Source organism: Oreochromis aureus, linkage group 1 (genome assembly GCF_013358895.1).
Source record: "Oreochromis aureus strain Israel breed Guangdong linkage group 1, ZZ_aureus, whole genome shotgun sequence".
NCBI lineage: Eukaryota > Metazoa > Chordata > Actinopteri > Cichliformes > Cichlidae > Oreochromis > Oreochromis aureus.
This window is the reverse complement of record NC_052942.1, coordinates 30818702-30890790: the sequence shown is the minus strand read 5'-3', so window position 1 is coordinate 30890790 and position 72089 is coordinate 30818702. Positions and strand designations below refer to the sequence as shown.

The window sequence follows — 72089 nt, the reverse complement described above, 5'->3', positions numbered from 1 at the left end:
TTTTCTGTAATGGAAAGGTGAAGAACTAATTAGCTCATTGGGCTGTTAAATTTCTGCAAGAAAAGGTGTTAAAGACAGATCCTGCTGATGGAAGCCATGTAAGAGTTCAAACCACATGCTGCACAAGGACAAAAAGACCATGGAGTCAGTAATTAAGAAATAGCTTGAAGTAATTTCTCAAAAAAATTTAACTGTTAGAATATTCCTCTTTCACTTAATCTCCTCTTTTTGTCCTGAATATTAAGTATGTAATTCATTTTACAGCTGATTTGGAACTACATTAGTGTCTTTGTCCTCTTCTGCTTTTGCTGTAAAATGATCACAACATTAAAATTGCTCTCAGGTGAAGTGAATATCACTGATTATCTCATTACAATGTCATCTGTCAAGGTGTGTAGAATATATTAGAAAGCAATCTAATATATTTAAAGCATGGAAATGAGAAAGTATCAGGATCTAAGTGACAATGTTGGACTTGTGATGGTTAGACAAGTCATAGCTACTCTAAAACAGCCACATTTTTACAGTGGTAGAGCCCGAAAAGGTACTCTATGTGCCCAAGGCTCACTCATTTGCAGGAGGAGCCAAGACTCGGTCTGATGAATAACCCACAATGTGCCCTAGGTGTGTTTTTCATTTATCAGGAGAAGAGGACAAAATGCACTATGACTTCTATCTGGTATATGACCTTTCTAAATATTATTCCAGACCATCTATACCCGTTCGTGAAAAGACTAATCTCTGATCACACTGGCCTTTTCAAGACCAGTTTAAGAAACATGTCAGCTAATTTAAGGTGTTGACTTGACCTCTAAATTCAGTTCTCAGGTGTTCGAAAAGAAGGTCAGAACTACAGACACCCCACCTCATGATTTAAAGTACTTAAAGGAGCTGCTGCTATCATCTGGTACCTGATAAAATACAAAAGCACTATAAGTATTCTGGAACGTAAACAGGTTTGGTTGCATGAATGAGGCGACCTACAGAATATTAGGCAGATGCTTTTAGCATTGTAGCTGATCCATGTATACAACCACTGATGTAGAAAGTGATGAAGAACCTTGTTTCCTAACCATCACACTAACCACACCCCTGGGCAGGTGAATACATATCTGACATATTACATAGAGTCTGTGCAACAGTCTCTACTGCATCATGAGCCAATGTAATATATTATGCCTCTTAAACACAGGGGAGACAGCAAGTAGAGACGTGATGTGCATGCAGCTGAAGTTTGCAACAGAGAATGTCCTGAATTATTTAATACCAAACAAGGTTTGGGTGAGCACAGAGGATAACAGTTCATTTAGGTAATGCATGGTGAAAGCACTGTCAAATTTTCCCCAGATACATTCTTAACACTTCCAAAGGAAGAGAAATATACTGTAAAACCACATTGTGTACTCTTACGAAATATTGCCTGAAGCATTAATTGTAATGAGTTAGAAGTCCTAAAACAGCCTAGTTTTAGAATAACAAGGTGTTATTTTTCTTCTATATTTAAATGTAACAATACAGAATCTTGAACTCTTCCATGACAAAAAGTTGAGCTTATTAGTGAAGTTTTAATATAAATATTTGCAATAATTCTACTTTTCTTTTGGAAATGGACTACAGAGCAATAGTAGTAGTGAATCTTTCATATGTGCTTCAGCCTTAAAAATCAATTTACTACCATCCCTACACCATATATGTCCAGCTGGACATCACTTACTAAAATAAATGATATTTCATGTCTCAGGCTTAGCTGGCTCAGCTAGCCATGCTTTGCACCGTAAATAAACCACAAGGTGCAATACATCTCAGACCAAGATGTATTTCCTGCACATACAGCACAATCCTAATCTATCTTCATACACAATATGAGCACTGTGGAGTTCTTTTATAGTACTGTATAAAAGAGAGTGAAATAAGTGAGAGTGCTTAGTGTATGTGTCTGTATTAGTGGTGTGCCTGTTGGTTTTTGAGTGACAGCGGGCGCCATTGCCCGCTGGAGATGTTACTTTATGTGTTTTTTGCATCTCTGCCTTTCATATGGAAGTGCAGTTCTACCCAGTGTGTGTGCAGTGTTGTCTCAGCTTAATGTGTGCTCCCAGTGTTACCACATCTTCAACTCATTCTGTAAAACACCGGGGGCTACACAAAGTCATTTTCTGATGCTTATGGTACAAATTTGCAAGCGTGAGCATATTGTATTGCTTCATGAGATAGAAGTCAACCCGCATTTTCCAAGTGTCAGTAAAATAATTCAACTCATTAGGCTACCAACTCTTATCAGTTGTTTATGGGATCACAAGAACTAGAACTTTATTGGCGGGTGATTCCCTCAGGCACTCCCTGCCTTTTTATCAGGGTCTGTATCTCTGTATCTTGTGTTAAGATTACTGTCATCAAGGAGCCCTTTCTCATCTCCATCCACAGTAGTTATCACTGTCCCTATTAACACAGAGCACCAGTGAAAGAAGCCAGCAGCCTCCAAGTGATCTTATCAAGGTCATCCCCTGGATAGCGCTGAGGAAAATAAAACAGATAAGAGATCTTCCATAACTTAATTAGCTTTTTATCACACAATGCAATTACAAAATTGTCAAGCAGCTGGTATAAGAGGCTGGGAACACTTTGAAGGAACTAACAATAACAAAGTGGTCAATGCCACTGGGAGAGCGATGGCCCTTTTCGTCTCCTCAGCTAAAGGCTGTAACTCAGTACCGAGGGTAAATCAGATGGAGCAATGTGGTTTATTTAGCATCCATTGAGTAATGGTAGCCCAATGCAGAACATACCATTCTGAGGCCAGAGCACCCACTGAGATGCTGATAAGAGAGATTAATGGTGTTGTCTGAGTGGCTGGCATACGATCAGTGCTTGAGCAACCCAAATCTGACTGCTATCTAAAGCATCTGTATCCCTGCGAAGCATTGAGCTGGATGAGGCAAAAGGACAAGATGTCACATGAATAAATAAAGCGACAAGACTAGGGGGTAAAACAGCCCATTGCCTGTACATTCTGGTCAATGCACAAAACCTGCATTAAGGCAACACATGAGGAAGTGACAGCGAGATGGAGAGAAGGGAAAAAGAATAGGTATAAATGTATAAATAAATCAAAAGGTTAAGCAGAGAAAACAGAGAGTTTGAATTGCAGTCACACTGAATATGGAAATCTTTTTGTAAGTGTGCTCAAAATTTGCATGGAAATTGCATTTTGGTCCCTTGCTCTTTTGTGTGTGTTTCTGTGTGTATATGGCAGGCAGGGTGGAGGTCTATTATCGCTTTTGTAATCTCACCACTGCAAAGAATCACACACTATGTTCTGGATGTGATCTGCTTTTTCTCACACAGACATTCAAGTTATACCAAGTGCATTCATTTCATTCACAAAAGTATGATCAAATTCTTTTGTTTGCAGAGAAATCAGTGGCTTGGTGGTCTTATATGCCATGTCCGGTTACACTGCAAGAGCTGAAATTGACTTTTGAAGAAATATGGAATAAAATATACATCGCTCCTTTGGTAGTTACGTTTGCACAAATGGTATAAAGTATCTTTTTAAGTTTCAGTGGCTGAGTTGGGGTGGGACTCTCAGCACTGCTGGTCATTGTTTCATCCCACTGACTTTCTTTGGTGGCGACAAATGTCAATGAAATACTGTTATTTTTCACACTATATAAAACTTGCAATTTCCTTGTGGCTAAAAGCAAACGCTGACCACTGGGAAGAGTTGACATGAAAGCCATTTTCTTTCCCAACAACAATCAGTTTGAAAATGTTAACTCAACTTAAGATTTCATTACTCGACTGCAATTACGATACTGTGCATAAATTGCATTCGATAATAATCCTACACAGAAGGTTTTAGCAGTGTGTTACGAATGGTAATATTAGTTTTTTATTTGTTTATTTATTTACTGTTTCTTCATCCATCCATCTATTCACTTCCACTTATCCTTATCATGGTCACAGGTTGCTGGAGCTTATCCCTGCTGTCATAGGGCAAGAGGCGGGATACACGCTGGACATGTCGCCAGTCTGTCACATGGATAACACATAAAGACAGACAACCATTTGCACTCTCATTCACACCTGTGGGCAATTTAGAATTATCACTTAACCTAACCCCAATAACTGTTTCTCCTACTCTTTAATTGTGCATATATTATTATTTATATTTAACTGTATAAAACCATTAATATTATCTGAAAATCCATTCCTAATCAATGCTTAGGCCAACTGTGTATACCTTTTATACTCTGGCAAGTGAACAGACTAACAGGTTGACTGGTACCCAGTGGACTATGCATGTTAAAACAGTATATCATAGTGAAATAGTTTCAGTGAACACATACTCACCATAAATAGTTTTTAGCATGTTATGACCATGTTAAAAGAAATAATAAAAGTAAAGGAACATATTGCTAACACTTGAAATTGTATTGTAATTGTAAATTAAATTTAGACAGTAACCTAGACTGTGTAGCTGACTTAGCTCACCCTAGCTCACTATTACAAAACTGTGTTATAACATCAGACAGGACTAATACCTGGCATTTTACTGAAAAAAAAATCTTCCCTCTTGGTGAAAAGCAGGAGCTAAGCATTAAATCACAATGGAAGTCCATAATATTAGTCAAAAGGGCTAAGGTGAATACATAAGTCTAATATAACACACAGTCAAGTAGAAATGGCTTTTTCAACACATTTAAACAAGTGAGCGCTTGACCTTTGAAACAATGGCTATCCAGATAAAAAATTTATCTTCAAACAAATGATAAGTAAAATTGACATGTTGGGATAATCAAAATTTATCACATCTTAAAAATATAAAAATATAATTTTGAGGTTACAAATTAGGTGTCAATAACTAATACTTCCTTAATGAGTGACAGACATCTAGGGTTTTTGTTCTTTACTTCTAAATGTGTATAGTGTCAAAAATCCAAAGCTCTACAAGACCTTTGGAATAAAAAGATTGAGACTCTTTCATGGGATTTTAATAGATGTTGTATAGCAACACTTTTAATTTGAAAGAATAATAATCTACAAATGTCTCACACAAAAATGCACATACCAAAGACTGTAAAGCCTTTTTTCCGCCTACTCTGCTTGACTACACTCAACTCAACTATTTGGTTTTAGTTGTTTTCTATTACAGTTGAGTACCATCTCAGTGTGCTTTAGGTCGTTATAGTAACATGGCTGAAGGTCCAAGGACATCATTTGTATGCGACACCAAAAACACAACAATGGAGGAATTCAAAGGAGACAGTACTGTATACCTCCTGCTTCTTCGCTGGACCATAGTGTTGGTTCTTGTGCAGCCATTTCCATTGTTAAGGAGTTGCTCTCATGACTCATTAAGGTATGCCACTGACTGGCCAGTCGGCACCATGCAGTCTGTTGGTGTTACATTTTCAAATCGATTCATATCACTTGGAACCTTGAAAAAACTAAAAACTGAGTAAAGTCAAGGCAAGCCGAGCCCAGTAGGTATTAGTGGAAAATGACTATTAAAAAGTTTTGGCTTTCAGAGAACACATAAAAAACAAGAGAAGCCCAACTTCAGAGCTTCGAGAATGGAAGGGCTTCATGATAGAAAGAGAGAGAGGGGGAAAATAAAGAATTTTAGCTCCTATTTATGCACATCCTACACAATGATTTTGGACATGATGTAAGTTGTTTCTGATGTATTATTACATTTCTATGCAGCTTTGGTGATTTATTACAAATTTATTACAGATTTCTTGTTGCATATTTTCTAACTTGGACATCCGGCTTTTCTTTCTTTTCTTGTGTCCTATCATGTAGCTGTCTATTCTCCTTGAAGTTGGATGTTTAAACTTTTAAACGTTTTAAAAAATGTGTTACCATATCAGTTCCCTGTTACTCAGCATGGGGTGCATGGCAGAAACAATCTTTTTTCCTGTCCTAAAACAACATTAGAGCCATGCTAAATTTGCCATTTAACAGTAGCATACACAAAAGTATGACATTTTTAATTTTCAGATACATGTGATGCTAACTGTCTGAGTCAAAATGAAAACGGAACACACAGAAACCAAATGGAAGGTTGTGAAATGACCTGTAGTTTTTGTTTTGTTTTTAAAAAGAGACAGGATAAGAAAAAGATAGCTTTGAAGTCTCTAAAACATAATCTTATCAAGTCATCAAAAATTGTGTTACACACAATGTTGCATGTCATACTTTAAAAAGCAAACTGGTCAATGTGCAGCTGGACACAATTACATAGAACACCTACTTAAAGTTATTTCAGCTTATGTGGCCAACACCAACGAAGTTTGCAGGTAAATCTGTATGGACATTATATCTACATTAAAACTCTACACAAAGCTCCACTACCAATGATGAAGCTCAAATTTTGGTTAGAGATCCTTTTTACCATTCATCTTTTTTTTCTATTTATCTCAAACTATGTTCTTTGTTGCTTACAGAATGTTTCCTTCTAAACATATCTAAACACAACTATTAAGTCAGAATTGTATTTTTTCATCAGCTGAAACAATTAAAAATAGTTTCCACCCTGTTATGACTCATAGCAATGAGGGTTCCTTTGGATTCTTAAAAATTCATAATTTATTAATCTAAACTTAATGCGTTAGTTCATATTAAAATGCATTAAAGCATTCCTTTGCAGCTCTTAAAAATGCTAAGACAAACCACAAAAACAAAGCCAAAGGCATCTCTAATCCTATGTATATGCTGCAATTTATTTTCTTAATTTGAGGTTTTCATATAGTTGATGTTAAACCAACTAAATATTAAATCTAACCTGCCCTGAGCTATACAATCCATAATACTGCATTTTGTAGAATTTAAAGCTTAAGCTACTTACATGTTGTTTTATGTTAAGATGTAAAGTTGTGGCTTCAGAGCTTGTTCGCTTAAAGGGAAACAAGTAAAAGTGGCTTTATTTACTAAGTGAAACTGGGCAAATTACTGTGGCTCTTCGTAGTAAAGGCCTTTCTTGTTTCTGGCATTATCTTTAATCTGAATCCTGCTACTGCTATAACTGAAGTTCTAGGTGTACTGATAACAGAATGTCCAACTGCCACTAGTAAGAGGATGGGCTTTGTCTCTGATTGATCTTCAATAAGGAGACCTCCAATGTGCCTTTGGCACTCCGTGAATGCTCTTGATTGATCACATCCCAATGATAACAATGCATTTTCTTTAGTACTATAGCTTCCAGTAGATGTGATGGGGTGTAGATTTAATGTACATTAAAAGCTTAGCCATTTTGTGGAAAGTATGCATCTGACAGAGAAGCAGATCATTCAAAGCCAGAAAGCTGAATACTATTGATCTAAGGAAAGTCTATATTTCCTTTTTTCCAATGGATAAGATCTGTTCTGGATCGAGGATGGCCCTGTTTTGTTTAAATAAAAATTGCTTGCTTAATACACTTGACCCAGTGAATGACTTCATAGTTTCCAACGGTGTTTAAATTATTTCTGCCATGTTTTAAGCATACAATGAATGGTAGCCAAATCTGTACCATATTTATCCATCTCTTCCATGCTCTGTGCATCCATTGAGAGGCACTGATTACCCTGATGCATTATTCATAGTCAGTGTGTCTTGGTTGACTGTGTAAAGAAATGGGGTATAATTTAAAGGGCGGGGAACAGAGGCTTGGCCTGTCTTGGAGTGCAGCCTAAGGAGCACGTTGAGATGAAACCACCCTTTTTGTAATCTGCCTGGCATTTATCAGCAGGATTGCTCTAATGGGGATGTCATTGGAGGAGGAGAGGAACCGTCTCACTGGGCTTCAGAAGAGGACCCATGATGGAGATGGAGAGCCGTGTAAAGATTAGCCATATCTCCAAATGAGACCTCCAGTCATATTAGAAAAAGGAAATTGTGTTTCTTAATCTGTGTCCTATTTATCATATTACAATAATGGCTATATCCAGGCCACAGAGTATAGTGGGGTGTTGGCCCCACTTACTAACTGATATAGGATCAGTCATCATGAGTTTCCAATGGCTCACTGTTGGCACACCACTGGTAAGTGCAGGGTAATGTCAACAAAATGATTTGTGCTTGTAGTGTGAGCACAATAAAAACTAATTGGTTACAAAAAGTTTTGTGAGCATTTCTACGTGCTGATAATGGGGTACTGCAGTGACCTCTAAACCAGGATGTTTTTACTGGTTTTCATGCAAACCGAATTTAAAGGCTCAATTCTGCAGGCTTTTTGGATTTTGGTGACAACTATTAATATATTGTCCCTATTTCTACTCCTCACCATGTATATTTAAGTGTTAGAATTTGTCACTTGTCCATTTACTGTTGTCTTTGTACCACCTAGACCTTTACTCATGAAAAGTACTGTATGTATTAGGCTACAGTTCTACATACCAACACAAATTCCCATCCTAATGAGGACACTTACACAGTCTCTCTTTTCATTTGTACATATGAACACAAAGCGAAGATGAAAACCAGCCGAAGCAAATACTAAAGTGGTTGTACTAAATCTATTGAATCTATTGAATAATAGAATTCAATTTTTTCTGCCTATGCTGTTTTAAAAAAACTTTAAAAAACAAAAGACCACAAAAGACATAATAATAACACAAATTATTATTAGTAGTAGTAATAACACAATTAGTATTCAGTTTAATGATGTGTTTTCAGTTTTGTAGCACATTCAGGCCTTCACTGCTTATATGCACAATCTTAGCCAGTTTTACATTTGTTTGTAGAAAATATTCAGATAAGAAAATATTAGTGAAACACAGATTTGTTCATTTAATGTTCATTTGCACATGTGGACTTCCAAAAGTCTTCTGTGCAAGAAGTTATCATTTACATTATATAGTTATAACATAATATTATTAGATTTGCATCAAAACCTCCAAACAAGTTTCCTTCCCCATCATATCATGTAGTACAGTACAGTATAAGGGAACTGCTGCCAGACAGCAGCTTGTCAGTGATTAGTCTGGGAACCGGTCTAGCCAGTGATGTCTAGGCCAAGAAATCGGTGTTGTTTATGAATAAAACCATCATTGGACAATAGCCGATGATTTCCAGTGCATTTCAGCAAATGCAGTCCCTGTTTTTTTTCTCCACATAGGCTATTTACCTCTATGCAACCAAATCCTATAAAACATTATATGTCAGTAGCACTAGGCCATAAAGCTCCTCATATGCACACATGACATAGGCATATCTTGCCTCTCAGTCAAGGCTTAGTTACAACTCTGGACTAATAGAAAATGTAACATCGTGAACTGACAGTGGCTGACAATTCACTATTGATTTTAAAGTGTTTATTACTTTGATGCTGGGCAATATTAATATGCATCTCTGATTTACTAACAATCAAGGGTTAAGCCATAATGTTTGAATAAAGAAGCCAGTGTTTATTTAACATTATTATATACTTTTTGTATCTAACAATTTTATGTAGAAAACATTTGATCATTTATATGTTGTATGTGTTTTGCATTTATATTATTTTACTATTTAACAAATCCAAAAAAGTAAAATCAGGTTAAATGTACCGGTAGCCCAACTTTGCAACTTTGATTTTTGCAGAATAAAGCTTTTTATGTTTTATTCCATGCATCCTACAGAGCTTGCTTCCTCCATGTGGTGTTCTGTGAATTGCTATATAATATTTGTGACACTCGGTGAAGCACCCTGCTGTTGTCCTGCGTCTGACCCCCGGTACCCATCTGTCACAGCATCTCACCTATCCATTCACTCCTCTGTTCCCCCTGGCTTCTTTGGATCACAGCCAACAGACTCTGATTGCTGTCTTTTACTCCAGTCATAAGGAAATCGAGACTTCAACAAAGGATGTTGCTCCAGTTCTTGTACCCTGGGGTCTAATTTAGGATAAAAGAGTGGTAAATGCCATTTACATATGTTTAATAAAGTATGAAAATAACTGGGGATTACATTACGTGTTTAGAATCACAGTGTGTTCTCCAAAGAACATCTGTAATTCAAGTTTACATGGTTCATTAATCAATTAGTATGTCAACATTGCTGGGGGGTTTTTTTGTGTGTGTACATTATGATGTAAAACATGCTAGTAAATCCATATATTTATATATATCTTTTTTTGCATTCTCTCTAGTATATTAGTACATGGTAGAGTTTTTTTTATTTCTTTTCTTACTAAAAACTTGGCAAACGGTAAAACAGATTTGCAGTGCTCAGCAGTATGAGACAGAGAAAGATTATGAAGTTATGTTGCGGTACAAAGCCTGACAATTGTTTCTCAGGTCAGCCAACCTGACCTAAGAATCAATTCCTTAACTACGCATTTCTGCCACCTGAAGCATAGAAAATGGTATCGTAAGAAAGAAACACAGGAGTGTGATATAAACGCTAGCTCATTTCACAAAAAACACAGCTGTTTGCTAAATCATCTGTTGAAGAAACTATAGTGCCAAAACTCATTTTAAATACCTTGTGTTAATGCCTCTCATATTTAATCGCTCACTGAACAGATGTTGGGTTCTTTAATTAAGTAACCTCTGAGTTTTGTTACTTCTCAGTAAGTGCTAATGCAATCTGCTTCACAAACCTGTAACTAGAAATGCTGAACATCCTATTTTCCACGTTGCTGAGCTGGTTCTAATGATCACTTGATAATGGCCTATAACAGTATAAGTTCTGAGGTGGCAAAGCCAGCAGTCAACAGGTTTAATCCAACTTGAAATGCTGAACTTTATTGTCTAACTTAAAACATATTAATCATATAGTCAGGAAACTTTACACTGTTCAGCTGATGCTGTGAGATAAAGGTTTGATTTCTATTCCACTGAATTTTCTCAAGTTTAGGATACTAAATGAATTCAAAGTACCTAATTAGTGGACCAATAGTGACTATTGTCTCCTGAAGGGCCATAGCCAGAGGCAAATGTTCCAAAAGTAATTTTTTTTTACAAAACAACTTGAAGTAATAGCATTTCTCTAGCATTTTAAGTTCGGGCAAAGTAGTAGTGACAGCCCCTGTGGTCCGTGACATTGTTTGCAGGGTTTAATTAAGTCACAGCCACTCTTGATGGAGTTAGTTAAACTCATGAGCTCCTGTTGACTTTGGAATGGTTGAGTAAAGCACATTCATGATTGTTTTTAATCATTAAAGGATCAGGTACAGTGGATCCAGTGTTATACCAAAAAGACAATAGTTATCTGTAGAAGGTCTGAATAATCCATCCCAAGCTGTGGAAGTTCAACCTGCATAGTGTTAAACCCAAACTGTGCATCAAAAGAGAAAATCACGCTTAAGATAAGATTTGTGTAAAGAAAGCCGTTAAAATGTTGTAACATTTGAAAAGGGTTTTTTTTCAATCCATCTCCTCAGTGAGCACACATTTCCTCAGGGTTTCTGTATTTCTGGCATTGGGAATGAACAAACGAGACATTACATTTAGCAATTTTGATGCATGGAAACTAATAAGATGATTACTGTGTATTAGATACAACTTTAATTTTTATTCCTTTTTTTTTTTAAATTGGGGGGTATGATACATAGAAAGTTCATGGGTGGTCATTACGACCTTACTTCTTCCATCCATCCATCCATCTTCATCCGCTTTATCCGAGGCCGGGTCGCGGGGGCAGCAGCCTAAGCAGAGAAGCCCAGACCTCCCTTTCCCCAGCCACCTCCTCCAGCTTATCCGGGGGAACACCAAGGCGTTCCCAGGCCAGCCGAGAGATATAATCTCTCCAGCGTGTCCTGGGTCTGCCCCGGGGCCTCCTCCCGGTGGGACATGCCCGGAACACCTCACCCAGGAGGCGCCCAGGAGGCATCCTTGTCAGATGCCCGAACCACCCTTATGAAGAGAATATCAAGGGAACAGTTTACCCTGCCCGGGATAGGGTTACCGGGGCCCCGCCCTGGAGCCAGGCCCGGGGAGGGTGCCCGAGGGCGAGCGTCTGGTGGCCGGGCCTTAGTCCATGGGGCCCGGCCGGGCACAGCCCGAAGAGGAGACATGGGCCCATCCTCCCGCAGGCCCACCACCCGCAGGAGGCGCCATAGGGGTCGGGTGCATTGTGTGCTGGGCGGCGGCCAGGAGCGGAGGCCCTGGCGGACTGATCCCCGGCTGCCAAGACTGGCAATAGGGACCTTACTTCTTCTACTGCTAAAAACTAATCTGTTTAGATACACACACACAAAGACGAAAGTAAATTCTGCACAGCAAATGGGAAATTGTCATAAAGCTCCTTAATTGTATGCAATTTTCAATTTTTACTGATTTACATCTATTTAACATTTTAAAAAATGTGGTGAACTACATTGCCACTCCCTACCAAGCTAAAATGATCTAACATAGCAAGCAATGAACATGAAGCACACTGGTCCAACATATTTACACATTTAAAAAAAAAAAACATATTAAATTTAACAACCCCCAAAAATGTCATTTTATTATTATAAATTAATTTAATCGGATTTTAAAAAAAGTAACTAAATAAGTCTTTAACATCCGTGTAATTATTGTATTTCATCCAATTCATTTTTGCTGGGAGCCAAAAGGAAATCAGAAAGCTCTGTGGGAGGAAGTCTTTGACACACATTCTCTCAGTAGGCTCCATTAAAGAATGTTCATGATTCATAGGCCCTAAATCAGTTTTAAAGTTTTAGGAAGCCCAGTGGCAGTCTCTTGATATTTCATATAATCAGATGACAGCAGTCTCTTCAGGACCACAGAATTGGGCAAACAGGAAGACTAAACCTGTGAGCCCTGTCTTAGAAGGCTGGTAAGCCACACGGAATCCTCTTACACAGCACCACAAACGTACAAGAAGACTGCCACTTACTCATGCAGATCTGTCCCGATAATTTTAACGATGGCTACATCTACAGACACAACAGTTTGGGCACTAACTTATTAATACTAAAAACACTTCTCTTAGGATTGACAACAAAAAAGATCTTTACCAAAACATGATATGGACAGGTTGGAATAACTGTGAAATACCTAAAAAGAAAAACTCTGACTCAAGCTAAAAACAACTGAAACAACTTTATATCCTGAAACGTGACAGTGTATAAATATAGGGGTAAAATAAAATGGCAGAGTACAGTGGTGAGAATGAATACCATTCTGCTTTTCTCATCCTCTCCCAGTATCTCTCCATGCCCCGGTAAAGCTGAGGTCAGTTTGGCTTCATTTGCAGCACAAGCTCTTAATCCCTGGAGTCTCCAGTGTAGAAAGGGACATGAGGAGCATATGGAGGGCCTCTGATCCTTATTAGTACACGGCACAGACTGCCAGAAAAATTCAGGTAATTTTAGAAATGAGGACTTCTTATAAGCCTTGGTAGTTTTATCATTATTTATCCTCCCATTATGACCAATCTGCAGAGGTGCGAATCCTCTACCTTCTTGTGTAAAAACCTCTTTTTGTGAACATTTTGTCAGATTTAAGGTTTAAATGGTAGATAAGAAATAAATGTATGTAACATTTTTTCCTAATAATATAAACTCAGCAATAAGCTGTGCAAATTTAGCCAATTTTTTTTCGATAATTCTTGTGTGTATGTCTTCTGCAGAAATGCCCTATTTTACACTCACTGCTCATTCATGTCTTAGAGCTGCCCACTAAGACCACAGTCTTTGACTGCAGGTCTCTAAATAGCTCCACTTAAGCCGTTGGGGTAAGAAAGAGAGGATTATTCATTCACTTTCAAAGCCAAGATTTTAATGCTGGTGCAGATTTTTGACCCAGCAACCTCCCAAAAACACATTTACTTCCATCCATTTCAGTTTGGTCCATGATTTGACTTTTTCAGGCATATAATGACATAGATGTAAAAATCTGAAACAAGAGACTATCCAGCTTAGTGAGGCATTCTCCCAAATCACAAATTACTCCATCATCTGGAATAAATCCTTCCACTCTGTCTGAGTGAATAGGACGCAGTAGTCCAAACACCACTACTCTCTGTGCATACTGGCAGCACAGGATATTTAGCTATTAACATTTGTCTCAAGCTGTCAGTGTTTGAAACTTAACTTCATTGCACTACTGCAAACAATGAAAATATGATTTACCATGCTGGATAAATACGCCGTGCGCCGTAACACAAAATGGCATCTTCATACAATAAGATCAAATCACATCAGATAAATTATGAACCTAATTAAAAAGTGGTCCCAACTAAAACTACTCCTAATTGATTAAACTTCTAAATAATCAGCATCTCAGAATTGTATTTTAAAAACAAAACACTAAATATTAATTATCCAATATAGCATGTTTTAAGGCCTCAGATTTGTTTCTATACATAATTAAGTGGATTCATTCGGTGAGTCACACATCTCCTGGGTAGACATAAATCAAATGTAAGACCGACCATTTATCAAACCACCTATCAAAAAACACTAAATGATGGCAACTACTCTGAAGGCACGCTGAAAATTTAACAGATTTTTAGTAAATATATTCAATACACCTTCTGTTAAAAATGGATGGAGGTTAACCATTCAGACAGAGTTTTATATCTTAGTATCTTAGTGTCATTTATGCATGACTTTCCATCTAGAGTCAGTATCAAGTTGAGATTAATTTGTTAAAGAATTTAACTGTTGCTACGGTAGTGGCATTCCCATTAAACTAAGATGTATTCAATTCAATTTTATTTATACAGCGCCAAATCACAACAACAGTCGCCTCAAGGTGCTTTATATTGTAAGGTAGACCCTACAGTAATACATATAGAGAAATACCCAACAATCATATGACTCCCTATGAGCAAGCACATAGGGGGTCAGCAACAGTGGGAAGGAAAAACTCCCTTCCTTAGAAGACAATAAAGTTACACTTGCCAAATAGCATGGCATCGCTGACAGTGTCAATGCTGAAATTAAGATTTAGTTCACAGCACCACTGTTCTGTATGGCCTCATAGGGCTATTTATCCTGTATTTTTTTGCCTACTTTGGCTAAAACTGGAGCAAAATTAGTAATAATTTGAATATTTTTGTGTTCTGTTACCTACTGGGAGAAATATATGCCTCTTAAATGTTCCAATAATTAAAAATGTAGTTTTTTTTGCAATGGTGAAATGATGCAGTGAGACCAGTGACAGTTATCTAAAAAGCAAAGCTTCTAACCTAACAAATAAACACTGAGTAGAAGCTTGGTATCAACCTCTCTAAGGCAAAGGGCATCTGTTGATAAAGCTCTAGAGAAATAACCTCTTTATAATATATACAAAAACAAAAAAAACTCCATATAGATGTGCATTACTTAATACATGTCAACACCATTATCACCTAAGGGTATTCCCATTTTTTCATATTGTTAAAATATGCTTAGATTATTCCTGCTGTTTTCTTTTCTGTCTCATACACAGCAGTCAGCCACAAGAATAATATCACCTGCATGTTGTGTATCCCCCTTGTGCTGCCAAAACAGCTCCAACTCATTAGTGCATGGACACGGGCTTCTTGGGGTGTCATATGGTGAGTGGTCATGGAGTTTTGGCAGTGAATCATTTGGGTGCTGTGGGTTGCAGGTTGAGGTCTCCATGGATCTGACTTGCTTATATGGGCATCTGTATTGCCTATCATTAAATGGAGGGATGTTGCTGTCAAAAGGCGCTGATAGAATTGAGGGGGTCTTGGTCTACAGGTCTACAGTAAGGTTAGGGTGTTATGCTGTGTAACATAATTAAGATAAATGCCAGGACCTGAGGTAACCCGGTGATCAGTGTCATATACATTATCTGTCGGTAGTTTTAGTATTGTGGCTGATCACAGAGTTGTTTGGGTGGTCGGTCATATAATTAATTAAATGTCAGTCAAATGTTTATAAATATAGTAATTAGTGTGCAGCAATCTTCACTCATAGTTAGACTGATGTCAGCAATACTAAATAGATCCTATCTGTCATAAGTGCCAATCTAAACTATAAACCTGCCCAATACAGGGCTGAAAATGCCTGAGATTGTCTTAATAAAGTCGATTTATGCTTAGAACAGGAAGAGTGCACACAGGCTCTCATCATGCATCATCACTTAAATTGCTGCGACCCTAAAACCTTTTTGCCACAATCTCAGCTTTATTTTTGTTTATCAGTATTTTTTAACTTTACCATGAACAAGATGTTGCCTCATGCATTCATAATTTCTGCACCCTCAGAACTTCCTAATGGGGGCAATGTATTTTCCTGCTTTTTTTCTGTACTGTGATCATTTGCATAACTAATCTGGTATTTACATTCATCAATTGCTTCATTAATTAGGTCAGTGATCAAAGCAGAATTTCTCTATCACTCGGCAAGGGAGGGAAAAATGCATTTTGGTGGCTCTCTGCTCAGAGCTCTGCCCAGGAACAAAAAGAAATAAAAGCAGGGAGTTTGGGTTGAGATCTAACGCATAATTTCTTATGGAGAGCCTGCTGAGAGATACTGCACTCTTATGTAACTCAGCAACATCATTATGAAGACAGAGAAGGCAGAGAGCCTCCATCTTTAGCCACTACCTCTGGCAAAACAGTCAGATCGCCCACGCCATCTACTGGTGGATAGGTGGAGGGATTTTTAACCACCACTAATGACCACCCAGGGGAAAGGGCCAGGGGCAAAAGGAAAACTAACAGTCCTTTCAGGGACTGAATAGAAGGCATTTGAACACTGATGACATGTATGATCCCTTATCGACCAGTATCATTAGTCACAGCAGACAAATCCAGGTTCAGGGAACCACATTGCTGTTCTCCTTCTCTCCTGTCCCTTTGTCAGCAGTGATGTGTAATTTGTCTACCTTCTGCATTCATTGGCCCTTGCTCTTGACAAAGTATCATCTAAAAGACAGGTTTGTGTGTGCTGGGCATTTGTGGTGTCTTGCTGACACACAGTGTAACCACTGAGCAGCGCTGAGGTCCCTGCTCCACTTCTCCAATCGCTCATCTGCTGGCAACACTACATCATAATCTAAAAACACCAAGCACAAGACAGGAAAGGTACACAAATAGAAACTGCTGAACCATCTGTTTTATATGTGTGGAAAAAGGCAAGAATTATGAAATATGTGCAAAATTGAAAAAGGCGTGATCAATTTGATAGGCATGACTGCATTGAAAAATGAGTGTTGCCTTGCTTTAATTGCACATATTGAAGCTTTTGCGCTTCACTGAGTTAAGTATCCTATTATTTCACGAGTTCACTCAGTCTTTAAAACCTGCTTAAAATAAACCTTCTGCAAGCAGAGAGACTGTAAATTGTTGTTAAAGGATTCAGTAAGTGGCCCAAATGGCAACTGTAACTGTATAGTAACCATATGGTCTTCATAGGTTAAAGGCCATTTATTATTTTAATTTCCCATCAGGTCATTTTGAGTTTAGTAAAATGTTCAGGTTTTCAGCATACGGGTCATACAGGTGCTGGGTACATTTTGGAGTGTGAACACTCTCACTGTCTCTGCATGGGTTTCCTTCAGGTGCTCCAATTTCCTCTTGCAGTCTAAAAAAAGTGCTTGTTGGGTAACTGGTGATTCTAACTGTAGGTATGGATGCAAGTGTGATGTGTTCCTCCTATGATTTGCTGATGGACTGGCAACCTGTTCTTGACCAATGTCAGCTGGGATAGATAACAGCCCCCTACCTCTGTCTTTCTTCATTTAAGAGTGAATCACCAAATTACCAACTTTCTCCTGTTTAGGTATCCTTCCTCTCTTTCTTCATTGTAACATCAATAATGGTTTTGCAGATGTCCCTGTTACAGACAAATAAGGCATTTAAAGCTTTTACAGCCCCTCTTTTTTTTTTTACAACCCAATGAAAATGAGAATGACCTTCTCTATGGATATAAGCTTTATTTGCAAAAAACTGGTTTCTTTGCAAACATCTTACTATATGAAAACTTTGAACCGGCAAGAGGGAATATATATATATATCTATATATCTATATATCTATATCTATCTATATATATATATACATATATCCAAGGTCAAAATGGGAGATGCCCCCAAGGGTGGTGGAGAATGACCGAGCTAAGATCCTGTGGGACTTCCAGATACAGACGGACAAAATGGTGGTGGCTAACCAACCGGACATAGTGGTGGTAGACAAACAGGAGAAGACGGCCGTAGTGATCGATGTAGCGGTTCCGAATGACAGCAATATCAGGAAGAAGGAACACGAGAAGCTGGAGAAATACCAAGGGCTCAGAGAAGAGCTCGAGAGGATGTGGAGGGTGAAGGTAACGGTGGTCCCGTGGTAATCGGAGCACTAGGTGCGGTGACTCCCAAGCTAGGCGAGTGGCTCCAGCAGATCCCGGGAACAACATCGGAGATCTCTGTCCAGAAGAGCGCAGTCCTGGGAACAGCTAAGATACTGCGCAGGGACCCTCAAGCTCCCAGGCCTCTGGTAGAGGACCCGAGCTTGAAGGATAAAAACCGCCCGTAGGGGCGTGCTGGGTGTGTTATATGTATATATATATATATATATATATATATATATATATATATATATATATATATATATATATATATATATATATATATATATATATGTATATATATATATATATATATATATATATATATATATATGTAGGTGTGTGTGTGTGTATATGTATATATATACACATATATATATGTATATGTATCACATTCACCTATTATTGCAATATCTTTTAGCAACAGCAGCCATAACTAATCTAAGATGAAATGAGATGGAGCATGTGCAAGAAGCCTATTAAAATGGAGAGGGACAATGATGTATATTCAACCAGATTTTAGAAAAAGTACAAAAACTAAAAATACTGATAGAACTAATGGTTTCTTACCAAAGCTCAAGGAGGTTCCTAGTGTTTTGAGGTACTGCAGAAAAATTCCGTCTTAAAAGTGAGTAATAGCAAATCACAGATCAGGCAGCATTGCCCGTCACCATGGATTTAGTGATGGCTCTGTCCTAACAGTAGGTTACAGCCTCCAATTCTCTGTTGAGCTGCTGAACTGTAATTGCTTACAGTTGCTCTTATCAAACTCCTGCCACTTTCATGACGTGCTTCTTTTCGTTGCCCTACTGCAACCCCTGGAAACCTCCTTGGAGTAAACAGAAGTTGCGCAAACAGTGCAATCTTTTGTCTTTTCTCACCATGGAAAAGAATTTGCAATGAAGTGAATTGTCACGTCTTGCATTCATCAAAGGAATATTGACCAATGAGCACCTGCAGTGATTCAACAGAAGGCTAGATGCCTTGTTTAAAGACAGCTCAGCAGGACAAAGCATTAGCTGTTATGTTACGTGATGCTTTGTGGGACAACCGTTGCACTAAGGCTAATGAGAGACTGAGAAAACTCTGCCATTTATGGTGTTATGTAACTTCGAAGATTATTCTGTGAAACAAAGTGGAGTTTTAAAAGATTTTGCTTTCATGGAAATGTAACTTTGTGCTTATTACTACCCATTTTGTTTTGTGTTCCAGTGACAGGAGCTTTTATTGTTGGATGAAGCGAGTCTGCTTAATTCTCTCTCTCTCTACTGTGAATTGGTTATGACGTCTGGTGCAAGTATGTTAAAACACTTAAACAGAGACAGCACTATCGTTCTTAGTGACAGTCAATTCTCATTGGAACATTGTAGGTAAAGAATTAGCAATTTTGGCGTCTTGTATTTGAAAGCATTTTAATCTTATAATATAGTTTTTAGACAGAATTGCAGGATGTGTGTGTAATGTAAATAAATATTGTGGATCATATGTATGAAGGGATTAATACACAGGGAATACAGGAAGACAGAAAAGGTGACGCATAAGAGGGAGAGAGCGATAAGCAGAAATGGAAGTGTGTTTTGGGGGGCGTGCAAGAGTGTGGATGACAACGATGCACCTCACTGTAATAAGTAAACACATCACAACCCCATGTGATTTATTGCAGGGCCAGGGTGACATTTTCAGCTGCAGGACAAGAAGCCAGGGTCCTGTTTATTTATTTATTTATTTTTTTCACATTTTTTTGTGTAATACAGAGGACAAATCCTGCATTTTTATGCCCCCATTCCCCTAGTGAAGAAAGGGCAGTCTGCTTATCTCTCAAGAAGAGGAGAATCCAGCTGCTTGGGCTGGAAAAAGGTAAATGGTAAAGTATTGGAAAACAAGGGTGGGAGGTTGCACCTTGATAAAGACCGAAGAAGTGCACCATGACAAGAATAATAAGCCATTCCTGTCATTTGTTTCTTGGTAAATATATTTATTATTTGATTAAGTATTCTTGCTGCCTACAAGGTATCTTGATTTTGCCCAACTATAGCATATAAGTGCACTCATTCTAAATTTGCTATGGGCAAATATAGAATTGAAGTCCTGTCCCTGCTCATAGCCCATAAAAACATTTATCATTGTGACCATCTTTGGCTTTAAAATTCACATTTTAAAACATCAAAGATCTAAAATCACAGGCGCCGGTTCATGTTAACAAAGAATACATTTAAAGACTGAAACTGCTTTGTATTTGAGATCTGGACTCAAAATGGTTAACACAAGAGGAAAGGTCTGGCAAAGCAAATCCCAAGTCAGCATTCCAGGGCTATTATGCCTGCCAAGGGAAGCTCATACACAATAAAACTTTAGCCATAAAGGTGTTGAGAGGTGCTAAAGTAGCACACCATCTCCATGCTGAGGTGTTTACATACAGTAGTAAACTGTAAACTACATTTAGTAGCTAACACATAAAATCAGAAGGTTCAGCGCCACTAAAAACCCTCGCTGTGTACTGTCACTCTCACCTCCAGAGGAGCCACATTAAAGCAGCATACTATAACCCTATTTCAGCTATGTGCTTATCTTTCATCAGCAAAAGAAACATGTGAGCTTATTGTCCATAAATATGCACTGCAATTTATAATATCTAGCGATGGCAAGGTTTTAAAGTGAGAATAATGGTAGTTGTTCTATCAGTTATTTCTGATTATTTTCATGATAACAAAGCGGATTTTCCTATCCTTGACTACAGATGACATAAATAGGATAAACAAATTCTCAACAGGATTATAAGAAGATTAAGGTAACGGTAATAAAAAAAAGCATTTAAAGCATTTAAAAATGCTTGAATTCAATGTTATAAAGAATATTACTCTGTCTGTGGAAATTGTAAAAGGGTGAATGGGGTCTTGGTATGAATTTGCCCATAAGGAGACCCACAAGGGGGCAGTCATTTGTTGATGTCCTTTTCAGTTTAGATGAGGCTGCAAGGAAAAGTTAATGCTGAGGTATGTTTGACCCTATCACTAATGGGTAGAAAGAGGAAACGATCATTGGACATTGATCATGAGAGCAGCCAGGTTATTGACATCCCGTTTCTCCATCAATACGCTTTTATCTAAAGCTCCATGTTTCATACTGGAGGTTTTGACAAGACCTATTTTACTGTCATGCAGAACCTGAGAGCATTAAGAAAGTCAATTATATACTTCTTTATAATTCACAATGTACTGTGTCTGACACTACTTAGACTGTACCATCTAAGTCTGCAAGTATTTTAAACAGCCATGGCCAGTGTCAGTTACAGAAAATGAATTCATGGGCGTCTTTCTTGGGATCCAATACAATGTGAGACAGAGGAGAGAGCATGACCTCACGTCTTCGCCTCTATCAGGTCGTGTGATTGGGTCTGTCTGGCAGCCAACATTTATCTGCCTACAATGTAATCATCGGGAAATGCCTGGGAAGTGTTTTAACCTGCCCATCTTAATCCAAAATGCCAGAACACTAAATCAGGCATCCCAGAGCAAATATTCCAGTCATTTTATTGGCTTGGCCTCTGCAGTGGGTTTGCACAGCACTCTCGCTCTCTTTCTTCGTCTGAAGCACTTTGGCGCTGACCCCACACAGCAGCATGCATTACAGAAATACTCTGCCATTCCACTGGACCAAGGCAGTGTGAAATGCTTTGTGAAATACTTATTACATGAGAAACACACCCCTGCTGCAACTTCTGTGTTCTCAAGCAAGAAACCTAACCCCCGAAGCCGAAGAGGACTGTGGAGAACTGAGCAGTGTTTAGATATGACTACATGTGACTGTGAGGCAGGATGCTATTGCATAACCCTCCCAGGATAAATAAAAGTTTAAAAAAATACTTAAACATTGAACTCATATGTAACAGATATTGTGTTATTCTGCTGGGACTATTCTGCATCTGTTAGTTTAAGATTGATTCCACATGTTATTATTTTCTGTTTTAAATCAATCTGAAATTAGTTTTATATTGTGTGGTAATTTTACTGTATACAGTAGATTCAGTAGATTCTCAGTTGTGGCTTTTTTCTTTCTCGTGGAAAAATCGAACTCCCTGCTGTTATGAATTCAGAATAATAGACACAAGATGTCTTGAGCCATTCTGGGGAGTGGCGGGAGAAGAATTTGTGTGCTTCCCAAAGGATGAGAGGTGCATTGAAGCTCAAATTCCCACACCCAGTGTCCTAGGCAGTTATTTAAGCAAGACAAGGTCTTAAAGGTGGAATGTGAGGAAGAAGCTCCACATTCAGCACCTGACCGCAATGATTAGGATGCTTCACATTTTTTGAGCAATCGCATAAACTGAGTTGTAGTGATGTTTTGGATTATATTCTTCAGGGTGAGCAAAGAGAGCAATGGCCTTAGTGCTGACCACTCGTGTGAAATTTGTGTGCCTATAAAATGTAATCAATGTACTGAAAGCCTTGGATCAAAATGAATAATGATATCTGGCCAGGGAGGCTAGTTCTCCTTTTAGAAACACAGCCTCTTGGAGGAGATAAGGGGAAAGAAAATAGTTGTTTCGCTATTCTCTTATCAGTGAGAACTGCATAATGTAATCTGACTCAATGGCGTATCAGATCAATCACTCTGTCTGGGTGAGGTAGGAGTGGAAGAGAGAAAGGGGGAAAGAGAGAAGGTAGCGGAGACACTGTACTGATGCAAAAATAAAACTTTATTCAGATAAAAATACACTTCGGGCAGGAAGAAGTAATAAGCTGAATTTTTTATCTTGAATTGCATTTTTCTGTTCTACAAAGTCGTTTGATAGAACACAATACGGTAATTTTCCATACCCATTTATATTTCATGTTAAACATTCACACAACACATTGTTGTGAACGGGATAGTATCAGTTGACCAGAAAAGCTAACATTTTTACCATTTTTACTCTTAATCTACAATATTACAGGTAAAAGTCTATCTCTTCTGTTTTATGTGTTCTATCATAAGAAATGTAAAATAAAGTAGGTCGATGTAGGAAACATGGCAAGATTTAAATATTATTTAACTCTAATCTATTAAACAGTGATGTGAAAAAGTATTTCTCCATGCATTTACTAAATCAATATATATATATATTACTAACCAAGAGGTGACCACATAGTGGTAAGATCCATCTTCTATATATAGTCTCTGAGTTGACCCTAGATATTTCCAGACCTGATTACTAATGAAATAAGTGTTTCAATATAGCATGTTCAAAGGAGTTCAGTAAAAGGTCCACTAGCACACTGTCCAAAAATCAAATGAATGGCATCAGTCTTAGTGGGATCCGGCCTGGGCTTTGAAATAACATGGGCCTGACATTACATCTGTGAAGGAGGAATACAGGGAATAATAGTGAACCTTCTTAGAAGTGGACACACTTCCAAAATTCCTCCAAGAGCATGTCAGCAGTTCATCCAGGAAGTCACAAAAGATCCATAGAAAATAGAAGCCCCAAGTCTTCCACACGGATAGAGGGCACAGGGGGAAATGGCATCTATGTGAGAGTGCTGAAGTCAAAATCACTCTCGGCCACTTACATTTTGGTAGAATATTCTGTGGACTGTGTGCAAAGTAGAATTTCTTGGAAAGTAGGAGCTACTGTAACATCTGCTGAAAACCAAAGACAGAATTCCACAAAATATCCACACAGTAAAATAGTATACTTTCAGTCAAGCATGGATGCAGCGGTGTAAAGTGGGAATGCTTTGCTGCTTCTGGGCTAGGGTGATAGTTGAGGGAAGGATAAATTCTGCTTTCTGACAGAAAATCCTGAAGGAGAAGGTTAGGTCATCACTCTGTCAGTTTTAGCTCAAGTGCAACTGGGTTGTGCAGGAAGAAAACAATCCAAGGCATCAAAACAAGTACATCACTGAATGGCTCAAAAGTAATAAAATAAAAGTTCTCAAATGGTCTTGTCAAAGTCTGAACCTGAACTTCACTGAGATGCTGTGTTTGATGCAAAATGAGCAGTCCGTGCTCACAGACTCTCCAGAGTGCTAGCACTGAAGCCCTGAATTTGTTCTGCAAGAAAAGATGCCCAAAATTTCCCCACCACAGTGTCCGAGACTTAGCTCCACTTACCAGAAACTTTTTGTTAAAGTCAACAGAAGACAGCACGACAGGCTGATGATTACTTTTACTGTTGGATCACTTTAAAGTTGTCATTTAAAACTTGAATTCTCTGATTGCCTAAATGTCCTTTGATCCTATGCTAAATTTTGTTGAAATGTCTAACACAGGCCACAGAAGGAACAAATCATCAATGGGATTGAATATTTTTTGATGTGACTATAACACTTTTAACTATAATAGTTCTGTCAGATACAGTAATAATACTGTATCTGACAGAACCTGGTGTAAGCCAAAGTAAAATGGTTGCAGACTTCAAATGAGAAGTTTGCCTTTCTTTTTTTACTTATGGTCGAAGCTTATTGTCTCAAAGGTTAGTCTGCTCTTATTACACTAATGAAATAGTAACATTATGCTGCCCTACAAGCACTCCACATCTTCATGAATCCAGTAAACGCTGGGTTTTCCATTATTTTTGTACATTACTCTGAATATGGGTGTGTTTGAGTATGCCTGCTTTTGTGTCTAGAGAGAGGAGGGCCTGGGATGACTCTTTCTCCTTGAACAATATCAACCGGAGGTGTGAGATGATTTCAGATTCAGCCTGTTGTCTGTGCTCTGTGCTCTGTATATACCAACTCAGCCAGCATCTGATTACCAGTACCTTGTTGTTGTCAGGAGTATGTAACAAAGAGGGGAGGAAAGAGTTGAGAGAAGGAGAGGGAGAAAAGGAGAGAGCTGAAGAAGGGTGCTTCTCTGGGGTGTGGAGACAACAGCACACAACACATCTGTGGAGATGATTCACTGGGGACCAGCTGTGGATGTCTGGAGCTAATTGAATAGGCTGCTCGAACAAATTTACAGGCTCCTCTTTCTTTGGAAAACGCATGACAATGGAATTCGCCCTCTTGCATCACTTTCCCCCAACCACACCACCTTACAATTCTCGACTTTGTTTTCCCTCTTTTCCTTTTTGCTCAATATCTCCTGGCAGTCGTTGTGGTGCAGAGCGTGTGCTAGTGGTGCCCACAGACAAGCGCTAGGCGCTTACTATGCCAGTCACTTCCTTCCATCTCCACGTCCCTGAGAGACCTAATTGATATTCTAAACCAGAGTTGGAGCTGCATCTCAGGCTCACCTTAGTCATTAGTGAGCCCCACAGGGCTGTTTGCATTATAATCTCTGATTTAGATTGTGTGTTGCCTCTGTGTCCTTCCCTCGAGGTTGAGCGGTGTGTGCAAAAGGCCACTGTCACTGAGGATCCAAGCTCAAATTAGACTCTGCATCTGAAACGAGGGTTACAGGTCATGAACTCGCACCTAAACAGACAGAGCAGATGAGCAGATTAATACCCCAGTGAGCTCACATACAATGTGTGAAGAGTGAAAACATCTATCTCCTTCCAGACATTTGTACGGTAGCAAAGGAAGTCAGAGTGCTCATGACTCAGGCTTATTTATGGAAGGAGTGTGAGAGGATCACTAAAGAGTTTGAATCTTCAGGTGGAAACTCTTCATCTATTTATTGTATTATCTCGATAAGGCTGTATGAGCCAGCGACTGTATATATGTGCTTTGCTTAATTGCTTATTTTTGAGGATTTCTTTTTTTAGTAATTTGTTGACACTAAACAAGTACAAATGACCGCATACAGCTCCTTGTTCCCTTAACCTCATGAGTTTAAGGGAACAAGGAGCAAGGAACAAGGAGTGGCTGCAGCCACAGTTTGATTCTTACCCTATGCAAAAGTACCATTGAATTTATGGAACAACTGGCCCATTTTGTTCTTACCATCATGCATGTTTTAAGAATACAAAATCATTCTGAATCAACAGGCTCATATCTAAATAGTGTCTACATACTATCAGCATTCTACCATGGCCCCATTTCTTTATATAAGAAAACACATTTACCTCCAGGTGGAGTGGAAAAAGTAGCGACAATCTTGCAAGTACAAACAAATTCAGGTGTAAAAATATTGATAAATCACTCATTTGTACATGTTCGTACACACAATTTACACACTGATTTGTGCATATGCCCTGTTGTTATATGAATTCCAATGTGTATTCCCTAACCAGTTAGTGAGTGGCTACTGGACGATGACAATTGGTGAAAACAGCTGCAAAGCGGGTGCTGCACCAATGATTGTTTTGATCACTAGCAGATTGCTGCTGTCGACTGTAGCTTCCATGGAAAAAGTGGATCTGTCTGAGAAAACTCACCATCCACTTTCCGAGCTGTGATGACGCTCGAAAAAGTGTCAAACAAACCAAAAACTGAAGACACTACTTTTCAAAGTAAACGTGTGTGTTAGCACTGCAAATAATATGTTCGCCTTCAAAGTAATAGGTGCTCCTTTTATATACTAAAAGTATATATGATATATGTAGTATATGATACACTGACCGGTGTCTAGGTCTACATGAACTGATCTTTAGAATTGCACTAACAGATCTTTAGGTCTATGTCAAGTAATTAGAAAAGAGGTTTTTCAACATGTGCTCATAATAAAAATATTTGGCTTTAAAAATAATCCAACTAGCATTTTAAATCTTCATAGGGGCGGCGAGTCACAGTTTTATATAAAATTAAGATTGCTATATGAAGTCCTGACTGGTTCCAGATTGACAGAGAAAAAAAAAGATCTGTTTTGCTCTAATATTTTTTAAAGATACAGGGATTGTTTAAAAAGACTCTGAGCTTCTAGCTACTCGCTTATTAGCTTTAACTGTACCTTGTGGTGTTGCACTTTAGAGTACAAAAACTCACAACATGCATTTAGGACCTCATAACTGAGCGCTGCTGTTGTGTGAACACATTTAGAAAACTACCCCAGTTCTAATGGCACTATAAAACAGAAGTGTTTTCACGAAAAATAGCACCTTGTTACAGCACATTTAAGATTGAAATAGTCAATCAATACGAGTCTTTTTAACAGCAGGATCACAAGTTCATTTTAATGTTGAGCAAGGAAGGAAAAACAAATTTAAGTGATCCTGTGATTGAAGGCATTTTCATTGTTTCTGTCTCCTGGTATCTGATATTGAGCCAAGAACAGAGTGCAGGTGCCTGATGACTCTCCTTGAATGAAAATGATATTAATGGAAAGCAGGTGGGTACTTCAAAGGCTGACTGCTCCAAAGGTATTACCAAATGTGCGTGCAATCGCCTACCTCAGCTGTTGTATCCCTGCCGTAGTGAAGAGGAAGTTGTGAATGGAAATAATTACTTAATATTGGAGATGCTGTGAATAAAGATGAAAGCGAAGATCTGATGTGTTCCTCAGGAGTCAACAGTTATTACAGTGTCAAACAGTTGCAATTTGTGGTTGTGGATTGCTGCAAGTCTCAAGTACAAAGTAGATTTTTTAATGTAAAGCTATAAATGAACTTATTGTTTGGTGTATTGTACTTGCAGGCCTGTTTTAACTGAAATAATAAACCCTTTTTTATTGCAGGAATGTTGAAACAATTTCACTGACCTATTTTAACACCTACGTTACAGATCAAATCAATGCTCCTCAGCAACAAAGGCTCTGTATTCTTTAATGTTTGGATTAAATTAAAAAAAAAACAAAAAAACTCCCCAACATGACCCAAAAATCATTTGCAAAAGAGCTGGAAATGTTCCACAAAAAATGCAGCCACAGCAATCTTTTATGTTTCTCAAGCAGATTATAGATGGGGAAGGAAAGCTGTAGGACAACAAAATGCTGAATGTGTCAAATTCTTAGCCGACTTCAGGAAGTGGGGTTTTCATGTTTGACATTGAATACACAAATTTAGCCGTAACACAAGTCTCACTTCATAAAACCATGTTTGCTGAACTATTGCTGCGTTGTTCCATTTTACATCACACAAATACAGGGCATTGTGGGTATGTGCAAGAAGGTAGATGTTCTACACTGACAGCCATGCAGAAAAAATGTTTGTGTTTTTTCTGCATCATTTTCATCTATCTTTTAGTTGTGTAACAGACAGCGTCTTTCATTTTGGAAAAAAGGGAAGGATCAAAAAAAATATATATATAAATATATATATTGCGAAACCCAGGTCTTATGCCAACTGTCAGCAGCAAATCTGAACTTTTTTCTTCTAAGAAAGAGAGTTTTTTTTTTCATTATATTGTGATTTGCTAATGTGATCTTGTCTCAGTTGTCAAAATTAACTTGAAATCTGCACTGCACGAAAAGCATCCCTATGGAAAAGAAACAGCTCTTTTGAAAAAAAAAAAAAGATATCTGGCCTGATTAAAAAAAAAATGCTGGTAAAATGTGTTTGTAAAGAGTTAAACTAAACATTCCATTCAATATAATTCTAGACTAAAAACACTTGGTAACGTCGGTATGTACTGTCTACATACTCTGTTTCATAGGATAAAGTTCTAAGTATATAAGAGGATGCCTAGCTCTGATTCAGTGCAACTAAAGGTTGCTCTCAGCAGGATACCTACTCCCTGGGTTTTCCTCCTGTGCTGTATAGTCACTGAGATCAATGTGTTCTTTCACCGTACTTCACAGGGTACATGGTGTTTCCAGCAGACAGCAGATGCACACAGTAGTCACAAAAACAGCCAACCTTGCCTCACAACTTAGCTTAATCTCTAAGGAATGTCTCAGTGACAAGATTTCAAGGCACTGGGGCTCTCTACTGGTCTTCCTCTTTTAAGCAGCAATTTCTGACTCCCAGGAAAATCCTCTGGGATCAATCTGTAATTAGGAGAAGAAAAACCCTCAAGCTTAACTAACCAAAAATGAAGTCTAGGAGCATGTAACATCAATACAAGTCATAAAAACAAGGTGGCTCTAAAAAAAAAAAAAATCTCAGCTTTAATAAGTACTCAGCAAAGTGGGGCAGTGTGGGTATGAAGTATTGGACATTGTCCTTCCTAAAGGAATTTTTTATGCCACTTTAAATCACCTCATAAAGTGTCACAGCAAAAATTCACACACAAACTCACACATTTAATGATGCTTTTCCTTGTACTACATTTGCATGACACACTGAAATCAGCTTCAGGTTGTTTTCCCTATTCTTTTTAAGAGAGCCATGGTGAATGTTTACCACTACAGCTCTGGAAGAATGTTGTCCTTTCTTTGGTCTGTGGCACGTCGTGGCCATTTGCCCCGGTGAGACATGCCAAGGAAAATACAAACTGCTGACTTTGATAACGGGGAAATCTGATTCTTTCTGCGTGCACTCTATCAAGGCAAGCAGCAACCAAACAGTTTCAAATCTCAAGTGAATGTGTTTACTAATGACTTTTCTCACTGAACATTGTATAAATGAGGGCCTCAGAGTGCAAGACTGATTTAGAAGTATTCACAGACAAAAGCACACGCAGTTCTGTCTTGCTCGGGAACATGGAATATACTCTCAGCATGTCTTTTGTGCATTCAGGGGACTACAAGTAGAAAAGGGAATGAGGGGTGGAGAAGGGAGGACTGTTTGTTTTTGATGGGAGGAGGGTTTTGAACACTGTTGTAATTGACCGTAGTTTGATATTTCTTTGGGTGGGGTATACAAAACACATTTTCTAAAGTTCACCATATAAAGAGAGAACTGTGTTGAAGGATGATATTATTTCATTCATATTTGAGAATAGCTTATATTATATTGAGCATATCCCATTTATATTCACTCTGTGTTCACTCTGCAAAGTCCACTCAAAATGCCTTTCAAAATTAAGAAGTGCTTTATGCTACCAGATGATATTTATTGTGTGGCTTGCATCAGTGGTTTTGTGACAACTCCTGTAACCAATTAGGTAATTAACCATCTGCACAAGGGTGCTGTAATTTCAAAAGTTTTAAAAACAGAGTGTCAATTTAACAAGCCTCTGGAGTCGTCAAGGTCACTCTGTCTATATTGGCTTACAAGAATTCATGCAAGAATAAAAGAAAGATGTGTTACTATGTCTGAATTCTTTTGAAGATAATAATGTTGACTCTGGGGAAGCTCATGCAAGGAATATCACTAGCACTAGGGCCATGCAGGACCTCCCCTTAAAAAAAAAAAGGAAAAAAAAGAGAAAAAGTTTGAGATTTTTTTTCACAACCCGTTGTAAGCAATCAGGCAAATAGAAGCTTGCAGTCGTGCAGTGCACAGGCTTTTCTTTTTTGAAGGCAGAGAGCAATGCTCAGTCTACTGACAGGCGAGCTAGAAGACACACGAGAAGTCAGGGCATATTCTCATAGCACTAGCAGAGGGTAACACCAATAGTGGGTTTTCTGAACCCCATTTTCACTCTCCTGGGTGTCATTGCTCCTGAATGCACATTCAACCTCCTCTACTGCTGGCAGTGAAGAACCGCAGATGCACTTAACCACAGGCTTTTCAACTCTGCATCTTTCTCAACACTTGCACCAAAGCTCTACCCACGGGAGGAGGAAACACATGTTTTATTGACAGAACTGCAGGTGGTTTAAGTTTGATTTTCTGGTGGACTTGGAAGGTATTTTTTTGTTAGTTTGTTTTTGTTTTTGTTGCTTTTTGGTTGTTGTTTTTTTGTCTAGCTTTCTGGGAGTTGTGCTGTCGTTGGAGCCAGTATGTTTTCTCTTTTTGTGGCATGTTTGGCATTCATCCCGTTGAGTTCAGGGCAGGCTCAGGTTGCCACACAGACTCAGGGACAGAGCCAGGGTGAAGGGCAAGACAGCTCTTCCACCCCATGGAGGCAGGTGATTCAGTGGGAGAACAATGGCCAGGTTTTTAGCCTACTGAACAGTGGAGCTGAATACATTCCTGCTGGGGAAGGGACCCAGGACAGAGGTCCGAGGGTGGTTGTGGCAGATTCTCGTCCACGCTCTTCACGCAGACCTCAAGGAGGCAATGTCCGCAGACAGGCTCCTTCAAGAGGATCCTCTGAAACTGTCCGTGGACAGGCAAGGCATCCTTTTGGCTTTGGACAAGTGCCTGATAACTGGAGACAAACCACAGGTAGCACTGGAAGTAGCCAATTCCAGGGATCCTCTAGCAGTCGCTTCCGGCCATCTACAGGCTCTTCTTCAGTATCATCATCCTCTTCCTTTTCTTCATCTTCATATAATATACCAACCTACCCACAGTACCCGTTGCCTCAACAGCCTCCTTTCCAACCAGTGCCTTATGACCCTAGTTTTGGGGATGTACCAGTCAGGAGCTACGAGCCCCCCTTTCAGCCTGTTATTGGTGGAGCGTATGCTGGAACAGGATATGGCACTGGACGAGGGTATACTGGAGGTAGATATGGAGGTGGTTTGGCCCCTGTGCTCCCAGGCTCTCCGTCTGACTTTACTGATGATGGCTATCATTACTACCAGTCATATAGCTACGCATCCAATCCTGTGGTGCCTGCACGTGCTCCCCAGCCGCCATTTGCTGATGGTCTGGACCGCAGATACACTCACAGTCTCTACAATGAGGAATCTGCTCCTGCCATTCCTGCCCCTGATGCCAACCAGGCCTCTCCTGTGATAGTAGACAGATCAGGACCTGCCAATCAACCGCCAGTCAGGAGCCCCCAATATGAGCAGTTTCCTCCATTTGGAAGGCCCCAGCCTCCCTTCGTACAGTCTGTTCCCTCAGGCAGAAATTCTCTAAATTCTGCTGTTGAGAACCCTAATTCGAATGGCGTTAGTGTGTACCGACCAAATCAGAGAGGTAAAGTATGGTTTATTGTGGCGTTAATGAACTAACACAGTGTATCTTTCATATACCACTTTGGTCAGGGCATTTAGCTACATCTTAATAATATTAAACTAGGCTGTGACACACAAGTGAAGTGGCTTTAGATCCAAGAATGTGTTTGGTTTTCAAGGAAATCTTGAAGCACTTATTATATTTGACATTTTCAGTTCAAACAGGGCACATGTTCAGTTCTAGGCATTCACCCAAGGTATTTCAGTCTGTGAGGCAAAAAATGAAAAGCTGGCCATCTGATCTCTCTTGTTGCTGTAGATATGAATGCAAAATATGCAAGACCGAGTGTAATAGAAAGGCCACCACCCTTTCAACCACACCGTAATGTTTTTCCAGTCATCTTCTTCCATGTTTATCAGAAATCTGAAGTAATCGGAATGAAACAGCTGTTTAAAATTCAACCTCTTTCAGTTTACAAACAAAGAAAAGTCGACACAAGGTTCATCTTTTCCCACTTGTATGGTTATTGAAACCAGGTGTCGAGCAAAGCCTGCCAATGTACAGAGAGCAGACACAAGAAACCCTGTGTTTTTGTGTGGGGGTGTGCTGTGCTTCTACAAAGTAGACTGGTTCATGAGGCGTGTGGAGTTTAGTAATGATGGTGGTGACCTCATAGGAGGGGGCTGGTGACGGGGTGTTGGTGGCTACCTCCTGGGTTTGATGGCAGTTGAGGGGAAACAAGGGAGGGTGATACAGTACTTCACCACTCCCTTAGGGGAAGGGAGAGTGTGGAAAGTCCCTGTAACACATGGGGTCCATTGCTTCAGCTACAGGAAATCAAATAAATATTTAGTAAGAGTCCTCAAGGGAAGTATGAGGAGGGTCAAAGCATGCAGCGAACTGTCTTTGAAATGTTTATTCGCCATAGGGTATGATTTCTTTTAAACTATTAGCAATTAATAACACTTATTTTCATAAATTATTACAGTATTGTTCTCGGTAGGTAGTTTATTTTCAGCTCTGTGTAGATTTTAAAATGCCTTAGTTCAATGCAAACAACATGTGTGTCTATATTCTGCGTGCCAGAAGCTGTGTCTGGTTTGAATAGGGAGGAGATGAGGGCCTCCAATGAGATTCTCAGACTGTTAATGCAGGTTTATCGTTTTGTTTTACTCAATAATCTGCCATACTGCACAGCAGTCTCTCTAGTGTGCTATACGCCTTACAAGACTCATTCATTAAATACTCTAGAGCTGGGAGCCATTTCCAAGGCACAAAAAGCCAACATGTGTGCAGATGCCTTAGTGCTCTCAGTAATCATTCTGATAAAGATTCAGTCACTGGGAGCTGTTGAAAAGCTGACATTTTTATTGCACTGCGTCACAGCAAGGCATTAAACTGGTACAGTATCATAATAACTACTCTGATCTATAGTAAAGTTGTGTTAAAGGTGACGTAAGAAGAGAAGTGTATTTACACTATCATTTTTAAATGCAGTCGTGTATTGTATCAGACACTGTGAAGCACAGAATACACACCAAGTATAATAAGTATCAGTTGCAATAACAAGAATTCTCATTACAAATAATTTCTACTAAAATCAGTTCAAAGGTAAAATACCAAGCACATAGAGGTCTTAGACAGGTTAAGCAGAGGTGGGCAACATGGTAAATGTCATCACTGGCAACAAAAAGATGAATGTACAAATAGCTGCAGTTGTTTCTCAGGTGTTAACACTGATTGTAGTGCACAACCACCAGCTTGAATGCCAAATAATATGCAGCCAATAGGATGTGACATACTACAATATGTGGCCCTAGAACCATATGTGCAAAATTAGAACAGTTTAACAAGTTGGTTTCTATATTTCTTGACCCACACTGGCTATGAGGCACTTTACATGAGCCACAACCCAGGCCTAGAAAGAGGAAAGGCTTAACTCACGTCTCTGCCATTCTCAGCATATAATAAGTTTATCAAATTATGATTAAAACGGAGACATATTTGCAAAATAAAGGTGATCAACCAAGGCCATTTACTTTATATTGTCACAAATGTGATTCTGTCTGTGTAGGCTTTGTGTGCCTTCCAGTTTTGGAAGCTACTCCTTTACAGTGGTTTTGTGAATACTATGTAATCTTCAGTGAAGTTTTCTGGCAAAGAAATCTAACCCAGCTTTACCCTTATAGCTCAATATTCATATTCTCATATTCACCAGCAAAGCCTCCTACAGTCAGGAGTGAGAATAATTATACAGTAACTTGTACAGTGCTGCAGTTATTGCATTCATTACATTCACCACTATGTTCTCGCATACAAGGAAAAGATTTCAGCATCTCACTAAAGTTAATCTGTAACATTCTCACTGACCACCAAAACTAAAATGTTTAATAAACATCAAAATGCATGACATAGATGCCATATTGCAAGAAGTGGAAAATATAAATAAACCAACAAAGGAATATTTGAGTTTAGAGTTAACCATGTGGGTCAGATGTTGTGATTATGATTCTACATATTCAAATGAGAACACTGAATTTTAAGTATTCCAATCTTTTTGCAGTAACAGCTCTAGCTCAACATGGGAGTATCTAGAAAGGGAGACCTCATGTCTTTTATTATCCTATATTCGATGGTATAAAAAGCTTGGCAAGATTCAGTTTCTTTTCTCTGTGCCCCACTTAGAGTGTAATGTGCGGCTTTGTCACATGCTGTTGAGAGCCGATCAGCTTTGGTGTCTCAATACACTTTATCCTTCTGAAAGAGACCCACTTTCACATTTCAAAAGATTAGGGGGCAGAGAACAAAGCCTTCCTAGGGTGAGGAGAAAATATTTGGAGTTGAGAGTTCTGTTGGAAAACCTCTGTGTTTCACACTGGTTTACAGTGTTTACATGGTCTGGCGCAGGAAGTCTTCCCCTGTCCTGTATGTGTTCTTCAGAGAGAGATGTCAGATGGGATATTTACACAGCCTCCTCAAAGGGAAAGTCCTTATTTAAACTTGCAGGTTGGGGGGGGTGGGAGACTCACCTGGATGTTAGATGCCAGGACATTTCTGTGTATTTTCCACAAACAGGCTACAACTAAACACATTATTGTGAGTCCTAAATCAAAAGATATGTTTGTTTTTCCTATTGCACTCTTGTCTTTTGTCAAAGCACACTACAACATGAATTAAAGATTGCTCTTGATTTGGTGATTTCCAGGCTTAGAGGTCAGAAGGTTTGACTTTCAGTTGTTTGAACAAGCTCACATTTAAATGTGCCTGGCCTTTGCGAACCAAACAGAGAGAGGTGATAAGCCATGTCAGAGACCATTGCTGGCAAGTCAGGCCTGCTTTTTTTTCTTTCAACTTATTCCTCAGTTTTTCTAACAGATGTGGTTAGTGACCCAGTTTAAAAACAGAAGTTGGTGTGAGATCATTGTTGTTTTGCCCTGGCACATACATTACATTCTCTCGCTCTGTCTGGCTTTCTCTATGTATTGCTGTTTACTTTTCTACATCTCTTAATCTTTGTCACTTGTTTTCAGAAACAAAAATAATGAAAAACCTGGGCTGAATTGCAACCAGCCCTTCTGTAATACTCTCAGACATTTCCAAATTTAGCCTTGTCCCCAGCAGGTATGACTTGTCTGTTTGTTACATTTAAGGTTAAGCTGAAGTGACATGTTCATGTCAAAATTTGTATTTTGGAAGATCACATTATATTAGCCGAGCAAGTAGGCGAGCAAGGTATATACTTTTTTTCCACCTTTTAAATAAATGATACTGTATATTTAATAAGACTGACACTATAAGTACATATAATTCAGGTGAGGCTGTATAATTCTTTTTTGTTTTGGGGATTTTGTAGATAATGGATTCAGATGTAACTCTTGTGCTCTTTGACCCCTAATTCACCTCTGTCTAAGAGGCCCCTCACAGTGAAAGTGTCTCATTAGAAAGCTATGATAATAATCTGGAATGCACAGTAATTAGTGGTCACTGGGTCTATAGTGTGACCCACTCTTGAACTGTGGGGCATGTTGCTGAAATGTTCCCCATTATCTCTTCCATCAACACCACTCTATTTACCTTTCTCTTAAAAAAAAAGAACGTTGAAAACTAGGTGAACTTGACAGTGTTGGAATTTTGATTTGTTTTAATGGATTTGTCCGCTTGAACTTCAGTGAATTCATTACTACAGCATTCAAATTATATGTATAAAAATATTTTTTGTTTCCAAATGTTAGAGCTTCTTTTGTAGCAGCATTGTGTGATACTGGATAACTTGGTGAAAACTTGGAGGCTGAAAAGTTTATATGTTTTTTCAGGTTTGCCTGACCTGGTCCCTGATCCCAACTATGTCCAGGCTTCGACATATATTCAGAGAGCCCACATGTACTCTCTTCGCTGTGCTGCTGAGGAGAAATGTCTGTCCAGGTAAAGATGTTCTTTGTTTGTTTATTCGTATATTTCTTTCGTTATTGTGCTTGTGACAAATTCTTATTTTAAAAATTTCTGCAATAGCTTAACCTTTTAATGTCCGAACCATGAAATAACTACCAAATATTGTAATTTCTTTGAAAATTGAGAGTTTATTGAATTTTTAAAAAATTAATTACATTTTAATTTCCATATATGATTTGTAATTTGTATTGTATTTGCAACTAAATAAATTCCACATTTATTGTGGAGTTTATTTAGTTTTTTCAAGGGGGGAAAAATCACTTTTATGTAGAAGTGTATTTAAAAAAACCCAAAACTGTATGTATGGAATATGATACACTGGGCATTAAGGGGTTAAGGGCAGCATTGAGCCTGATTGCAAAAACAGTAAATGGAAACACTAAATTGTGTAGCACTTTTTTTAGGCTAGAGTCCTGTCCAGGTTACACACTTTGGTTTATTAACAACAAAATGTAAAGTTTTATGAAAGACTAACATGTTTTTATGAGCTGCTTCACCTTTGGGCAGCATTAACCGGCGAGTGAACCATCCATTATTTGAACTCAGCCTTCAGGATTATATGCATTCCGTGCAATAATTTCTGAAATAAATAATAAAAAAAGTTGACTAACAGCACAACTTACATGAGCTAAATCCTGGTCCCTCTAAAAGACTGGATAGAGGCTGTCCTTACTTTCATTTCTCAGTGTTGGTGAAAAGCATCCCCTGAGCCTCAGGCCTGGGCCCTTTGACTGCCTCTGCACTAAGGACACCATTGAAATGATGGAAGTGTGTTGTCCCTGTGGCTCCTCTATTTGCTCTCTTCCCATCACAAGCACAGCCATCCCTCAAAGCCCTTTCATATCCTGCTTGAGTCTGCAGCAATCACCCACAGATGGGCTGTTGTAATTTGCCATACACTCCAATGTCAACAACAGTCACAAGATGAATGGCTTAGATCTTCAGTGGTATTGTGAACTCGAGGTTGTGCCTCCTTTTTCGCACAAAAAGTTAATTGTGTATAGGTTGCGTTTTTTTCCCCCCACTGCCCATGTTGAAACAGTGTATTTGGAGAGATGGTTTTAATCTGCAGAATGAATTATTTAGTAACTATGCTCCTGCCTCGAAGATTTTCAGCTGGGCTCTTTTTTTCCTTGTCTTAGTTATGAGAAACAGACATGCCTGCATCCAACACTCCCCCTCATCATTTTTGTCTTCATATATATGTGCACAATTTAGCTCTGCCTATACTTCTGAGACCACTGACTATGATGTGAGGGTCCTGCTACGATTTCCACAGCGAGTGAAGAACAAGGGAACTGCTGACTTCATGCCGAACAGGCCACGTCATACCTGGGAGTGGCACAGCTGTCATCAGTAAGTGCTTAATAATGTACAATAGTGCACAGCAGATTTTCAGATTCAGTTGAATGAATGCATTTATTTTAACCAACATATTTAAAATATATCCTCATTGTTGTCCTAAAATTGTCCGTTTTAATTATTTCAACTTCAATTAAGAGAACATTTTTTTGTTCTTTGTGCTTGAGAGACAGATACATACCAATAATAAAAACTCCTTACAAGGTTTAGTTGCTAAAAATTTAGAGTCAGAGAAGTATCAGATATGAATGGTTAATTACACTGAATCCACCAAAGCAAGAATATACATCACACCCAAGCAAGCTGTGTTTTGCACTGAGGAATAAAACATAAGCAACAGTATTTAACTACTGTGTGAATTGCAGTATTAAAAGCTTTATTGCCATATGGCCACCTGAATGGGTATAGGACTGCATATCCAACTGGGACACCTAAAAGATTCTTTTACAGTTTTTCAGTGCGATGTGAGGTCAGCTGTCTTGGGTGTCACACTATCATGAAAACTCTGTTGTAGCCTAAATGATCACTTCACAAATAAGGACAGACCTTGAGCTGGTTGACTAAAAAAGTCCTGTTTCACTTATTCCAGTAATCTGGCTACAGAACAGAGGTTGGTAACCTGTTGAGTCCAGAGCCAAGCCACATTACACAAAAAATAATGGAATACAGCTGTGTTGGTTTGGCCAATTTGACAAACAGAACTCTCACTGTCTTTCTCAGTGCACAGACCTTATATAGAAATATGTCTTTAAGAGATATTAGGGAACTCGCTAATCTGATCGCCTCATGAAGACTGTTCTAGAGACTAGGTCCCCTAACAACAAAAGGCTGGTAACCTCCGTAGGTTCTCAGATGAGATTCTGGACATGCTAACAGAGTCTTGGCTGAGGACCCCAGGGTGCCACCTGGCAAAAAAGGTGTGAGATGATCTTTACTATACTTTAGTGCAAGTGTAGTCTACAATGTGTAGAATGCGCCTTAATATCTGCCAATTAAATGTTTCAAATCAAGTCTAAAGTTAACCAGTAACTAAGAAGCTAAAATAGAAGTCATGTCCAGCTGGCTGCTGCATTCTGGACAAGCTGTAGTTTATTTAGTATATATGTATATTAAGTTGACTAAGATCAAATATTTAAGAAAAGTAATGAAGGGGTGATTTGAGACATATTATTATTCTTTTCTTATATTATATTATATTAAATGAAGGCTGGTTTTTATCTCCATTTCAACAAGTCTGCTTGCTGACGCAGGATCAAGGCTCTCCTTACTTTTCTCATCTTAGAGGAATGTTGACTGGCCGTTAGGAGATTGGCAGTGTTGTTGCTGCTTGACATCAGTCTACATTTACACAGTGGTTCCCAAGAGGCAGAAAGCCAAGGCAATCATTCCACTGACTGTGTGATCAGAATGACAAATCAATCAATTTTTCCTGTCAATCTATGACACCAGATCAAATTGCTGCTAAAGTATGATAGCACAGATATGGGTTACTGGGACAGAGTGTTTGGTTACAAAGAAGCCTCTTTAGGGGAAGAAAATCTCTAGCCCAGATTCTCACAATAAACTTTCCTGCCCTACATTTTTGTCAAATCAAGTGACAGTTGACAGTTTTGCTTTTCATTTCATCCATTCCTATTTTTTGCACATAGGTATCAAAAAAGGGATGAGAACAGCTCTCTCTGAGCATCAAGGGTTGTAAAATGTTGAAATTCTGTATCTTTTTTTACACGAATGAGAACAAAGAAATCCAGGTAGATCATGTTTTTTATTCCAGTGGTGGAAGAATCAGAAGTTCATTAAAACTGTTTGACTCATTTTTCACAAGTTACTAATAGAATTCTTCAGCCTGTGCTCTATTTATCTCACTCTCATATGTTACAACTGTATTAAGCTATGTGACCTTTTTGGTCAAAGATTACAGCCACTATTTATGCAGGTGCTTTGATGTATGTCTTCATATCCTGGTCCTCCACATTTTGGAAGGCAAATGTCAGGCCACTGCTAAATAGCTCTTAAAGAACCTACTGTAATTCCCGTGTTTTATAACCCTCGCTCTGATCTGAGGAACCCTCAAAGTCTTGTTTGTTGCTAGACGAGTGGAAAATGACTCACAACTAAGAAGGATTGGAATGTTTTGTACATTACCAATACAAGCTATTCTTGTTAAATCCCCTATATGTCCTTCCAACACTGCATTCCCTATAGTTGACATAGTCAATAAGGGGATCCAAAAATCAAAAGAGGAGAGGGACCCTTCCAGGCATCTCGTCATCCAGCTTTGCTTCCTGCACCCTTTCTTTCTATTTCACAAACACATACACACACTTGCTGAAGATAATCATCTCAAGACTGCCACTGAAATGAATGCCAGTTCCAGGAACACAAACAAATGCTGTGTTTCAGCATTCCAGGCCTTCAAGTTCCCTCCTTGTTTTATACACAAATGTGAATGTATGCACTCACACAAATTGCGTGTGTACCCGTTTGCCCCCCAATAAAAAAACAGGATATAAACAGCCACAGTCATCGATATTTGTACGCCAAAAGAGACAAAATAGTAATTTATGGCCTGAGTTAGAATGAAGACAGTGTTTAGCCTTAGATAACAACAGACAGGTTTCCACCTGAAATCATTCCCTAATTGGGTGGCTCTTCTATGGAACAAATGAGTCCTTGAATGGTCACTTGCTCCATCAGTGGAAAGTACCCACTTTTCCTTCCAAGCCATCCTTCAATCTTTAATGACTGTTCCAGTAAAAGCTGTTGCTGTGTTGAAACACAGGCTATGAAGTAAGGCAAAAGAGCAATATTTATATAGTCTGAGTGTGTCTGAGAGTAACGGATCCAGTGCTTACCTCACCCGCTATAGCTACAGTCTCCACCACGACGAAGCAATCGAGGAACTTAGCAATGATATAAAAAAATATTACAACTACTAATTTAAGTGTTTAATTCCTGTAATGCATAATGTATTGATTGTTTTTTTTAAAAACTTGGCATAGGCTTTTTTATTATTTGAATTTAGTTTTCCCCTACATTCTCCAACTTAGACTACATCTATACATTAATTAATAGTTTTATAACTGTAGCTATTTAGAATATAAGTCTTGCTGCTATAACACTGTATCTGTATAATATATAACGAATAACATCATGTAAAGAAACCCATCAACTACTCCTGCTGGTGCACTGGAACAAGTGCAATATCACAGATATTTTCTTTGTCATTTATTGTCCTTTAAAACAGAACCATGTAAACTCAAGTTAAAGAAAATGCTTTAAACTTGTGTATGTGGGAAAATAAAGAAAGGCAAACAAAAAAAAAAAGTGAAACGAATTTGGCAAAGAAATGCATATTTCTATTTTTTATGTTTTAATAACTCAGTTCTTGCAAGTGCTTTGCAAAAATCCATCAAAATAGTGACCCAGAAGTAGGGCTTTCCTCATCAACATCAAATTATGTTGTCACTTCTCAATGCAAATATGCACATGCCTGCTTGCACCACAATTATGTCCACAGCATGCTTGTAAAAAGCGAATAGTATCCTGGGTCACTTTGACATTTAGGAGATGATCAAGCCACATAGCAGTTAATATTGCAGATGATTTCAAATGGACCGGCTCGTTGACAGAGTCATACACTAAGAGCCACTCGGTTGATATTCTGGTTCAGTTGAGATGATCAGTGGTCATGTGCATCCAGGCTTTCCTAAGCTGCTAAAGCTGTGCAAACACACAAACACAGAGGCATAGCAATGTGTTCATACTGTGACACACAAATGACACACATTGATATGTGCATGCACGCTTAAAAATAACCATGCTCAAACAAAAAAAAAATGCAAACACCAACTCACACCCACACACACACGCAAACACCTCTGATCTTGCCGATTTGTACAAGCTAATTAGTAACATTCATACATCATTAGGGTGCTAATACCTTGCTTCAGCAATGCTTTATTGTTGTCATTAATTAGTATCATTACCCTTTCATGATTTATGATGTGTTCAGTCAAGGTGCAACGTCAGTTACAAAATGTTAACAGCTGAGGTCACCAGGCTGAATAGGCAGTACATCAATTCAGTTTTTGTCTTAGAAGTTTAAATTTGAATTACTTAAAATTAAGCAAAGAAGGCAATGCAATTACAATAGCAGCATAACGGCATTAATAAACTAATTGTAATTTCTCTTATGACACTTTACCATGGGGATACACTGTATAACTGCTAATATTAGCATTGGTTTGAACTTTTTGATGCCCACTTTGATTGTGTGTTTGCTCATTCTGACAGACATTACCATAGTATGGATGAGTTCAGCCATTATGATTTACTTGAGGTCAGTACTGGTCGTAAAGTGGCGGAGGGACACAAGGCTAGCTTCTGCCTGGAGGACACGACATGTGACTTTGGTCACCTGAAGCGATATGCCTGCACTGCTCACACTCAGGTAATCCAAGAAACAAAATCAGAAGTGGAGATAATGACAATTATTCTTTGGTGGTTCACATCATAGTTATCAGGAACCAGGCCAATATCCATCCTCTGTAGGTATGCATTTTGTGACTAGTCCACCTGTAAAAATGAAATAAACATATCAGTATTTCACCAATACATAAATCTTACATGTATGTAATGTATTAGTAAAAAACGGTCCCTTATGAAATTTAGCTTGTTGATGTTACATTAGCAATAAACTTCTATGTTCTGTTCATGTTTATTAGATAATCCGATCGTATTTACTTTTTGACCATTACAGCTGTTTTTGGCATAGATCAGTATTCCTTACGACCTCTCTTTTTGCCTCTTTTTCTTCAGGGTCTGAGCCCAGGCTGCTACGATACTTACAATGCTGATATTGACTGCCAGTGGATAGATATCACTGACATCCAACCAGGAAACTATATACTAAAGGTAAGAGTCAAGTGAGACTCAGACGTGCATGGGCATGGCAAGTTAGCGAGCAGCACAAGAGTACATTTCATAGAGTGAGAAAGGGTCAAGGCCACCAAAACAAATTGATCCAGGTCATGAAGTTTTTAGGTTTCTTGTTATCTGGAGTTTTTCAGGTTGCAGCACCTTATGGTTCAGTGCCACTGGTTTCCCATCTATCATATTGTCTGTTGTTCATGCATATTTTATTTAATCAATATTGCTCCAATGTCCACACAAAAAGATCTATACATTCAGTTCAGAGTTATTCATAATGCAGTTAAGAATATTTTATTCTCATCTATACCAGTGCCATTATTTGTAGCCAGTGTTTGCAATGATTTGTGTTTATGGTAAATTATAATCTTCCCTCTTTGTTTAATCTCCAGCTCCAGGTTAATCCCAAGTTCTTGGTGCTGGAGTCAGACTTTACCAACAATGTGGTTAGGTGTAACATTCACTACACAGGACGGTTTGTTACAACGAAAAACTGCAAGATAGCACAGTAAGTAAGACAAAATGTACGACATTAATTCACTGCGAGGTTAATTATTGCATTTGTAATGCTCTCCCAATTTAAAGACCTTTCCCTGGAAAAAAATGCTTTTATCAAATGGAAACTGAAGTGAAAACTTTAAATCAGGGTTTGTGTCACTTTCCCACCACTGAGTTACATTAAATCATATGATAAGGTGGAGGCTGAATGCAACTATCTGAAGAGCTGCAGTGTTTTGAAGTACTTAGTGGACTTAATGGGTTCGTGGTTGAAATATTTGATGATTTAATGAATTATGCTCTCATTCTCCCATTAAGATTAAGAGCCTCTGAAACTTTGATATTCTCCCTCAAAGGGAGATGTAGGGGTGTTGAACTTGTTAATAGTGCTATTAGGAAGTGTATCATTGCACTCTGAATTACTATCATATCCTCTTGAAAAGACTTTATATAAAGAGGTTTGAGTGCTCCAACTAATCTCCCTTTGTTACACTGGTGCAGTGAAACAAAACCTTAAAATATGTTTGCCAAAGCATATTCACACTAATAAAAACTGGATATAATAGTATACTAGTATAATAGTTTTTTTTTAACTGCGGATGTCAATAAAAGATTTGTATGCTGCAGTGAGGTGCTAAAAGTCCTGCTGCCATAGATAACTATGATATCAACATATCAAGTGTCCTTATCTTTTTCTTTATCATCACTTTATCTGTGATCACATGAAAGAGATGTCTATAGTTACATTTTAATCTAAATGACATGATTTATGTAAGTATATTTTGTAGCACTACACTAAGAAAGGCTTATTGTAATAAAACTAAAGTGCTCATTATAATCATGTTTTATTAGCAGAATGGTACTAAGCTTCAATAAGTGCTAGTGTAGTTTGTGCTGCATCGAAGCAGCATAATGAAACTTAGTAAAGCTAAAGGTGCCGTCTGTGGAGCAGACCAAACATTCAAACTTGAGACCCTAAAAGCTTGGATATTATTGCAAAGGGATTGCCTGTTAAACTTTTAATTTAACCACTGAATTACAGTTTTTGTGATGATAACAAAAAATTTAAATCTTGCCCTAAATGACAAAGTTTTTGAGGGCTCTTCTCATGCTAGGGCTCTGGCACTTATTTCTCTTCTTCATCTTACTTAAAAGCAGTACACCTTGTTCTACAGCCAAGGACTACATACAACTATATTGGGCACATGAAGTTACAGGCTACATTTAAAAGACCACTTCATGACTGGCACAAGTCAGTGTAGTATTTGGCCAAGTACATGGAAGCTTATCCTCGAAGCTAATCAGCCTTTAGAATAACATTAGAAGTAGGTGAAATAAAGCCTCATTGTACCTCAGCTACTCTATCACAAGCCAGAGTAGATGATGGACCACCAGTCTCTGTCTCAAAAGCCAGTCATAAGTCATGCAGTTTTTTTATTCAGTTTATATAAACGGAGCAATAAAAGGTTTAAATTAGATTGTTTAAAGTAAACTGAAAATCAGCATTTGTGAGTTTTGCATCTGACCATGACTCACACTGTCTGGCAATTTTACTTCAGGCTGCAGATGCAAACAACCCCCAGACGGCAGAAAGAAAACAGAAAACCGTCATTTAGATAATATTATTATGATAGCAGGTTTGAACCTCACAATCTTAATTTGTTGCACAGAGTTTATACCTTAAAAATCTTTTCAAATAGCATTTACTTTATTAAGCTACCTGGATAGCTGACACATATCCCCTTTCATAAAGCAATTATTCTAATTCAGTACAACTCACTTCAGTTCACAACAACAGTCGCTTCAAACCTCCCATCACCTCAAAGAACTATAGACAAAACTTAAAGGTAGAGTACATTTACAACTGTCTCAACACTGTAAAATCCCCATGTCAGCACAACTAATCATTCATGAAGGTCCTAAATATGTATACATTAATGAGTATGAGAAAGATACAGCAAAAAGGAAAGTAATGATACTGGTGACAGAGCATCTCCAAATTTCTCTCCCAAAAATGTAACACAGATGTTGTTTCTTATGTGTTTGTCTTACAGGTCTTGATCAGACACTGGAAGGCTGCCACATTAGAGTGACCCTGATCGCTATTCCATTGAAATGTGAATGGAATCCATTTCTTGTTGGTTCATTGTTGGCGTTTGTCTCTGCTTTTTGCACTGTTTTGCAATCCCAGGCAGACAAAAAAAAACATAGGTTCCACCAGCAATCAGATTGTGCTGAGGTAGTAGTACAAGTATGCACTGCTGCATAATGCATAACGCATGTCAGTATCCCAATAATGAACCAACAGTTCACTTCCCTGTAATCTGTTCTATAATATTGCCCACCCACTTACATATCTCATATTGCCACGGTACCAGTCTGGCTTGGTTACATGCTAGGACACATCACTGACTTTCAAAGAGGTGTTTATGTTTGTGTATATCCACACAAACATCTATGCTGTGCCACCCCCGCAGAGTGGCTTTGTTTGAATTATAAAAAGCATGAAATGGTGCCCATGCTGAAATGAGTGTTCCAGACAAGTCAGGGTTCAGCTGGAATCCAACAAATAAAATTAGGGGACAAAGTCTTCCCAGGTGCATTCATCCATGCAGTGTGGGGGCAGACAGAGATGCCCAGTGACTCAGAAGAACTATAATGTGTTAGTTTTTTCTCTTTCTCTCTCTTCACTGCCTCAGTGGATCAGGCTGGAATCCTGTGACTCTCTGGGCACATCCTGTTTAATGTTGTGTTAACAGCAAGAGGAAGACAGCAGGTCATATTTTCATTTGGCAACATCAAATTTGAAGTCAGCAAAAAGACAGACTGTCAGTAGCGGACATAGTTTTCCTCCAAAACCTCAGATATTTGAGTTATGTCGTCTTTTCTCCTTTCTTATTTCAGTTTAACAGTAACAGGAAGCTCAGCTGGCAGAAATCAGTTCTTTCCAACAAATAAGATTCACAAGCACTATGCTTACACTATCTTGTGGTCTCTTCTTCAATCACCAGCACTGGTCAGATGACACATAGGTCATCTATACCATGTGAAGAATGTGTATACAAATATTCCAGAGATGCATGTTTTTAATAATTGATATTATTTTGTTGTATCCATTTTGATCTGTTACTGTAATTGTGAAATTCAGTGAATACCTATATTTTTTTCCTTTCTTGATAATCTGAATTACTCAACTAGTATATGTTGTTGGAAAAAAGACACACTACTGCTATGCCTTAACATGATAATGCAGAGTGCCAGAAAGCTGTCACTACCTACCTCTCCAACTCATGAGCTGTTGTTTTGAAATGATATCCCTGCAGTGGTTTACCATGGCTGCCTACCAATCGGTTACAACACACAGGTAAAAACCATAAATCAACTGGCAATATCATTGAGCACGCACTCCAAATTATAACTTTAGAAAAATAGTTTTAGTCCTTCAGGATCTCGGTCCTGGTTGATTTGACTTAAATGCTCTGTGTTTATACTATGTATACTATCTAAGGATAAGTCGAAGATTTGTTTACAATTAAGACAAACAAACTCATATTATTTTTTCACTTAGGTCAGTAATAGCTAGCATTTTTCCATAATGCCATTAGCAAACCATGGTTACATTTTCTACATTCAGCCATGTGCTACGATGAGGCAAATCAATCATCCTACTTCATCCAATATTTACAACTGATCTACTATCAAAAAAGCCAAAAAGAACATTATTTATTTTTTTCTCTTGCTGATGCAATTTTGATGATTGATTGTACTTGATTGTACCTAAGAGAAAACTTGCTTATTTTTGCGTATTTGTGCGTGTGCACACTACAATAGAAGTTGCCCCATGTTTCGCCAGAGGAGCATTTTTATTGTGATGCAGCAACAGTAGCAAATGTTCTGTAAGCAGTAAGTTAATAAAGCATAGATATAGTGTAGAGAGAGTGAAGTGTGAGGATATGCAGTGAGATAAAATTACAAACAATAATGCTGGATTACATGCATGCATGGTTGCCCGTGCATGCATGTAATGATATAATTGGATTTAAGCATAGACTCACAGACCCTGCCACTAACAATAGCAGTACTTATATAGAGAGATAAATACATAATGTAAAAAGATTAAATGGGTTTTGCACACAGTTTTTCAGTCATAAATAGTGGCTAAACTTGGGTTTCATCACAAGAACATCTTAAGTGGTACTTTAATATTTAAGTTTATATTTTTTTGGTAAGAATCTGGTTTCTATTATGTAAGTGTTGGCCAAATGACAAAGCACCAAAATGTGATTATTACTGTTATTTTTTGTGTGTGTGTGTTTTCAAGCTTTTTATATCGAAATTTTTCCCCTTTCTGTGCAGGTCTTTCATATTGTACTGTAAATGCTTAGTTCTTTAACCCAGTCTGTAGATCATGATCATACTGTACACTTACCAAGAAAAATCCAACAACTTGTGACTCTGACATTCGGTGGAGTAAAAGCTTATGTGTAGATTAACATGCAGCATTTTTAACATGTCTTGAGGCTATGCCGTATTTTTCTAACAGTGAACATCTGTCAAAAATGTCTTATATAATAAATACATTTACATGTTTGCTGTGTGCACATAAGGTTGATTATATGCACTGCTCTTACAGCAATAGTTGACGGTGCTTCATGCAGCAGGTTTGCATGTGAGCTCACATGTAGCATGTATCACCTAATCTAAGGGAAATGCTCTATGACAAGTGTAACAAGTTACCGAATTCACCGCCTTCGTAAGAGATTAGCTGTGATATGTTTAATACACAAAGGCATTTTCCCAAGTACTGCATGTTATTTTGTCAGGCATGATTCCGGCTTGGATGCAAATCTGACCTTTACAAGTAAAGAAAAATACACCCTCCATATAAGATACTGACAAAAACCAAATAATGAATGCAGCTGCTTGGTGACACCAAATGAATCAGTCATGTAATCAAAAAACAAACTGTCTGCTCGTAGTGTTTTGAGTGGGAGAAATGTTTCATCACTTATCCAAATGACTTCTTCAGTCTCAGCTGAATCCAGTTTCCCCAAACTTATAAACAGTATATTTGCATAATGACTAAAACTAGTACACTGATGAACAACGGACTGTGAAGTCAGTTGATCAATAATATGCAAATTGATCAACAAACACTGATCAATGACAATTGATCAATGGTCATAAGTAACATTCACAGAGAGTTGGGGAATGGCTGCAATCACAGCAAGATGTAAGATGGTGTGATTGTCCAAGATTGTGTACATCCTCATCATTAAAAGAGTGGCCTGTAAGTGTAAATAGACTGTGGAGTCCTGGCCTGACGAGTAAGCTCTTCTGTGTTGTGCCATCGGCTTAGCCAGAGTGTATAAATCATGGGAATTGTCTTTGCACTTAACACTATATTCCTCTGTTTGTGTCAGGGGACCGGATTCTTGGGGTGGACCAATTTTTGGGACAGCGTGTTTTGGGGTTTGCAAGCCAGAGAGTTGCAGTGTTTAGAGAAAAAGTGTCTCAGCTCTTCCAATACTCCTGACACATAAGGGATCACTAACAGTTTTCACTTAGGCAGCAGTTTTCCTTCTCTCCCGGATCACCTGGAGATTTCTTTAGGTGCCTTCCCAGCTTTGACAAATGTCTAGCTGGGATAACCACATTTACTTAGGGCCTTTTTGATACGATGTTCTTCTGCTTCCCTAGCCACTGTATCTGTGGGGATGTTGTTTGCTCTGCTTTGTAGCATCCTGATGACAGGCAGTTTGTGCTCCAGTGGATGATGAGAGTGAAACTTTAAATACTGATCTGTATGCGTTGCTTTCCGGGACACATCAACTTTTAAATGTCCCCCATTATTGATGGAAATCTCACAGTCTGAGATGGCTAGCCTGTCATTTTTTATATCCTCCCTGGTGAACTTGATGTGTTTGTCCACCAAGTTAATGTGATCAGTGAACTGCAGTACTTTCTGAGATTTGATTTTCAACCAGGTGTCATCCACATACCTAAACCAATGACTTGGTGGTGTTCCAGGGTAGGATAACAGAGCCCTCTTTTCTGCTTCTTGGCCACAATGGGTGAAACCGCAGAACCCAAGGCACACCCATGTTTCTGCCTGTAGTACTGACCCTTGTATGTGAAATATGTGGAATGAAGGCACAGTTCCAAGAGCAAACACACTTGGTCACTGCCAAGAGTGGTCCTGTTGCTGAGGTTTAGGTCATCCTGTAATCTCTTACGAACTACCTCCACTGCTTCAGTGACTGGAACACAAGTGAAGAGAGATGTAACATCATACAAAACCACAGTTTCAGCTGCCTCCGTAATGACATCTTTCACCTTCTCACCAAAATCCAAAGTGTTCTGGATGTGGTGTTTTGACCTGCCTACCAATGGGTTGATGATAAAAGCAGGAATCTTTGAGATGTTATATGATAGCCTTTCTGGTTTAGCAAAACCGTGCACCTACCCTTGTCTGCCAGAAGGATGATAATGTTGTTGTCATTACCAGTGTTGGGACTAACGCGTTATTAAGTAACGCGTTACAGTAACTACGTTATTATTGTGGTAACGAGCACGGTAACTAGTTATTATGCCAAAACCAGGAACGCGTTACTCGTTACTGGGATTTAGATAGGCTCGTTACTCGTTACTTCGTGTGGTGGATATCGCAGAGCTTCCACAGATTCAATAACATTAGCAAGTGGTGGAGGCCAGCAGGTGGATGAAGGAAAAGGGAGGCAAGAGGAGAGACCCGAAGCGGCCGCCGGTCCGCGTGTCAGGTGAACTGAACTTCAGGTAAGAAGTTATGACCTGCAGTCTATCTGAGTCAGATATAAACCAAGTTTAGGTGGAGTTTATTTTCAGTATGATGACTTTTTCGTACTGCGTGCTAGCTTGCATGACGGAGTTTCTATACAGCTGGGTGGGTGCTATGTTACTGATGTTGAACTTTATTTTGTTCATACGGTTAATTATTAGAGTTGCCAACCGTCCTGTAAAAACAGAATCGTCTCGTATTCAGAGAAAATATTACGCGTTTTGTACTGAGGTGAAAAGCAACACAGTTTGTCCCGGACTTCAGCTACAATGAAAAACACACACAAAGCTGAAGCTGCACAGCTGCCTCTTCTTCTCTCATTCTCTCCTCTCCTGTTTCTACTTCAATCATGAAACTGATCAATGATCAGCTGATCGGCTTTTTCTCTTGTTTATTTATCGCCCACTTTACGCCAGAAAGAGGAAACCAGCGGATGTCGCGTTAAACAACAGCAGCACGTTTAAGCTTGATCAGCTGTTGTTAGAATTTATTTAATATTAATTGCTAGTATCAGCTGATGTTTGCTGGAGCCACAGCTGTAAAGCTGCTGGTCATGATATCGGTTTGGTTATCTGGTGAGAGGAAACATGCAGATGAAACCAGGAGATGTCCTTACTGAATCATCAGAACTGAACAGGTGATGGAGAAACAGGTTTACCTTTTAGGTGACATGAATGAGTTGAAGGGAAGTTATGAACTGTTTCTGAGAGACAAATAACACCAGGATCCTTTTCTAAGTAGCTGACAGCTGGTAACTGTGCAGGGGCGGATCTAGCAAAGTGTTGCCAGGGGGCAGGTAGGGCATTAACAGGGAAAGGGGCACAAAGAAATACTTTTCTTTATTATTCTCATTTAAAATGTCTCGCTTTAAAAAAAAATAATTATCTGAGTCTTACAACAAACAATTGATAGATTGATACATATATACCATCAGAACAGTGTACATCACTGTCACAACAGTGTTTATTTTCATTCAAAGGCTTTATGATTTTTCCTATAATGGTGGGCGGTCTCTAGTCAAAATGCCCGGGACTATTTTTTGTCCCAGTCCAGCTCTGTATGCAGCTCATCTGCAGTCTGGTGTTACCTACATCTTCCTATTCAGAAGGCAGAATTTCCAAGTTCTGAGTACAATCAAAAGCACCACGACTGCAGTTTTTGTGTTGGATGTAAAAAGCAGGCTAGAATCATGGCGGCGGTCAACGACGGTCCAGGCGTGGGATTTCTCTCGTGGAAATGTGCACATTATTTTTTCCTTTCTATTGGTAGGTGGCACAGTGCACTTGTGGCAAGTAAGCAAGCTAGAAGACTGGCAGTCTTGCTGGGTATCCAGTTACGGAAGCAACACATTAACAAGAGAATTCTGAGTAAAACCAAAGTTACTTTCCCTAGTAACTAGTTACTTTGAAAGTAACGAGTAACTTGAAGTAACTGAGTTACTTTTTTAGAGAAGTAACTAGTAATGTAACTAAGTTACTAATTTAAAGTAACTTACCCAACACTGGTCATTACTAAGTGAAGTGAGTGCCTTCCTCTCCTCTATGCTGAATGTGGATGCTGCGGGCTTTGCATTGCTGAGACAGGCCGAAACTTCAACCCTTTTGCAAGCATGTTTTTCTCTGGTTGGGTGGTTCACCCATTTGTCCACATCCTTGGTGTCCACATCCTTCTCTCTTCTGGCCACTGAGGACACTCTCTACTGATCTTCTTTGATCAGTGGTTGTTGATCAATGCTCATGACAATTTGCATATGATCAAGAAACTATCCTCACAGCCCATTGTTTGTCAGTGGTGCTAGTTTTAGCCATTTAGTCATCGAGGTTGGGGAAACCTGCATTCAGCTGAGACAAAGAAGTAACTTGGATACGTAACAAAACGTTTCTCCCTCTGAAAACGCTACCTCTAGATGAACAGAATCAACTTTTTGGGATGTTTTGTTGTTTGTTTTTGTCATTTGACATTATCCAGACATTTTTTTACCAGCAGACATAGTCCAGTCACATTATGCATAAAGGGTAGATCTTATGTTCCCACCCAGCAGAAACTAATGAACGAATGAACAAAAAACAAAAAGGCAGAAAAAAACCCCCAAAACAACAACAACAACAACAACATGAGATTTGATTAAAAATTCAGGATAAAAAGTAATCTTTTTAGGTTATTAAAAAGAAGTGTTGATAAAGGTGTCCATTCATGTCTAAATATGATTAAACGTGATACATAATTTCTTCCTCCTCAGACAACCAACATCTCTTAACATAGCCAATTTATAGTGTGAGATGGCATTATTTAACACTGCACCACCATTCTTTTACTGTTCTCAGTTATCTTGGTCATGGTATTCTTAAGTGCCTGAAATTAAGGCAACTGGACTTCAGTTTCGTTTTTCTTTTTTTCACCTCTCAGAGAGTAGCAGGTATTTAACCCCTTTGAGAATTGTTGGCCTACCTTGTCACAGTCTAGTCATTAAGGGTCACATGAGCCAAGGTGTGAAGTAAGGAAAGAGTCACTACAGTCAGGAGCCAATGTGTGAATCCTTTGTGAGACATTGCTCCACCCTCCCATCCTGTGATGGGAGGCCACATGGGTCAAGACGTGAGTGGGGGTTGAAACACCTGGGAAGGGATCTGAAGATTGTCTTATAGGTGGCTGAGTTGATGTTGTAGGCCAGCACCTCTGTTCGATGAGGGTTATTCACATTGGACATAGATGGCTTCTTCTCTCAAATCATCTGACAAATAAATAATCTAGATCTCTACTAAACTTCCAATTTTAACTATTTTTAACGAAATTTTTTTGTCTCTAATTCTTCAACTCAGATTAATATGTGTTGTAGCAAATATAGTAATAATGACTTGGACAGAACTGACAGTAATAGTGACTAATGATGATTACTAGGTGTATCACACTGCTGTGACAGAAAAAAATCAAGACAGTTTTAAAAAATAGTTTTTAAAAAATGGGCTAGATCATAAAACATATGGGGATGCACATTGTAAGGACAGGAGAGGACTCTAAAGCATCTGCAAAATCACAAAAGACAACAAAGTCTTTTTCTTAAAAAGAATAAATACTGTAGGTGGAACATAACAATAATGCTGTGATATAACCTAATTTTTAAGCCGGCATGAATTTAAAATCGCTTTTGTGCTAAAAAAAAAAAAAAAAAAAAAAAAGTATATTTGAAAATCTACCTTGATGAGAAAGGGACAGACTTTATTCACTGAGAAAGGGCATGTGTTGCTATTCAAAGCTACAAACATTAATGGACACTGGGAAAAAATCATTTTCCCCTTACCAAAGGTTTCAAATAAAACTGAATTAGTTCTTCTTGTGACAAGAAACAGAATAACAGATATGACAATCTTTGCAAAGGTAATATTATAGTGCTACAGTCTCAGATTACATGTCAGTGTGTAGTTAAAGTAATAAGCTGATAACTCTGTGTGGTGAGTTTCACTTGTGAAATATGGTATTTGGAAAACACAGATGTCCCTTGTAGACGGATTTCCTGTCTCACAGAGGAATTAGAATCCATTATCCTGTTGTTTTGACACGCACTTCTCACACTCATATTGGGTTTGTCCTAACAAAACCCTGACCTCTGTGATGGGACTTCCTCTTTGTACGGCTGTTTATTCAGGCTGTTCACACAAAGGCACCTCATGTTAGCTCTACGCTTTTTTGTGAAAATATTGCAGTATGTGGTGGCATGACCTCAACTTTAACTGTGTTTATGTTAGTGTTTTGTGTATTTTGGTTGGAGAAAGACTTATGAATAACTTCTAATGAGCAACAGAAGCCAAATGATGCATTAAATTGTTAGAGGTCTTTTCAGAAAGACTGGAATTTGGTTTTGCTGTTGAGAACTCTTTCTGTTGCATATCTGTTTTTCCATAAGTATTCCTCTGTGTTTGCATTTACATATTTTAATGCAGCTGCAATTCTAGAAGCTTAGATGAAGTCATATATTCCTCAGTGGGGTATAGGCAGTAATACAAAATATCCACCATGAGGCTCTTTTACAGTGCTGGTTTCATGTTTTTTTGTGTGTTATTGTTAATGAGAGGAACATATTGCAGCGCATTTCTTATAGCAGCATTTGCAGTGGCTGTCGAAGTTGTTAAGTTGCATTCACATAAATGATTAAGGACCTTTTCTTGCAAGAAACAAATATGCAATTACGATTATCAGAACTATGCTGCAGGATGTTTCCCAAGTGAACAGTGTGAGATTCTGAGTGGAGCACATAAAAATACCCCAAGGAGTATATCAGAGAAAACCCAGCAGACACACATGGTATCGTTGAGATATAGAAGGTACACAGTACACAAAGTGCCAAGGCACACAGGGCTATAAGAAACTAGAACAGAAGACGAGTGGAGGGACAAATTGGCCCAATTAGCACCATGTAGCAGGAGGAGGTGTTGGTAAAAATGGTCAGATATGCCTGTCAGATTATACAGTGATTGTGAAATCAGATCATACTTATCACCAGACGGGATGAGAAGTATTTTGTTCTTCTTGAGCCAAGGTGCCCATGGTAAGATAGTGTGTGTGTGGCATTAAATATTCTGCTCTAGAGTCTCCTTCCAATGGAAATTCAAATAGCATAAAAGATTTTAAAAGCGCTTCGTTAGTAACACATTATCTAATGTAACAGGCATTTTTTACCTTCTGCTGGATGCTGCTCATATCTTCTCGTTCACTGTATGAGTTCTGCAAGCATGCTAGCACCTGATTAAAAGATCACGTGGCAAGATGGTATCCTGAAAAATGGGAGCAATTCTGTAGAATTCACACAGATCAAGCTGCAACACGATGAGAGCAAATCCATTATATATGTAAATACTCTGCTTTGAGCAGCAAAATGTTATGTCTGATAGTCACTAAGCAGAAGATCTATAGAGAGAGCGCACTAACACCCTCCCCCCCAAACAAATATTTCCCCTTACAACAAGCCACATTTACTTTACCAGCAAACCTATGTAAAGCAGCAAACATTCTGCAGCTGCAAGCTTGCAACCTAATTGAGGAAACAGATCGAGTGAAGTGAAGCAGAACTGATTAGATCTTCCAGCATTCTCAGTGGCAGACGTCATTGAATACACAAAACCCCTGCAGAACTAGAATTCATGGACGTAAGATTAAAAGCACTCGGAAACACCTTTTCCAGGATTTTGAAGCTGTCGGTCGTTACAAAATGAGAGCTGTATATCGTTAGTGTACGTTGGTTCAATTTGCGGTATAAACAGTGAAGCAAGAGTATAAGTGGGACATTGCATTTGTACTGATTGCATCAAGAGGAGTCAATCCCAGAGCATCTGTGATGAATACTGCCAGATTGTAGAGGTTGTGATGAAATATTTCTGACCTACCATCACCTACGGAAACTATTTTATCTCTTTCCAACAGCCATTGGCATCTTTGTTAAGTGGTGATCACAATATAATCAAGCATGAAGTGGTAGAGGTGAAAAGCTGAAAACTGCTGTTACATTTTTCCTCATTTACCCCACATTGCTTGTTTAGTCTTCCATCCTCTTTTTCCACTTTTCCTTCCCTCTTAACCAGATAGTGTAGTTGAGCTGACATTTATCTTGCTCATGCAGTGCATAATTATAGGTTTACAGTGACACTGTACAGTGACACTGAGTGTTGACAAGATGAAAACACAGCTTCACTAATTTGCCTAACCTACCTATCCCATTTTGGCCACAGCCATTGTGCACATCAGTTCATATCAAAGTCATATCTCCACAGACTGCTTTGTGCTTAGATTACATTTGCTATTTGTGCTCAATCAGACTTTTAGTTTTAGTGTGGTTGGCCATCACAATATGGATGCTGAATGTTCTAGGGTTTAAGTTTCGATGGAATGCAACGCATAACATAAATATACAGTTTGTAGCAGATTGTTAAATCACTTTCTTGGCTCTACACACTACATTCCAATCTTGACCAAGTCAGATTACTCCATCCTAATTTGACCAGCTGCCTTAAAATGATACATAGGTAAAAGGTATGACTTTAGACCTCCATTCTTCAATACAGCTGGCTTATGCAGGGTTAATTGAATTTAGTGAAAACAGAGAATAGAGGCTAGTCTGTGAGTCGACATTGCCAAAAAGCCCACCTCCAGACTTGAGGTCTAATTTCTGCAGAGCCTACTGTGTAGAGATTCTGTGGCAAAATATCAAGGCCACAGGTAATTCATCTTCTGGCTCTAGCCCTGCTTTGCAACCTAATTAAATGAATAAAGATGTGAAGAAATCTTCATTTCCGTAGGGATAAACACATTGCTGGATGGGAAAGGTACGAGGAAAGGCTGGCTTTGTAAAGCAAGAATAGAGGCAGATGAGAAACCACTGGCTGGGAGATAGTGAATGGCTCAACACTTTTGAATAGTAAGGGAAAAACTGCTCTGATTTACATGCAGCTGCAGTTGCTGGCTCATTTGTTTTGATAATAGCTCATCCTGCACACAGAGCTGACTCCACCATATATATCTGAGTTAACAAACATTTCACTTCTTGTGTTAATACACCACATTGAAAGCATTGGGCATTATATGAGACAATGAAGAAGCTTGTGTCATAGACACAAGACACACTCGAGTGTACTGGCTGACAGTTTAAATACTGCCTGCATCATCAATGAAACATCTGGCTTGTCTTTGGTGTCTGCTGCAAAAATAAGCAGTCTTTCTTACAACTTAGTTCCCTCAATTTCCTCACTCATCAATTTTAAGGGGTATGCAAATGGACAGTTTCTCCAGCATCCCTGGGAGACTTCATGGTTACAACAACAGGGCAATAAATTCTCATTATGTTTTTTTTCCCTTGAAAGGCAGAAATTGAAGTTTGGATATTTGGGTTTAAGGTCCTAAGCATTTGGAACAAATAGGGAGATGTTGCATAGGGATGATAGGCTTCCAGCCTCAATCAGGTCCCCCCAATCTCCCAGCAAAAAAACCCACCCATCTACTGGCTCCACAGGGAGTGTCAATGATGAAGTCAGCCACGGAGAGCGACGGCCCTGCACCGCTCTGCTCAGCCTTTCTGCTTTATGACAGGCCCATATTTCACCAGACTCATTCTCCAACGTCCACCGTCACTGTTCCCTGCATTGTCAAGGGGGGCGACTCCCATCATCAAATCGGTGATTTCACAGCCTGGTGGCAACAGCACTTCCTCGCTGTAGCTGACTGAAATGGCCCCACTCCAGACAGCTGGGTGACCCCTCCTTAGTAGTTGGCTCTGGTTCTTCTCATCATGCACATGTAAAGATGATCTAGTTTGGGATTTATTCTAAATGACTCCAATATTTTTGGGAGGTGAAAATGTGTTTATTTTATTTTTTATCAGAAGAAAGTCCAGCTGCGACTACACCCCTGTTGTATTTCAAAAGATGAACAACCTGTCACTTTGCTTTAGGGGATAGCATGACGTTTACAGAATATCTATAGCCTTTAGTATGGCTAACAACTGGAGGGGGAACTAAATGTTAAACTTTAGTGTGAGTTATGTTTACATTAGACACAAAGGATGCTACTTTAGTCTATGCTCTTTTTATGATTAAAACTAGAAAATCATAAACAACCTTTCTGTATCCCAATAATCATTTCCACATTCAACTTTTCAGTTTCAGCTTTTGTTTTAAATTAAAGATAAAAGGCTGATTCCTACTTCAAGTCAGAGCAACCTTTGATGATTTCAGTGAACTCATTTGATTTTAGTTGCTGTTAGGGTGATAATGGCATCTTGCAGAGAGATCAATCAACGCACAAAGCCAGTGGTTTCTTTTGGGTCACCAGATCTAAGGGCTATCATTAACAGCAACCACTTAACAGAGAGGCAAATGGACAATTTTTCAAATAATTACGAGCATAATTATTATTTACTCCATTTTATTTCTGATTCTATTTTAAGCCAGCATGATCATTAGCTGCCCAATTTGCAGGCTGCAGATGCACACTCACAGGGGCAGAGTTAAACGACTCACTCCCACACGCTGACTGACTCTTTCTTTAGGTCATTTGTTAAACTCAATTTGAACATTTTCTGTGTAATTCTTGCCATGAGCTGTATTTGCAGGTCACAGTTAGAAGAGAACGCCTTTTTCATTGCATGAACATTCACATTTTACCCAAAAAGTCTATGAACATCAGGGAACAGTTATAAAAAACATGTTGGGTGTTTGGATTCCACGTGCACATCTGTGTCTGAAACACAAGCATAAATGCATGCCTATGTGTTTGCATAGACCCATTTCAGTACAACTTTGTCCAGTCAGTAGTGTGTGTGAATGAGAGTGTGTGTGTGTATTGGTGTATTTAAGAGCATGAAAGGGCACTCTCTCTGAGAAATTAAACCCAAAGACCCACTGTGCACTGTCATACTATGCCATTTATATGCACCTTACTTTGTTCTTTCACACAACCCTTCTGTTCTCCACTGTTGGCATGACTAATGTCGAGGAAGAGGTGCTTAACAGTAAACTTTTTGTGTAAATGTGGTATTAGCTTTGCAATTAACTCAGTCGTGCTTTTCATTACTTTTTCCAATTACGGGACTAGGTTTTAAAATTTTATGATGTTTGAACTACAATACATCTTTCCTTGTGAAACCCAAATACATTTGCAATCTAATACATTGCCTTTCATAGATGACTTAAAGCAGTTTCAGTTGAAAGAAAGCGTTATCAGTTTGATTCACATTTCAGACACAGCAGATACTTATTACTTAAAGATATGAATATTTAAATAAATCATAATCGTCCTCTTATCAGCTGTTCATTGAGTTGAAGGATGAATCTCATATCAGTATGTTTACAGGTGGTTCCTGCTGAAGTAATGCACTCAGTGGCCACTTTATTAGGTCAGTAAGTCACATGGTAGCAAATCATTGCATTTAGGCATGTAGACATGGTCAGGACAAACTGCTGAAGTTCAAACTGAACATCAGATGGCAAAGAAAGACAATTAAAGGGAATTTCAATGTTGCATTTTGACTGGTGCTAGACTGACTAGTCTGAGTATTTCAGAAACTGGTGATCTAAAGAAATGTTCCAACAAACTATCTCTGGGATTTACAGCAAATGTTCTGAAAAAGCAAAAACATTCAAAGAGCAGCAGTTGTCAGGATACAAGACGTAAAAGGAGACTGGCTAGAATGCTTCAAGCTGATGGGAAGGCAACAGTAACTGAAATTACACTCATTACAACCACGGTATGCAGAAGCAGATGGGCAACAGCAGCTGAAGACCACACCACTCCTGTCAGCTAAGAACAAGAAACAGAGCACAGGCTGACTAAAATTGGACAATAGAAGATTGGAAAAAAAACATTACCTGCTCTCAATTTCAGCTGTGACCCTATCACCCTATCGGATGATAGGGTCTGAATTTGGTGTAAACAACATGAAAGCATGGATCCCTCCTGCCTTGTATCAATGATTTAGCCTGCTGGTGGTGTAATGGTGTAGGGGATATTTTCTTGGCAGACTTTTTTTGGGGCCTAGTACCAGTCCAACAGAACACCATTGGGATGTGGTGGAACAAATCTGCAGCAACAGTGTGATGCTATCAAGTCAACATGGACCATAATCTCTGAGGAATGTTTCCAGCACCTTGTTGAATCTATGCCACGATGAATCAAAGCACTTCTGAAGCCTGAGAGGATCCAACCTAGTACTAGCAAGTTGTATCTAATGGAGTGACCAGTGAATGTATTTCAGCAAATATAAAGGAAGTTGCCACATGTTTGTTAAAATGGTGAGGTTTATGTACACTAATCCAAGATCGAAGAAATGTTTAAAACAGTGAAACAGTTGAAGACAAAAAAGTGCAGCAGCAGACTAAATGCTTTTTGATTTTTTAAAAATGTATTATTTATTTGTTTGTTTTGTTTTAGCTACACAATGTCACAAACAAGCCAGTGCAGCGGCCTGTACAGGATCTTGGAGTACATTTGCTACAATAAGAATTACAAGTCTGGATAACACTGACCCCCGTGCTTCTTACTCAGCATCATTAACCGCATGTCCAATGTAAACTTACGTTGTTCATTCAGTTGGCAATTAGGTCAGATCTTTTTTTTGTAAGCATAATGAAATTATGAGATGCACGCAGTATGATTTGCAAAGCAGAATATACAAAAGCGCTACATATCGTCAGCCTTGATTTGTTATGAATCACTGACTATATTCTGTAGTTGACAAGCGGTCCTGTTTACCTGAAGACACAAGTCTTTGCTGTCAGTGCTTGTCACAAGAGATTTTCCTGCGTGTGGCAATTACAGTGTTTGCTGGTTGCTGCCAGTGGGTCCTTTGGGCTTCTGTATCGCTGTATAATTTCTTTCCCGACTCCACATAGTAATTCTATCACTCTTAAAACGGAAGAAGAGGGGAACGATGAAGGACAACAACATCTACAGATAAATCCGTTTAAAATGCATTTTGAATCTTGGATGGTCACCAGTTTGAGGAATGTCTAGGGAGAAATTGCATTTGCTGCATGTAAGTTCAGAAATAAATCCAAAGTTCAATGTAGGCAAGTAATATCAATTCTCCATTTTCATGTTTTTGGATCAGACTTTATAAATACTTAATTGTAAAGAAAAACAAAGGTCATATAGTGCCCCTGGTGGACAGTCAGTGTGATTGGTGGTCCACCACAGAGGGCCAATGCTGCCACCTACAGGCAAAGTAAGTTCCTTTTTAATTTGCCATTTTAACAGTGTTTAAATGTGGCCGCAGTACCATTTGCTGTGTGTAATGTATTGGAAACGATTTAAAATCACATTTTAATGATTGAGTACAACGTCTTGATTAAATGGGGCAAATATGAGAAAACAGTCAAACAGGAAACAAATAGACTTTTTGCAAAGCAACCTCCTTCAGTAAAGCACAAAATAATAATATGAAAAACTATTTGCAATCAGTGGAAAGAAAATCTTAGAACAAAGTTAACAGCCTGCATTTATATAGTAAAGTTTGGTGCACTTCAGTCTTTCACTTCAGCCAAAGAAAACCGTTTTGTATGTAAAGTATCACCATACTATAACCAGTATATATAGTATATATTTCCAATGGAAGCATAATTTGTTACAAGCCATAAAAAGGATATGTGTTTGTTTGCTCATCATGATACCTGACAGTGAAGCTTCCCAAGGGCTCTTGTTTCCTTCTTTAAAAATAAAGAAATACATTGAATTTGGAGTGAGTGTGAGGGTTACTAATCCATGCCATTCACCAGCAACTGTACCTGGAATGATTTCAAGCAATAAAATTTTAACCCCATATTCCACTTCTTGGGCTTGTGGGGGTATCCTGCTCCTGATCAGGCCCGCCTGATCAGCAGGCCACATAAGCTTGTGTGTCAGAAGACTTTATTTATCCCCAAGAGGCAATTAACAAACTGTGTGACTTGTGTAAAAAAAATAAAAGAATCTTACAGCTAAAACAAGCACATGACAAAATAACCCAATACAATAAGTGCAGACTGTAATCTGTGAAGGATAAATGAAGGTAATTGGTACGTGTTGGAGCTTTTTATTTCATGCTAAAACCATCAGCGCCTCTCTGTGGTCAACCTGCCAAACAGCAAGAGGCTGATTCTCTGGTAAATGGAACATTTGTATCTTACAAATGGGCATACCCTAAATTGACATTCAATACAAAACAGTGACTTTTCTAAACAAACTGAAGATCAGAACACAGAACACATGTCAGATATCTGACGCTTTTTGTTTTTCTAAAAGTAAAATAACCATTACAACTCATTTAAACCTGTGATGTAAATCTGATGTTTTTTGGTGGAAAATGAGCATGTCAACAAGAAGCACCAAGTACATCAAAGAGGGCCCTTCAAATATATTTCCACCTGAAGGCTTGCAATAATGCTCTTTCTTACTGTAACAGTTATATACCATTCAATACTGCAGCTTCCTTTGATTTTACAGTGCAATCACTGATGAACTTCATAGAATCATTAATGAGGTTTTAGTTAGGTTTTACAGAGTAGAATCATCTAATATAAAGTTGCAAAGTGACATTGGATCTTTGGTTTATGTCAAGAAAGAAAAGATGAAGCAACTTCCTAAATAGTTCATCATTCTAACAGTACATTAGTATAATAATACGTTCATTTAAATACTTCAAAGGTGATTACAATCTTTTTGACCTCGTTTGTAAAACTTGCTACAAAAACATGCAAATTGACATATTAATATCCAGCTCATGGAATGGAGCTACTACGTCTTGAAAACTACTTTCATTTGAAGAGTAAAAACACATACGAAACACGTGTAAAAGACTACAAATGATTTGCATGTCCTTTAATAGAGGAAGGCAAAATTCCAGCTTCCCATATATGTTAAGAGCTATTTGTTTGCATAGTGTAAGAAAGAGTTGCTTTTTAAGAATCAACCCTGTCAATAGAGATTGTTAAGATCTTCACAGCCTGGTTGTTCAGCCTTTGGCATTGCTGTGACATCATGTCCTTGACCTTCTGTCTTGAAAATTCTACATCTGGTTTTCATTGTATTGTGGGCTGGAGTACTGCTCCTGCATTGCTCCAGCTGCGGCACCCATGGCAGCCTGCTGGGCTGCTGCTTGGACTTGAGGGTTCTTCCAGGCTCCAGTGGCCCATTCCTCCTGAGCTTTAGTCATGCTAGCCCCACTGCCCCGGTAGAAATTATGGATCTGCATTCAAAGTGGAATAACAAGTCATTATCAAGAAGCAATTATAGACTAAAAGTAAAGTAGGTTTAATTACTTAAGTTGATGCAGACATAGATTAGATACTTTATTTCCTAATCCTTAATTCTGTAGACCTAAACCATTTGTATAGTGCTGTAGTTACTTAAAAGGATTGTCATTTTAGTGGTAAACCCAACAGTGCTGCTCTGCAGGAATGAATAAAATTAATCAAATTTCTGGAATGAACATGGCCTTGAAGCTACAGATAAATAATTTTGAAAAATTCAATTTAATAGAATTAGCCTTTATAAGAAATACCTATCTACTTTCCTCCCTTGAAGTCATGCACCAGTAAAAGTCTTACCCTGGTGAGTGCAATGAAGGACAGACTGGCCACAGCAGTGAACATGATTGTAGGGACCAGCATGATCAGTGCGATCAAAATATTATAGCTGAAGAAGGAGATAGTAGCCAACCAACCACTGAAAAAGATAGAAAGGACCATTAAGGCAATGGAAAAAAAGAGGATTTAATTTTAGAATCTTAACGCTACAGGAATCTGCTATTGCACTGACTCATACTACCACTGAACATCAGGCTGTCAAATGGCAATGATTTTGTAGACTTTAAATACTTTAGTATAAAGTTTAAAAGTTTTATAGCTTATGCACGAGGGTATGGAATTGCACATGGTGACATTTATAAACTTTATGGAGGCTGTCATAATATTAATTTCTGATCATCAGCCTGAGTAAGGTGACATTTTGAGGATTGCTTTAACAGCCTCTCAAAATCTAATAACAGGACTATCATAAAAGTTATACGAGGGCCATATCTGATGGTCCATCACTGTCATGTTAATGAAAGCAACAAAGTCTTCAAAAATACATCTCAACTAATCTGAACTTAAACTATTTATGCACCTAAAACATTAACTGTTTGTTTGTTTTGTGCTTGTTTTTTGACATATTAAACAATGTCCAATTTTAATGTTCAGATTTATTTGCACAGCAATTGATCAAACACGCACGTATGCTGGTAAAAATATCTGCCAGACTGTCTGTGGCATTTGTGTAATACCATTTATTGTTTTAGAATTAAGTTAAACTTGTTTTAGTTTCAGAACAGTTAACTATACAAAATATAATTTTAATTTTCATAACAAATATCTAAATAGATTAATAAACACAAAAATATGCCTTTCCAAATTTGAAGATTGTAAGTCAAATGTAAACAAATTAGACATACAGTATATGACATGTATAAGTATTAGTATACAAGTATATGGTTTACTTCTGTGACTCTGAAGAGAATAACGCTCCAGAAACAATATATTGTTTGACCGACATTGTCACAGTCCTTCAGTCCTCCTGGTACTTCTGTCAGTCTTTCTCGCTCTCCACCTTGGCTCTCTCTCTGTGTGTGTGTGTGTGTGTGTGTGTGTGGTAACAATACCTTACCTTTCAGAAGTGTGACCCTCTTAGTCCCCGCCCTCCAGCCTGGCACACCTGTAGTAATCAACTCACCTACTACTCATCTGGTGATCAGTCGGCTCCCTTCAAAGGAGGATTTTTGCGTGTGGGTGTGAGCTGTTTTGCTATCGAGTCTAAAGACAGCGAAATCTATCTGACCATCGGCTTGTATACTGTATATCTGATCTGTGGAGGTTCCACAGAAGAACACTGTAACACATCACATCACTGTAAATCATGGGTGTCCAACTCCAGGCCTCAAGGGCTGGTGTCCTGCAGGTTTTAGATGTCCTTGATCCAACACAGCTGATTTAAATGGCTGAATTACCTCCTCAGCATGTCTTGAAAGTCTCCAGAAGCCTGGTAATGAACTAATCATTTGATTCAGGTGTGTTGACCCAGGTTGGTCACCCCTGCTGTAAATAAATTCACCGAACTGCATTCTAAGTCTGCGTTTGGGTCCTGTCTGCTCTTGGAGTATGACGGGCATGTTTGGGCTTGTAACCTTCGTTAGGGTTACCATTAAGCCAACAAACCAAAACATGTTACTCAAAAAATAAAGTTACTAATTTATATTAGAAGTGTTGCTGGAGCTTTATTCTCTTCAGACTTTATACTCTTCCCTTCACCTTGAAAGTAAGTGAAGTTGTGCCTGAAACTTCTGCTCAGTCTTACCATACTCCCCATCCTGGGATGCCTATGCTTTGGATGACACTAATCCCAACTTGAGCCATGAACACAAAGAAGAAGATCATGAAGTTGAAAGAGCTGTCACTCCTGTGAAGAATACGAAAAAAAGACTATTAAGCAGTTACATCTGTGAAGCTAAATTTAGTGCTATATACTGTATGTCTACATGTTGCATCATCTACTGTTTTAAACAATGACAGTTTCCCCTACTCGACATCAATATCTCTCTTGGCAGCCCAGTCAGCAGCTACATGCTGCTGCCATGTAGTGTGTCACCTCATGAGACAATATATTCATGTCAGCAGAGCATATGAAAATTGCACTACCCTTCAGCAAAAGGTTAGAGAATGTTCTGAGTGTCCTTCTGTCCCTGAAGGGACATTTATCCCTGTTGCTACTCAGCACTTTACAAAAATGGAGGACAAATTAGCTTAAAGGCAAAAAAAGAGTAGACCCCTATTTTAGATGTGTATTCTGCTTAGTTAGCATTTAATCTATGTAAGACTCAGAGTGAGTTTGTTTTGTGTTTGTTTTCTGTCATATTTAACAATGTCCAATTTTCATGTTCATATATGAAAGAGTATATATACATTTTTTCATCTTATAAACCATTTATGAAAGGTTCATGTACTGCAAATGCTAACTGTTTCCATGCAATAGTGTGGTGAAGTGACCCAGGGAGCTATCCACGGCTGGAAATTTTTTCTCCCTGTGAATCGTGACATAGATGGATCTTGGGCTGCCTTGTCACAGTTGGGTCCTTACTGAGAGGGGTTAAATTTCATGTCATAATCCTGTTTGTATGGAAAGACATCTGGACCTCTCATTTAAAGCTGCGTCTCAAAGACGTCTCTCAATTTTGGGCTAAAAACAACAACAACCATGAACTATTTTTGTGTGAAACTATAACACATAATATTTAAAAGGTCTTAATACTACTGTATACGACATCTAAAACATAACAACTACAACAACTTCCTTCCAATGAACATTGTCAAAAACAATACTTGGTATTATTGTATTACTTCATGTTTGACTTACTTGAAGGCCTTGTAGATGGGCCTGAACCAGCAGACATACGAGCAAGGAGTGAACATGAGGACCCAGATGATGGCCATGCCAAAGTTGGTCACACCACCTCCACCAAACATCCAAGCAAAGCAGCCGAAAAGATTCACAACAAGTGTGGCACTATTAACTGTAAGAACACAACAAAAAATATATATATCAAGCATTGATGCAAAAGAAAAAGCCCTAAAAAACACCTGTGTGATACATAAACATGCATAACTACAGACCAGTTTGGAAAAATAAAGAGGAGACAGCCAACATTTACATAATATGACTAAAAGATGACCTGTGCTCCCCAAATAACTTTTTAGCTGAAGTCATTTTCTATTACCAACACTTGGCTCCATTTCAGCCTCTGCATTCATGTTCCAGCTTTTGTTTTAAAACTAAACAAGAACTCTATGTCAGTTTCAAACGTTGGTCTTTGGAGAAATTTTGAAGAACTTTACAAAAAAAAGAGAAAAAAAGTGAAGCCATGCACAGGTGGCACATGACAGCTATTTGGAAAACACTTTCCCCAATGCACAGCACAGCAAAATTCCTGTTAGCTTAGAATGATTTTCACAAATTAAATGAAGAAATAGCAGTCGAGCACAAAAATAACAAGCCGTGTGCGGATCATGGCAGAAGGCAAAGATCTGAGCAGATTGGGACTTTCAATACCTGCTTATGTTTATCTTTTTTTAAAGGGTCACCCGCAAAAAGAAATTCAGAGCAATTACAAATTCTTCAGCGTGACAGATGCATATTTCCTGCTATAACAATTTTTTTTTAAAATAACATGTAAAAGGTAAATATTTAAAGGATGTAATGTTTGTAGATCATTTAAAACATGTATTTCTTTCTGCAATACACAAAAAATCATATCAAATGCTGAAACTAATTAATTGGTTTTGTTTTTGTAATACTGATTTTAGAACTTGTTTTAAAATTGATGCAAGCGTCACATTTCAAGACAGAGGCATGTTTACAACTGTGTTGCATCACCTCTTCTTTTAGCAGCAGTCTCTTTAATGAGTTAGAGAGGCAGCGGAGACCAACCCTTGTAGCTTTCATAGCTACATGTTTTCACTATCTTGCCTGATGTCAGATTTCAGCTCCTCAAAAATGTGTGGTCTCCTTTATTGTATTTTTTGTTTCACAATGCACCAAATTTTTTCAGTGGGTGACAGATCTGAACTGCAGGCCTTCCCATACTGATTCTCAGCCTCGTCCCTTGTGGCCAAAGACTTCTCTGGATTCTCTTTTTTCTTATATTATGCAATGATGATAAAGAAAATCTTAAATTCTTTGCAGTTTTCCATTGAAAATGTCACAGTTAAACTATACTTTATAACCGTTTATATTCACAGTCTTTTACTGGTGAATCCTTCCTATCTTTACTTAAAACACTTACTGATCCTCATCTTACCCCTATCACGATATGGCCCTTTTGCCTATTCACCAACTAACAAAAGGCACTTCTGAACTTGCCTCATTTGACCAAAACTGTTTGCAAGCATTAACAATCTTGTTTCACCTTTAATACTTTTTTACTGCGTATTGGTGTATTGCCCTGCTCCTTATAGCAATTCTGACACTGACTCCTGTGTCAATGATACATCGATTTTGAGCTCTTTCGCACCCTTCCTCCTGCCCTCAGTTCTCTTGCATGAATTCATGAACAGGCAGGAAGTTTCAGAGTACAGCAATGTCGCAAACACCACTGTACTGCATGTTTATAGTGCAGTAAACTTTGATGAAACTGCTCCTGGCAAAGATTGTTCAACACAATTTTACTGTTACTGCTCTGCTCAAACCAAGGCCATCTGGTCAGTGCTGTGACTCATTAACAAATAAACCAGTCAGGACATTACAGCCACAGCCCATAAAAAATCTTCTTGGACCTAAAGGACCCTTGTAAACCACTGCCCTTCTGTTTCATAGTTGTTATCATCAGCTGATCACAGAGGATAAGACACTTTATGGGGCCTTCAGGAAAATTATTTTTTTCTGTTGTTCTGTTATAGCCAAGGTAGAAAAAAAAAACTGTTTCTCTCCTGAAACGTAAGCTCCGAAGTTTGTATAGGAGTTGCATTGTCATGACAGCTTTACATCATGACTATCAAACAAAATAACATATAACATATAACTTCAGTTTAATTCACTTACGCATCCACAGATGGTACATTTTCTTGCACATGCTGCGATGCTGTTCAGGGATCTCCTCAAAGTCTTGGTAGAAACACGGCTTGAGAGGAATGAATCCAGGCAGCGGGGGAAAATTTGGCTCTGCAATAAACAGTTCAATACCAGTTATAACACTTAATACATCCGGATGAGTACTGTTTTAATTTTGACTTCATTTAGTCACAATTTATTTACTGACCGGCCATTGGGAAATACTGTAAAGCTTGCTGTTTCGAGTAATCCCTCTTTCAGACTCTTCAGCCTGTGAAGTTAGAAAACATTTCAGATTAATATAGTTTGTATAGCTCTTTGCATGTGTTTCAACTGCATGTCACTGGCAACGGAGGAAGTACAGTGAAGGAATGGATTCTACATCACTGCTACATAAACACAGCGTACTTTAGAGGAAGGAGAGTGTTACAAATTCAACGTCTCCGTCGACATTCTGCCGGGGGATTTAATGTGTGTGCTCTCCCAGCCATGTCCCAGTGGTGCTGATAACACTTTAACGACTCAGTCCTTCCGGTTTCACAGAAACATAAATCAGGCAATCTGTCCCCAAACCCAGTGACGATCAACAAGCAAGCCGCATTTCATCGAATGAAATGTTCCAACACATATTCCCTGCACATGTATTTGAACTGCACAGCCAGGAATTACGGATTCGGCAGGAAACATAATCTGCTTACCTCTTCCAGAGAGCAGCCGCTCCTCTCTTTAACGTGCTCTACAACCGAAGCTTCACCTTCGCCTTAAACAGATGAAATCTAATCGGACGGAATCTACAGGTAAACTGTTAAACTATTTCAAGACTTTGTTTTGCTCTGTATGACTACAGGAATCGATCCTAACTGTGCTGTCTGTCGGCCAATCACTGTGCTTCAATCTGCTGTCACTTTGATTCAGACCAATGGCCTGATTACTCTAATCCTTGACGTTGTATTGTTGACCCAATCATTGTTTGGCTCTCTGTCCATGGTGCTGAACACGCTGCTAAAACAAAAGTGGCGTTAACCACCGTCCTCAGTATTTATAGTTGTCCTAAAGCAACTTGCAGACATTAATTGTGAACTGGAAACGTCTAATCAGGTCACACCTCTAATCACATCAGCAGTGGCGATGTTTGAAAAAAAAAATGGTACGCTGTTTAAGAAAAGGAAAAAAAGACAAGAGGGAATTCCTTCATAATGTAGAAATCCAGCTTTAGCAAACTCCGCGTGGTGTAACACCACCATTCGGGTCACTTTCCTTTTTAAACCTAAGCGTGAAGCTTGAGATAGTTGTTCGCCTAAACACTAAAATGATTTCAGCTGTCCAGCTGGAGGTGCTGTTTCACTGCAGGAACCGACACTGGAGGAAAACTAACTTGATGAAGGACACAGTGTACGATCTCTTCTATCTTTGGCTGCCAGGATACCTTTAAACTCTTTCCCAAGTAAAAGTACAGATCATTTCTCTATTTCTATATTTTATTAGAAAAATGACAAAATAGGTACAGTTGTCTAACTTGGGTCTAAAGAAAAAAGTGCAAACATACAGAAATACATTATGTAAGGCAAGAACAGAGTGTGTATAATTCTAACGAGCTTGATCGTCAATATTTGGTATGGCCACCTTTCTTCCTTAACACAGTTACAGTCAGATTTCCAGTCCATTACTTGAGTAATTTGGTAAGCCCCATTCTTTTCTCCTTATTCTCCTTCCTAAGAATGGCTTGTTGATAGCCACCTTCCACTGAAACCATTTTTGATGAGGCTTCGGTGGATCAACTGAAAAACCAGATAATCCATCTGTTCTCTCAGGTCCTGTGTCAGGTCGCATTTTAAAAATGATGAGAAAATATAAATAAATGAGGGGTGGCTAATGACCTTTGCATAGTATTGTATGTTAAAGTAAAAGCACTTAATCGACATTAAATGTTTCCTGTGATTAATATACTAGGACTGCATTACTAGGTTGTTCTTAGTGGGGCATTATCTTGTTGAACCATGGTTTTACTGTGGGGCATAGTTTTAAAGGAAGCCTGGAGACCTTACAAAATATAAATAATCTGAATTTCTTTCCTCTTCATGAATCTTTAATTTTGTTCTGAATATTAAAGGCTAATGGAGCAACTATGGAAAACAAAGTTATGTATAGTTGCTGTTATTTGAAGAGCTGACGATTTAAAAAAAAGATGAATATTATGCAAAGATCCACCAACAAGGCTGCATCATTATTTATTTGTTTATTTTACATAATAGTGAAGTATTTATGATGCAAACCACAGGATCAATCTTGACTTTAATGTGTCTGTGAAGGTTCTCAGTCATCCAGGTCATTGTAGTCAAAGGAGTTTGCAAAGAAAAGCGTCTGGACTTCTTTAAGTTGCTTGAAGACGTTTCACCTCTCATCCGAGAAGCTTCTTCAGTTCTAAGGTCAAATGGCCGAGAGTCCCAGATTTAAACCCAGTGGGAGTATCCCCCCAAAGAGGGACAAAGGACCCCCTGGTGATCCTCTAATCACATGAGCCAAGGTGTGAAAGCGGGTGTGGGACCTAATCAGCCAGGGTTTTGGGTGAGCTCATTGTGAAACCTGGCCCCACCTTGTCATGTGAATTCCTGAGGTCAGATGGCCCAGGATGTGAGTGGGCATTGACCTTAGAACTGAAGAAGCTTCTCGGATGAGAGGTGAAACGTCTTCAAGCAACTTAAAGAAGTCCAGACGCTTTTCTTTGCAAACTCCTTTGACTTGACTTTAATGAGCAAATTCCCCAGTATAATGTTTCAGTCTGTTCTCTTCATTTTCATCTAGACATTTTCAGAAGTCATCACATCTTTAGTATAGGCTGCCCCCAACACTGTTTGATACAGACAACTCAGTTTGATACGCTGAACTCAACAGCAAGACTCAGGCAAGTAAAAAGGTATCTTCCAACAGTATTCAGTAACAGGAAGACAGTCAGCGGAGGCAGACAAAGAAGGAGGCAGACAAAAAAAAAAAGTGTCCTTCAAGTATCTGACATGATGCATCTCGGGTCAGAGTCAACCTTGGTAGGTTGATCAGACAAAGTGAATTCCATTTGATTTTTGTCTTGGTTCTCCTTAGAATACTCGCACCTCTGTCTGCTTTTTCTTAGGCAAGTGTGGCCCAGGAAATATTTTTTCACAATAAAAAATATGTCAAGGTAGCATACTGTAATGGTAGTTATTTCCAAAAACAGGGCTGATGTAATAGTAATAAATTCTAACTGTAGTGTATTGTGGTTTTAGTCTTTATTTAATTCTTGAGAAGTATAAAACAGAACAAAAGACTGTCTTCGTGTACCTCTATACAGGGCTTTATTTATTTCTTAATTAAGCAACAAAAACCGCTAAAGTAATTCAAACAATAATACCAAAGTCATAAAATCAACTGAAGTTAGCAGATACAGAAAAATTGTCATGATCGCAGTCATGAAATGTATAAGATTCATAGATGCACTAAAGAGGGACAGGGGGTTGGTGTTACAGAAGAGGATGCTAGGAATAGGGTGAGATGAAGGCCGATGATCCGCTGTAGCGATCCCTAAATGGGAGCAGCTGAGGAGAAAAATAAGACTGCATTTGTAAGAAAGAGACACAGAAACTGCTATAATCTGTCAATCACATGCTGGTGTGCTCCTGATGTCATTTTATGAGAAGAACATTTTACAAAATTGGTAGGAAAGTAATTAGTGTGTAGTTTATGATAACTTTTATTCTGAAAATGACAGTATAATAATACATTAATGTTTACAGCACAGTAACTTGTCTTTTGTAAAAGCCGTGGATAATACCGCAGATAACTCGTTCATGGGTGCAATAAGTTGTAAAAATGAACACTAAATAAAAAGTGCAGACATCAAACAGAAAACATTGCAAATCAAGATTTTCTTTTAGATATAGAGGATCCAATTTTAAGCTTGTTGTTGTGATGTTATTATTACAAGTGTATTGTACTGTTGTTATTGGATACATTACTTTAGAAAATGATACCTACATACTTTTTCCACCATGTT

The 72089-nt window shown here is 38.6% G+C and overlaps 2 protein-coding genes across 2 annotated transcripts; one reads left to right on the top strand and one right to left on the bottom strand.

Moving 5' to 3' along the window:
• The first annotated feature begins 30368 nt into the window (after window positions 1–30368).
• Window positions 30369–47743, top strand: loxl1 (lysyl oxidase-like 1). Its single transcript, XM_031746519.2, has 7 exons — window positions 30369–31932; window positions 36225–36333; window positions 37579–37716; window positions 42019–42175; window positions 42544–42639; window positions 43047–43162; window positions 45207–47743. Exons 1-7 carry the CDS (start codon window positions 30843–30845, stop codon window positions 45211–45213), a joined length of 1713 nt encoding a protein of 570 aa, XP_031602379.1. The 5' UTR covers window positions 30369–30842; the 3' UTR covers window positions 45214–47743.
• Window positions 47744–61523: 13780 nt separating this feature from the next.
• On the bottom strand, window positions 61524–68921 carry LOC116325561 (secretory carrier-associated membrane protein 5-like). The gene is made up of 7 exons (XM_039610575.1): window positions 68761–68921; window positions 68271–68333; window positions 68054–68173; window positions 65873–66029; window positions 64817–64918; window positions 63034–63151; window positions 61524–62672 (listed from the first exon to the last, which is right to left on the bottom strand). Exons 2-7 carry the CDS (start codon window positions 68275–68277, stop codon window positions 62493–62495), a joined length of 684 nt encoding a protein of 227 aa, XP_039466509.1. The 5' UTR covers window positions 68278–68333; window positions 68761–68921; the 3' UTR covers window positions 61524–62492.
• Window positions 68922–72089: the final 3168 nt, after the last annotated feature.

Excerpts from the sequence above, each read along its gene's own strand:
- LOC116325561 (XM_039610575.1), bottom strand. Across the intron at positions 64,919-65,872 it reads CCCATCTACAAGGCCTTCAA|GAGTGACAGCTCTTTCAACT; the intron begins GTAAGTCAAACA and ends TATTCTTCACAG. Across the intron at positions 62,673-63,033 it reads CCTTCATTGCACTCACCAGG|ATCCATAATTTCTACCGGGG; the intron begins GTAAGACTTTTA and ends CTTTGAATGCAG.
- loxl1 (XM_031746519.2), top strand. The coding sequence starts at position 30,843 with ATGTTTTCTCTTTTTGTGGCATGTTTGGCATTCATCCCGTTGAGTTCA. Across the intron at positions 36,334-37,578 it reads GAGGAGAAATGTCTGTCCAG|CTCTGCCTATACTTCTGAGA; the intron begins GTAAAGATGTTC and ends TGCACAATTTAG. Across the intron at positions 37,717-42,018 it reads GAGTGGCACAGCTGTCATCA|ACATTACCATAGTATGGATG; the intron begins GTAAGTGCTTAA and ends TCATTCTGACAG.